Source organism: Rhinopithecus roxellana, chromosome 17 (genome assembly GCF_007565055.1).
Source record: "Rhinopithecus roxellana isolate Shanxi Qingling chromosome 17, ASM756505v1, whole genome shotgun sequence".
Lineage (NCBI taxonomy): Eukaryota > Metazoa > Chordata > Mammalia > Primates > Cercopithecidae > Rhinopithecus > Rhinopithecus roxellana.
Genome location: NC_044565.1, coordinates 36125826 through 36186773, shown reverse-complemented (window position 1 = coordinate 36186773; position 60948 = coordinate 36125826). Strand labels below are relative to the sequence as shown.

The 60948-nt window shown below is 44.8% G+C and overlaps 1 protein-coding gene and 2 non-coding genes across 3 annotated transcripts; 1 reads left to right on the top strand and 2 right to left on the bottom strand.

Moving 5' to 3' along the window:
- Window positions 1-2248: 2248 nt before the first annotated feature.
- LOC115894421 lies at window positions 2249-2310 on the bottom strand. The gene has a single exon (XR_004054541.1). It is a non-coding gene; the product is annotated as a U7 small nuclear RNA (small nuclear RNA).
- Window positions 2311-3042: 732 nt separating this feature from the next.
- Window positions 3043-4116, bottom strand: LOC115894282 (60S ribosomal protein L5). The gene has a single exon (XM_030921283.1). The coding sequence runs from the start codon at window positions 4037-4039 to the stop codon at window positions 3146-3148; it is 894 nt and encodes a 297-aa protein (XP_030777143.1). The 5' UTR covers window positions 4040-4116; the 3' UTR covers window positions 3043-3145.
- A 22565-nt stretch (window positions 4117-26681) lies between these two features.
- LOC115894428 lies at window positions 26682-26878 on the top strand. The gene has a single exon (XR_004054548.1). It is a non-coding gene; the product is annotated as a small nucleolar RNA SNORA74 (small nucleolar RNA).
- Window positions 26879-60948: the final 34070 nt, after the last annotated feature.

Sequence of the window (60948 nt, the reverse complement as noted above, 5' to 3'; positions counted from 1 at the left end):
AAAGGGGTTCCATTCCAGACCCCAAGAGAGGGTTCTTGGATCTTACGCAAGAAAGAATTCAGCGTGAGTCCACAGTGCAAAGTAAAAGCAAGTTTATTAAGAAAGCTGAGGGGGGCCGGGCACGGTGGCTCAAGCCTGTAGTCCCAGCACTTTGGGAGGCCGAGACGGGCGGATCACGAGGTCAGGAGATCGAGACCATCCTGGCTAACACGGTGAAACCCCGTCTCTACTAAAAAATACAAAAAACAAAACAAAACGAAACAAAAAACTAGCCGGGCGAGGTGGCGAGCGCCTATAGTCCCAGCTACTCGGGAGGCTGAGGCAGGAGAATGGCGTGAACCCGGGAGGCGGAGCTTGCAGTGAGCTGAGATCCGGCCACTGCACTCCAGCCTGGGCAACAGAGCAAGACTCCGTCTCAAAAAAAAAAAAAGAAAGAAAGAAAGTAGAGGGGTGAAAAACAGCTACTCCACAGAGAAAGTAGGATGTTCCCGAAAGTAAGAGGAGGAATGCATCCACCCTGGGTACAATGCTTGTATATATGGGGAGATGTGCTCTGCTACAATGGTTTGTGATAAAATATTAATTTTCTTAATTACTGTATTTTGCAAGAATTGATATTATCTTTAAAGCAAAATTAGGAATGCCTTTGTCCTCCAGATATTGGGATATCTGGACACTTCCAACTCTGGGTCTGTTTTAGTAAACATTATTAATTTGTTCCCTTAACCGTAAACATCTAAAGGCTAGGAATACGTAACTTTCTGGAACTGCAGCCCAGCAAGTCTCAGCCTCATTTTCCTAGCCCTCACTCAAAATAGAGTCACTCTTGTTTGAACACCTCTGACAGTAGGGCTACAGCTTGGTTTTATACATTTTAGGGAGACATAAGACATTAATCAATACATGTAAGATGTACATTGCTTCAGTCCGGAGAGGTGGGACAACTGAAAGGGGTGGGTGGAGTGGCTTCTAGGTCATAGGTAGATTCAAAGATTTTTTTGATTGGTAATTGGTAGAAAGAGTTCATCTTAAAAGACCTGGAATCCATAAAAGTGGTGTAAGTATCCATAAAGTGGATAAGGTGTTGTGGAGGCCAAGGTTCTTATTATGCAGATGAAGCTTCCGGGTAGCAGGCTCAGAGAGAATAGAATTGTACATCTATCTTAGACTTAAAAAGATGTCAGACTCTTAGATAATTCTTTCCTGGATCAGGAAACAACTAGAAAGGGAAGAGGATTCTCTACAGAATGGAGATTTTCCCCACAAGGGACAGTTTTGCAGGGCCATTTCAAAGTATGTCAAATAAATGTATTTTGGGGTAAAACACTTCCATTTCTTTTTGGGTCTGCTTTCTGACATGTTGGTATCTTTGTCAGGCCTCTGAGCCCAAGCTAAGCCATCATATCCCCGGCGACCTGCACATATACATCCAGATGGCCTGAAGTAACTGAAGATCCACAGAAGTGAAAATAGTTTAACTGATGACATTCCACCATTGTGATTTGTTTCTGCCCCACCCTAACAGATGGATGCACTTTGTAATCTCCCCCACCCTTAAGAAGGTTCTTTATAATATCCTCCACCCTTAAGAAGTTTCTTTGTAATTCTCCCCACCCTTGAGAATGTACTTGCTGAGCTTCACCCCCTGCCCCCAAAACATTGCTCTTAACTTCACCGCCTATCCCAAAACCTGTAAGAACCAATGATAACCCCACCACCCTTTGCTGACTCCTTTTTCGGACTCAGCCCACCTGCACCCAGGTGAAATAAACAGCCATGTTGCTCACACAAAGCCTGTTTGGGGGTCTCTTCACACGGACACGTAGAACAATCTTATTGCTACAAAGAGTGTTTTGTCAGTCTTAAGGTCTCCTTTTCTTTTTTTCTGAGATGGAGTCTCGCTCTGTCACCTAGGCTGGAGTGCAGTGGCACGATCTCAGTTCACCGCAACCTCCGCCTCCCCGGTTCAAGCAATTCTCCTGCATTAGCCTCATAAGGAGCTGAGATTACAGGCGCCCGCCACCACACCCAGCTAATTTTTGTATTTTTAGTAGAGATGGGGATTTACCACGTTGGCAGGCTGGTCTCGAACCCCTGACCTCAGGTGATCCGTCTGCCTTGCCTACCAAAGTGCAGGGATTACAGGCATGAGCCACTGCGCCAGGCCAAGGTCTCTGTTTTAATGGAGATTTTTGTTGTTGTTGTTGTTGTTGTTTCTTTTCTTTTCTTTTGGTGGTGGTGGTGGGGGGGGTGCTTTCCAGAAAAAAACGGAAAGCCTGCTAGACAAATTCTAAAAGAGCTGTAATGCTTTGTGAGTTGCCCAGGTTGGCCTCCAAGTCCTGGCCTCAAGTAATCCTCCACCTCAGTCTCTCAAAGTGCTAGGATTACAGGCATGAGCCACCACCACACCCTGGCCACTGTTTTAATGAGTCTTTGTTGTTGTTGTTGCTTGAGACAGTCTTGCTCTGTTGCCCAGGCTGTAGTGCAGTGACATGATCTCAGCTCATTGAGTCTCTGCCTCCTGAGTTCAAGTGATTCTCCTGCCTCAGCTTCCTGAGTAGCTGGGATTATAGGCACCTGCCACCGTGCCCGGCCAATTTTTGTATTTTTTTTTTTTCTTTTGAGGCGCAGTCTCGCTCTGTCGCCCAGGCTGGAGTGCAGTGGCCGGATCTCAGCTCACTGCAAGCTCCGCCTCCCGGGTTCACGCCATTCTCCTGCCTCAGCCTCCCGAGTAGCTGGGACTACAGGCGCCCGCCACCTCGCCCAGCTAGTTTTTTGTATTTTTAGTAGAGACGGGGTTTCACCGTGTTAGCCAGGATGGTCTCGATCTCCTGACCTAGTGATCCGCCCGTCTCGGCCTCCCAAAGTGCTGGGATTACAGGCTTGAGCCACCGCACCCGGTCAATTTTTGTATTTTTAGTAGAGATGTAATGTCACCATATTGGCCAGGCTGGTCTTGAACTCCTGATCTCAAGTGGTCCACCCACCTCAGCCTCCCAAAGTGCTAGGACTACAAGCATGAGCCATCACGCCTGGCCTGTCTTTTTTTTTTTTTTTTTTTTTTTTTTTTTTTTTTTTTTTTTTTTTTTTAGTTTCTGTCTGTACGTTTATTGTCTGTATCTGAAAAATCATCATATTGTTTGGTTTAGCTCTCAGCAGCCCGCTCCTGAGCTCTGAGGAAGCTTGCCTTCTTTTGAGCTACCCGATCCTTCTTCTGAGCGAGAGACATTTTGGGCCGGTTCCACCTCTTCTTTTTAACTTCTTTCTTGGGCTTCTTTTCATAGACTGGATTCTCTCGTATAGCAGCATGAGCTTTCTTATACATCTCCTCCATCATGTCTGGAGTTACACTGTTCTTTATGTATTGAGAGAACTGTTTCTTGTAAGCATCTTCATCTTCTTCCATTAAGTAGCGCATATAATCTGCAACATTCTGGCCCATGATGTGCTTCCGGTGTACTTCTGCATTAAATTCCTTGCTTTCAGAATCATAACCAGGGAATCGTTTGGTACTGTGAGGGATAGACAAGCCTCCATCCACAGCTCCCTTCAGGGCGCCAAAAACTTTATTGCCAGTGGTAGTTCTGGCAAGGCCTGCATCCAAATAGCAGGTAAAGGCACCTGGCTGACCATCAATGCTTTCCACATTGTATTCATCGCCAGTCACCTCCACTTGGCCTTCATAGATCTTGTCCATGCCAAACCTATTGAGAAGCCTGCGGGCCAGCAGCAGGCCAGTACAATATGCTGCAGCATAATTTGTCAGGCCAACCTTCACACCATATTTTGGCAGTTCGTGTGCATATGCTGCGCAGACTATCATATCCCCCTCTATACGGGCATAAGCAATCTGACAAATGATATCTCTGTTTGTTACACGAACTATCATCCTGTATTTGGGTGTGTTGTATTTATTTTTATCCTGTATCACCAAGCGTTTCCGAGCATAGTAATCAGTTTTACCCTCTCGTCGTCTTCTAAATTTCACTTGGTATCTCTTAAAGTAGGCCTTATTCTTAACAACTTTAACAAACCCCATCCTGCGGAACAGAGACCCGCGTCCGCAGCTCGACAGAGACCTGCAGGCCCAGCGGCGCTAGGGGTGGGGGGGAAAGGGCACGCCTGGCCTGTCTTAATGTTAATGCTGGTCAGTTGTGCCTCAGTTCCAACGGGATAATGAGGCATGTCCCTCCACCCATTCCCATCATGACCTGAATTAGTGTTTCAAGTCTTCTTTAGCATGCCTTTGGCCAAGAGGACGGGTTCATTCAGTTGGTTGGGGGACATAGAAATTTATTTTTTGGTTTACATCTGCTTTCTCCTAGATCAAGCAATAGCCAAATTGTATGCCCCCTTTGTTGACATTTGGCGTACTTTAAAAAGTATCTCCCATAGAATTCTGGGGTTTTTTGTTTTGTTTTGTTTTGTGACAGAGTCTTGCTCTGTCACCCAGGCTGGAGGGCAATGGCTCTATCTTGGCTCACTGCAAACTTCACCTCCTGGGTTCAAGCAATTCTCTTGCCTCAGCCTCCTGAGTAGCTGGGATTATAGTCGTGCACCACCACGCCTAGTTAATTTTTGTATTTTTAGTAGAGACAGGGTTTCACCATGTTAGCCAGGCTGGTCTCGAACTCCTGACCTCAAGTGGCCCAGCTGCCTCAGCCTCCCAAAATGCTAGGATTACAGGCGTAAGCCACCATGCTTGGCTGTATTCTGGTATTTGAACACTTGTGTTTGGAATATAACAGGAGACTTTCCCTGAATATCATTTTGTTATTCAGTTGCAAAAAGAAAGAAAGAATATATTTCCAAGGGAAATAATTGGAAATATAGTTATTAAAATTCGTCAGTATGCTGGTAAAAACAGAAACCATGGGAAGTGCTATGATTTGGATATTTGTCACCTTCAAAACTCGTTGAAATTGAATCCCAGTGTGGTATTATTAACAGGTAGGGCCTTTAGCAGGTGATTGGGTAATGAATTGGGGGGCTATCATGGGATTGGGACTGGTGGCTTTATAAGAAGAGGAAGAGAGGCCTGAGCTAGCACACTCACACTCCTTGCCATGTGATGTCCTGTGCTGCGTTGGGGCTCTCAAGAGAGAAGGCTGTCAACAGATGCACCCCCTCAGCCTTAGACTTCCCAGCCTCCAAAACTGTAAAATATAAATTTTGTTTCTTATAAGTAATCCAGTTTCAGGTATTCTTTTTTTTTTTTTTTTTTTTTTTTGAGATGGAGTCTTGCTCTGTCACCCAGGCTGGAGTGCAGTGGCGTGATCTTGGCTCACTGCAATCTCTGCCTCCTAGGTTCAAGCAATTTTCCTTATCAGCCTCCTGAGTAGCTGGGAATACAGGCACCCACCACCATGACTTGGCTAATTTTTTTTGTCTTTTTAGTAGAGATGGGGTTTCACCATGTTGACCAGGCTGGTCTCAAACTCCTGACCTCAAGTGATCCACCTGCCTTGGCCCCCCAAGGTGTGGAATTATAGGCATGAGCCACCACGCCCAGTCCAGTCTCAGGTATTCTGTTATAAACAACAAAAAATGGACTAAGCTATGTGAAAAGAAAAACTTCACCCAAATTAAATTTAAAAGAGTTTAATTGAGCAATGAATGATTCGTGAATCAAGCAGCCTCCAGAGCCAGAGTAAGCTCTGAGACTCCAGTGCAGCCACATGTTAGAAGAAGATTTATAGACAGAAAAAGGAAAGTGATGTACAGAAAACAGAAGTGAGGTATGGAAACAGCCAGATTGGTTACAGCTTGGCATTTGCCTTATTTGAACATGGTTCCAATAGTGGGCTACCTTTGATTGACCAAAACTTGGTGATTGGCACAGGTGGAGGCTATGGTGTGTTTACACCTCCAGTTGTTATAATTCACAATGTACAGAGAAACCTTTAGGCCAAACTTAAAACATGTAAGGAGGCAGCTTTCGTCTAAACTTGATTTACCAGACAGAGGAATGATGAGATCACCATCTGTTTATTCCTCCATTCACATACTCATTCATTCAGTCATTCATTTATTCAACAAATATTTATTTAGGCTATGAGGATTATGGAAGTGAAAAGGACAGACATAATCCCTGCTGTCATGCAGCTTACAGTCTAGTGAAAAAGACAGACATTAAATGACTAACTGTACCATGTGTTGTTTATTGGAATTGTGATAAGTGTTCTGAAAGAGGGAAACCCCATTTTACCTGAGGAGTTATTGGATTTAAGCAGTCTAAAGAATGAGTAGTAATTAATTAGGCAATTATGGGGGATGAATGAGATAAGTGAAAAGAGAAAAGAACCTAAAACAGTTCTTGAAGAACACCATTATTTAAGGAAGGGGAGAGAAGAAGCCCACACAGAATATTGAAAGGAGGAGCTGGGAGTTTGGAGGAAAATTAATATTAAGAAAAATTCTTGGCCAGCCACAGTGGCTCACCCCTGTAATCCCAGCACTTTGAGAGGCTGAGGTGGACAGATCACCAGGTCAGGAGTTTGAGACCAGCCTGGCCAACATGATGAAACCCCCATCTCTACTAAAAACATAAAAATTATCCGGGCGTGTTGACATATGCCTATAATCCCAGCTACTTGGGAGGCTGAGGCAGGAAGAATCGCTTGAACCGGGGAGGTGGAGGTTGCAGTGAGCTGAGATCATGCCACTGCGCTCCAGCCTGGGCAACAGAGCAAGACTCTGTCTCAAAAAAAAGAAAAAGAAAAGAAAAGAAAAATTATCTTTCTATTAAGAACAATTAACTAGGCCAGGTACGAGGGCTCATGCCTGTAGTACCACACTTTGGGAAGTCAAGGCGGGCAGATCATCTGAGGTCGGAGTTCGAGACCTGGACCTGCCATAGAGATGGCAAATCCCCCATCTCTATTAAAAATGCAAAAATTAGCCAGGTATGGTGGCACACGCCTCTCATCCCAGCTACTCAGGAGGCTGAGGCATGAGAATCGCTTGAACCAGGAGGCAGAGGTTGCTGTGAGCAGAGATCATGCCACTGCACTTCAGCCTCAGTGACAGAGTGAAATCCTATCTCTAAACATAATTTTTTATAAAAGAAAAAGTATTCAAAATTTGGAAATGAGGCCAAGAAGATGATTTTATATTTGTTCAATGTCATACTAAGGCATTGTTTAATAAGCTAACCCAAGGATGATTCAGTTTTCAAGGACAATATAACATTGTTTGACTTTGCTCTTTATTATTAATTAAGGGACGTGATCCATAAAATTACTTGCTAACATGTTAGATTGTGTTTGGTAGATATTTGAATAATTTCTTTCTAATAGAAATGGTAACATCAGTTGATGTGCCGATAAACTGGCTGGGAGAAGGAGGTCTGGCTGGCAAAATTCCTGAATATTTAAAAATCTTGTCTCAAGAGGTGGTGTGAGTTGGCTCCAGGATACCACTGGGTAACCTTAAAAGTTATTTATAGGCTGGGCGCGGTGGCTCAAGCCTGTAATCCCAGCACTTTGGGAGGCCGAGACGGGTGGATCACGAGGTCAGGAGATCGAGACCATCCTGGTCTACACGGTGAAACCCCGTCTCTACTAAAAAATACAAAAAACTAGCCGGGCGAGATGGCGGGCGCCTGTAGTCCCAGCTACTCGGGAGGCTGAGGCAGGAGAATGGCGTAAACCCGGGAGGCGGAGCTTGCAGTGAGCCGAGATCGCGCCACTGCACTCCAGCCTGGGCGGCAGAGTGAGACTCTGTCTCAAAAAAAAAAAAAAAACAAAAAAACAAAAAAAAAAAACCATGATGTTACCTGAGATTGGATAATTTATAAAGGAAAGAGGTTTAATTGACTCACAGTTCCACATGGCTGGGGAGGCCTCAGGAAACTTATAGTCATGGCAGAAGGAGAAGCAAGCATCTTTTTCACAAGGTGGCAGAGAGAGAGAGTGTGCAGGGGAAACCACCACTTTTAAAACCATCAGATTTTGTGAGAACTCACTCACTAACATGAGAACAGCATGGGGGAACCAACCCTATGATCCAATCACCTCCCACTAGGTCCCTCTCTGGACATGTGGGGATTATACTTTGAGATGAGATTTGGGTGGGGACACAGAGCCAAGCCATATCATTGAGGATGTGGAAAAACAGGAAACTTCTTGTACTGCTGATGAGAATGTAAACAGGGGTGCAGCTGCTTTGGAAAACAATCGGATGGTTCCTCAAATGATTAAACATAAAGGTACTGTATGGCCCAGCTACTCAACTCTTAAGCAGATACCCAAGAGAAAAGACAAGTCCACATAAAAACATGTACACAATTTTTTTTTTTTTTTTTTTTTTTTTTTGAGATGGAGCTTCACCTCACCCAGCTGAAGTGCAGTGGCACAATCTTGGCTTACCGCAAATTCTGCCTCCTGGGTTCAAGTCATTCTCCTGCCTCAGCCTCCTGAGTAGCTGGGATTACAGGCGCGCACCACCAGGCCTGGCTAATGTTTGTATTTTTAGTAGAGACGGGGTTTCAGCATGTTGGTCAGGCTGGTCTCGAACTCCTGACCTCGTGATCTGCCTACCTCAACCTCCCAAAGTGCTAGGATTACAGGCGTGAGCCACCGCTCCTGGCCAGAATAGGTTAATCTATAGAAACAGAAGTTTAATAGTTGCTCCAGGCTTGGAGTGGTGGGAAGATGTGGAGGGAAAAAGGCATGATAGCTATTGTAAAAGTTACTGGATTTCTTTGTGAAGTGGTGAAAATGATCTAAAATTAACTGTGGTGTGGGTGCATATATCTGTAAATACACTAAGTGCACTGTTGCATTGTATCCCCTAAATTGATGAATTACATGGTTTGTGAATTGTATCTCAATAAAACTGGTATTTTTTTGTTTGTTTATTTATTTTTGTTTTTGTTTTGAGATGGAGTCTCGCTCTGTCACCCAGGCTGGATTGCAGTGGCACAATCTCAGCTCACTGTAGCCTCCGCCTCCTGGGTTCAAGTGATCCTCCTTCCTCAGCCTCCCGAGTAGCTGGGATTACAGGTGCCTGCCACTGCACCTGGCTAATTTTTGTATTTTTGGTAGAGATGGGGTTTCACCATGTTGGCCAAGCTGGTCTTGAACTCCTGACCTCAAGTGATCCACCTGCCTGGGCCTCCCAGTGTGCTGGGATTACAGGCATGAGCCAGTCACCATGCTCTGCCAAAGTTGTTTTTTAAAAGAGAATGGCATGGTGATATGGTTTGGCTGTGTCCCCAGGCAAATCTCATCTTGAATTGTAGCTCCCATAATTCCCACGTGTTGTGGGTGGGACCTGGTGGGAGATAATTGAATCATGGGAGTGGTTTCCCCCATACTGTTCTTGTGGTAGTGAATAAGTCTCATGACATCCGATGGTTTTATAAGGGTTTCTCCTTTTGCTTGACTCTCATTCTCTCTTGCCTTCCCCCATGTAAGATGGGCCTTCTGCCTTCTGCCATGATTGTGAGGCCTCCCCAGCCATGTGGAACTGTGAGTCCATTAAATTTATTTTCCTTTATAAATTACCCAGTCTCAGGTATTTTTTTTATTAGCAGCATGGAAGAGACTAATACACACAGTTAATAGTGTCAAATGGTCAGAGAAATCAAATAGGAAAAGAACAGGGAAGTGAGAGGTGAAGGAGAGACAAGTTAGATGATGTTTTCAGGAAGTTTGGCTGTGAAAGAAGGGCCAGGGAGGTATTTAAGGTAGATGTAGTATCAATAATTATTTTTAAAATAGAAGATCACAGAATATGTCTAAAGGCCTCAGTAGAGAGGGAGAACTTGGAGAGAACAGAAGAGGGAGAATTATTGCTAGATGGGTCCCTGAGATGGTGGCAGCAGGGAAAATTCAGGACACAGGTGAAGAGTGTAACCTGTGACAGCATGGGGAGCACCTCTTCTGGTGAAGTGCTAATGGCTGGAGAAAGGCAGGCAGGTGAGGAAACAAATAGGTTTGCAGTTTGGGTCATAAAAAGCTGGGGAAGTCCCCTGATGGCGAATGTTCTTGCTGGGAATTAGATCTGACCCCTTGAGGGAGTGAGGAGAAATGTGGTAGACTCTGCGGATTGAGACAGGAGGAAAGTTTGAAATGATTGTTTTTGAGATTGGGGGAGTAGGCTGCAGTGTTGCAGGAAAGACTGTAGTTGGACCAACCTTATCGGATTCTCACTCAGAAGATCCAAAAAAAGTTTAATTTATTAATATATCTCCAATATAAACAGGAGAATGGCCAGGCATAGTGGCTCACACCTGTAATCCCAGTACTTTTGGAGGCTGAGGGAGGCAGATCACCTGAGGTCAGGAGCTCGAGATCAGCCTGGCCAACATGGCGAAATCCCATTAGCTGGGCATGGTGGCATGTGCCTATAATCCCAGCTACTAGGGAGGCTGAGGCAGGAGAATCGCTTGAACCCAGGAGGTGGAGGTTGCAGTGAGCCCATATTGCGCCACTGCACTCCAGCCTGGGCAAAAGAGCAAGACTCTGTCTCAAAATAAATAAGTGAATTTAAATAAATAAACAAACAGGAGAATAATGGATACCAGGAATAGGGTGGACTATTGGAGACACCTAGGAAAAAGTACCATTGGTTTGGAGACCTGGATTCTAGTTCCAGATAAACCATTGTATTCACTGTGTGATCCTGAGCAATCAACTCACCTCTTTGTATTTCAGTTTTTTTTCATTGCAATCGGATTTTTCAAACTTTTATTTTGCCATAATTTTAAATGTATAGAAAAATTGCAAAGATAGATGCAGAGGAAGTTTCATACATCCATACAATGGAATACTACACAGCAATGTAAGTGAAAAACTAGTATTATATGTGTCAATATGAATAAATCTCACAAACATCATGTTGAGCAAAGTTGCAGAAGGATACATATAGTATGATTTAATTTATATGACTATATAAATACATGAAAAGGATAAATATTTTTATTTTGTTTCTATAAGTACATGAGAATAATAAATACAAAATTTGGCATATGGCCGAGTGTGGTGGTTCATGCCTGTAATCTCAGCACTTTGTGGGGGCCGAGTCGGGCAGATAATGAGGTTAGGAGTTCGAGACCAGCCTGACCAACGTGGTGAAACCCTGTCTCTACTAAAAATACAAAAATTAGCCAGGCATGGGGGCAGACACCTGTAATCCCAGCTACTTGGGAACCTGAGGCAGGAGAATCGCTTGAACCCATAAGGCAGAGGTTGCGGTGAGCCAAGATCGCACCACTGCACTCCAGCCGGGGTGACAGAGTGACACTGTGCCTCCAAAAAAAAAAAAAAATTGGCATAGTGGGGCTTTCTGGAGGAAGGAAGGGGGATGGAATGGTGTATTCCTCTGTTCTTGCATTGCTATAAAGAACTACCTGAGGTTGAGTAATTTATAAAGAAAAGAGGTTTCATTGACTCACAATTTTGCAGGCTATATAGGACAAATGGCTGAAGAGGCCTCAGGAAACTGACAATTGTGGCAGAAGGTGAAGGGGAAGCAGACGTGTCTTACATGGCTGGAGAAGGAGGAAGGGCGGGGGGAGGTGCCAAACACTTTTAAACAACCAGATCTCATGAGAACTCACTATCCCGAGAACAGCAAGGGGAGATCTGCCCCCCTGATCCAATCATATCCCACCAGACCCCTCCTCCAACATTGGGGGTTACAATTCAACACGAGATTTGGGCTGGGACACAGAGCCAAATCATATCAAATGGGAAGGGCACACAGAAGCTTACAGCTGATGGGCATTGTTTTATTTCAGTCAGGTGGAGCATACCCAGGTGTTTCTGACATTAATTACAATCTATAAATAAATAAAATGTGGATCCATTATTTATGGATTTTTGTTTTGTTTTGTTTTGTTTTTGAGATAGTGTCTCGCTCTGTTGCCCAGGCTGGAGTGCAGTGGCACGATCTCGGCTCACTGCAAGCTCCACCTCCTGGGTTTACGCCATTCTCCTAAACTCAACCTCCCGAGTACCTGGGACTACAGCCACCCACCACCACGCCCCGCTAACTTTTTTGTATTTTGAGTAGAGACGGGGTTTCACCATGTTAGCTGGATGGTCTCTATCTCCTGACCTCGTGATCTGCCCACCTCGGCCTCCCAAAGTGCTGGGATTACAGGCATGAGCCACCGCACCCAGCCCCCATTATTTATGTATTGAAAGCCTCAAAATTGATTATGTCTTTTCATCTGATAATTCCATTTGAGTTTTTCCTAAGGAAACAATAAAAATATACACACATTTCTATCAATCTACCCTTGAATCAAAGAAAAAATTATATATATATATGTATATACACACAAATATTTGTATGTACTGATAGTTGTGGTGGCTTTATTTATAATAGTGAAAAAAGGTATAGACAACCTAAAAATTCAAGTTTAAGGGTTTAGTTAAATGTTTTATGTTCTATTCACATGAACAATAGATGAATACAACATAGCCACTAAAAATTTTGTGTTGGGAGAATATTTGGTGGCATGGGAAAGTGCTGACACTTACTGTAGGTTTTATCAAGGATAAATGTACTGTATGATTTGTTTTTTTTTTTTTAGATGGGATCGCACTCTGTTGCCCAAGCTCAGCTCATTGCAACCTCCACCTCCAAGGCAAAAGCAATCCTCCCACCTCACCCTCTTGAGTAGCTGGGACTACAGGGGCATGCCACCACACCTGGCTACTCTTTTTTGTAGAGATGGGGTTTCACCATTTTGCCCTGGTGGTCTCAAACTCCTGGCCTCAAGGGATTCACCCACCTCTGCCTCCCAAAGTGCTAGGATTACAGGCATGAGCCCCCGCACCTGTTTATGATTTCATTTACAAATGAAGATGGTGCTGGGTGAAATGGCTCACACCTGTAATCCCAGCATTTTGGGAGGCCAAGGTGGGCAGATCACGAAGTCAGGAGTTTGAGACCAGCCAGGCCAGCCTGTTGAAACCCCCATCTCTACTAAAGATACGAAAAATTAGCCAGGCATGGTAGCGCATGCCTGTAGTCCCAGCTACTCGGGAGGCGGAGGCAAGAGAATTGCTTGAACCCAGCAGGCAGAGGTTGCAGTGAGCCGAAATCCTGTCACTGCACTCCATCCTGGGTGACAGAGTGAGACTGCGTCTCAAAAAAAAAAAAAATGAAGATGATATATGGACATGGGGAATAAACACATGGTATACTGTGGTATATTCCTACAAACGAATGCAAAAATCATACAATCCAACTGTGAATACAATACAAAGCAGAAATTAGAATCAATGAATTTGGTCTGCAATCCCAGCACTTTGGAAGGCCAATTTGGGTCGATCGCTTGAGGCCAGGAGTTGAGACCAGCCTGGCCAACATGGCAAAACCCCATCTCTACTAAAAATACAAAGTTAGCCGAGTGTGGTGTTGCATGACCGTAATCCCAGCTACTCAAAAGGCACAAGAATCACTTGAACCTGGGAAGTTGCAGTGAGCGAGATCGTGCCACTGCACTCCAGCCTGGGAAATGGAGCTAGACCTTGTCTCCAAAAAAAAAAAAGAAAGGAAAAAAAAAGAGAAAGAAATGAATTTGCCCTCATGTATCACTTGCTAGAGCTTAAAACTATAAGTTGAACAAAAAGTGCTACAAAATAATACATTCCACATAAAGCCATTTATGTAAAAATTAAAAACATACAAAATGGTACCACATCTTGATTATGGATATGCAAAACATTTAGTACCTAGCACATAATAAGTGTGTGTAGCATTCTGTATTTTCCAAGATTGCCATGGTAGGATTTTTCATTGTACATCATCTTCTTACAATGGGACTTTTTTTTCCTTTTTTGGAGGCTTGTTTACTTGTTTATTTATTTATTTACTTTTGGAGTGCATTGGCACAATTTCGGCTCACAACAACCTCTGTCTCCGGGGTTCGAGTGATTCTCCTGCCTCAGCCTCCCAAGTAGCTAGAAGTACAGACACATGACACCACACCCGGCTAATTTTTTTGTGTTTTTAGTAGGGACGCGGTTTCACCATGTTGGCCAGGCTGTTCCTGAACTCCTGACCTCAGGTGATCCGCCCACCTTGGCTTCCCAAAGTGTTGGGTTTACAGGCGTGAGCCACCTCACCCAGCCAATGGTTTATTTTGCATTGCTGCATCAAAAAAAAAAAAAAAAGTTGGCTCAAGGTAAATATATTTTAAATAGTTTTGTTAGAAGAAATTAGGACAGGCTTGCATTTTGTAAAACTCCATCTCAAGTCTTAAATGTAGCGTAAGACAGATTGCCCCAAGTCTCAGGAGGCAAGCTACTTTTCCTATCCAGTAATTTTTATTAATTTTAATTGACCCTCCAGTTAAGGTGGGAGTTAAACGAGAGAAGTCTAGATAGTTAATGTAGTGCATGGGTTGTCAAAACTGATGAGCATATAAATTCACTGCTCTTGAGACATCTGGCACCTGGCTAATATGGAGCCAGGCGCACCTGTTTCCCAAGACGGAACTCCATGGACAATGCATCTAGTCAGGCTGGCAAGAACAGGAATGCATTTCACGCAAGAACATGCATTTGGGGCTTAATGAGGCACACAGGATTATTATTTATAACACAATCAACATACGCAATTTATGAAGTGATTAAATCTTGTCCCAGAAGAGCTCACATGGATCCAAGCCATGACGACCCAATTATTTAGGAGGTTTTTTTTTTTTCTTTTCTGTTATAATTTACTCTCCTGGGACCAAAGAGGGATTTGAATAACTCTGAGATAAAATTCAAGGCCATAATGGCCCTTGTTTTCCTTCAAATTAAATGGCCGCAAAAAATAAGAACTCAGTTTAAAAAAAAAAAAAAAAACTTAAAAATAACCTCACCTAAGTCCCCAGATGGAACCATGCAGATTTTGGTCTCTGGGTTGTCATCTTTAGTATTTTCCAATCCCGCCCTTCCTCAGGACCTCACATTTTATAGTTGTTATGCTTTTGAAAGTATTTTCAGTTACTGCGCAAGATCTTTCTAAACCCTTTGAGGTGGGCAATGTAGTTACTATATCTACTTTTTGTGGTGATAATAAAGACACTGGGCTTGGGCACCCCACCAGTCTAATGAGACATGAACCAATTAGAAGTGATGGCAGCAGTGAACTCTTCATAAAGCCAGAGCAGAGCCTGCAGTGAAAACTGGCCCTGGCCATTTGTGAGAGGAGGAAATGGATGGTCAGGAAAGCTATGCCTGCAGTCACATGGTCAATATTTTCTACTTCAAGGTAGTAGGACTGTCAGGCTGCCTGACTTCCAATCTGAAACGCCTCCACCCATCATACTTTCCACCACCAGTTAATTTTTTCTTTTTCTTTTTTCTTTTTTTTTTTTTTTTTTTTTTGAGATGGAGTCTTGCTCTGTCACCCGGGTTGGAGTGCAGTGGTGCAATCTCGGTTCACTGCAATCTCTGCCTCCCGGGTTCACGCCATTCTCCTGCCTCGGCCTCCTGAGTAGCTGGGACTACAGGTGCCCGCCACCACGCCCAGCTAAGTTTTCTTATTTTTAGTAGAGATGGGGTTTCAATGTGTTAGCTAGGATGGTCTCGATCTCCTGACCTTGTGATTTGCCTGCCTCAGCCTCCCAAAGTGCTGGGATTACAGGGGTGAGCCACTGCGCCCAGCCAATTTTTTCTTTTTTTTGAGATGGAGTCTCACTCTAACACCCAGGCTGGAGTGCGGTGGCGTGATCTTGGTTCACTGCAACCTCCGCCTCCTGGGTTCAAGTGATTCTCCCACCTCAGCCTCCCAAGTAGCTGGGATTATTACAGGCACCCACGACCACACCCAACTAATTTTTATATTTTTAGTACAGACGAGGTTTCAACCACGTTGGCCAGGCTGGTCTTGAACTCCTGACTTCAGGTGATCTGCCCGCCCCAGCCTCCCAAAGTGCTGGGATTACAGTTGTGAACCACTGCATTCAGCCCCTACCACTTTAAAATTAATGATAGAACTCCAAAATGAGTAGTGCAGATGGTATATGTGCCCCTCATATCACTACACCAGAAAGAAAGGGAGAAAAAAATAAGGAAAGAAGAAAAAAGGAGGGAAGGAAGTAAAGAAGGGAGGGAGGGAGGGAGGGCGGAAGGAAGGAAGGAAGGAAGGAAGGAAGGAAGGAAGGAAGGAAGGAAGGAAGGAAGGAAGGAAGGAACTATTGGAGCCCTATTACCAGCTGAACTGAACACCTCTATGAGAACTGGAAATTTAGCTTCATTTTGATCAACTCTTTTCTTTCTCTTTCTCTTTCTCTTTCTTCCTTTCTTCCTTTCTTTTTGACAGGCTCTCACCCATGCTGGAGTGCAGTTATGTGTAATAACTCTGCATTTTTGTTTTGTTTTGTTTTGTTTTGGTTTGATTTGGTTTTGAGACAGTGTCTCACTCTGTCGCCCAGCAGGCTGGATGCTTGGTTCACTGAAGCCTTGATCTCCTGAGCTCAAGCCATCCTCTTGCCTCAGTCTCCTGAGTAGTTGGGACTACAGGCACGGGTCACCATGCCCAGCTTTTATTTTATTTTATTTTATTTTATTTTATTTATTTTTGAGACAGAGTTTCTCTCTTGTTGCCCAGGCTGAAATGCAATGGCATGATCTCGGCTCACTGTAACCTCCACCTCCTGGGTTCAAGCGATTCTCCTGCCTCAGCCTTCCGAGTAACTGGGATTACAGGCACGTGCCACTACACCCTGCTAATTTTGTATTTTTAGTAGAGATGGGATTTATCCCTGTTGGTCGGGTTGGTCTTGAACTCCCAACCTCAGGTGATCCGCCCACCTTGGTCTCCCAAAGTGCTGGGATTACAGGCATGAGCCACCATGCCTAGCCTCTTTTTTTATTTTTTATTTTTAGTAGAGACAAGGTCTCACTATGTTGCCCAGGCTGGTCTTGAACGCTTGAGCTCAAGCAGTCCTCCCACTTTGTCCCAAAGTGCTGGGATTACAGCCTTGAGCTGCCATACCCAGCTATCATCTTTTTTCAAATACCAATTCTTTCTGGGTTAATTATATGTATTTGATATACTTTGTTCATTTAATTAGGGTTTCTCAACAGTGCCACCACTAACATTTTGGGCTGAATAATTCTTTCATGTGGGGGCTGTTCTGTGCATTGTAGGATGTTTAGCAGTATCCTGGCCTCTATTCACTAGATGCTAGTCACACTCCCCTAGTTGTGACAACCAAAACTGTCTCTAGACATTGCCAAATGCTTCAGACAGTTCTCCAGTTGAAAAACACTGTTTTAGTGGGTTTTTTCTAAACATATTTCCAAACTCAATTCAGTTTTTATCTGAAGGTCGAAAGCTACAACTCAGAACTGGAATTAATATAGAAAGGAAAAGACAAGATTTTTTCATTAAGGGAACACTGTAATTTTTTTTTTTTTTTTTTTTTTTAATTTTTAGTAGAGATGGCAGGGGCATCTCACTATGTTGCTCAGGTTGGTCTCGAACTCCTGTGCTCAAGTGATCCTCCCCCTTTAGCTTCCCAAAGTGCTGGGAGTACAGGCATGGGATTACATGATATGCCTGGCCTGGGAACACTACAATTTGATCAAAATTGTCCCTCTTGCCCATGTTCTGGCCACATTGAAATGCAAATAGAATTATTAAATCAGGCAGGCAGCCAAGAGCAATCTTTGAACTGTATGATGCATAGACCTAATAACAGGCTTGCATTCTTCTACTCACTTATGATATATAGAATGCTATTTCTTCATATTTTTCTAACACGTTCAATAATTTCTGTTTCTTTTAGATTTATAATACCTTTAATGTTTTCTTAATTATAAAAACTCCACATTATCTTGGGAAATTTACTTGAATTCTTTTTAATTTCCTCATACGAAAGTTATTTTCAAGGTTGGGTGTGGTGGCTCACGCCTATAATCCCAGCACTTTGGGAGGCCAAGGCGGATGGATCACCTGAGGTCAGGAGTTCTAGACCAGCCTGGCCAACATGGTGAAATCCCCTTTCTACAAAAGTACAAAACAAAACAAAAAAATTAGATGGTGGGTGCCTGTAATCTCAGCTACTCGGGAGGCTGACGGGGAAGAATCACTTGAACTTGGGAGGTAGAGGCTGGAGTGAGCAGAGATCGCCCCATTGCACTCCAGCCTGGGTGACAGAGTGAGACTCCGTGTAAAAAAAAGAAAAAAAAAGGTATTTTCAAAGTACTTTGAGATGACTGAAAAGTCCTCCATGGGTCAAAAATGTACCTTTCAGCACTATTCACAGTAGCCAAAAGGTGAGCTCAACCTAAATGTCCATCAATGAATGAATGGATAAAGAAAATGTGGTACATATAAATACAATGGAATATTATTCAACCTTAAAAAGGAATGAAATTGTGATAGATGCTGCAACATGGACAAACCCTGCAGATATTATGCTAAGTGAGGTAAGCCAGTCACAATAAAACAAATATTGTATGATTCCACTTATATGAGGTACCAGATTAGTCAAATTCATAGAAACTAAAGTAGAATGGTCATTACAGGGCCTAGAGGGAGGAGGGAATGAAGAGTTATCTTTGTTGTTGCTGTTGTTTGATACGGAGTCCTGCTCTGTGGCCTAGGCTGGGGTGCAGTGGCTCAATCTCGGCTCACTGCGAACTCCACCTCCCAGGTTCAAGCGATTTTCCTGCCTCAGCCTCCCAAGTAGCTGGGATAATAGGCACCTGCCACCACGCTTGGCTAATTTTTGTATTTTTAGTACAGACGGGGTTTCACCATGTTGGCCAGGCTGGTCTCAAACTCCTGGCCTCAAGTGATCAGCCCACTTCGGCCTCCCAAAGTGCTGGGATTACAGGCATGAGCCACCGCGCCCAGTCTGGGGAGTTATCTTTTAATGGGTATAGAGTTTCTCTTTGGGATGATGGAAAAGTTCTAGCAATGGATAGTAGTGATGGTTTGTACAACAATAGGAATGTACTTAATGCCACAGAACTGTATACTTACTAGTTAAAATGATAAATTTACGTTATATGTATCTTACCACAATAAAAAAATCAAATCAAACATTCAGCAATATACACTGCACACTAAACATGCAACCTTAATATTTCATTCACCAAAAGCTCTTTTCTGTGTGATATGCGTGGACGCACTCACTGTTCTTAGACTTTAGTCTAATATGTTTCCAAATGCCCTGTTGGACTGCACCATAGTCAATCCAGTGATTTCTGTCCAATGGCTTAGGTAAGTCATTCCCACGGGAACTCACTGAGCTCATTCTGACATTCAGAAGAAATTGGCCTTCTTTATTCTTTTTTTCTGAGTCCCAACCTTGAATTTAGTTCATTAACCTCAAAAATCATTCAGATCATTAGGAGCTGAGAATTCATATTGTTTCTCTCATCGACTGGGAAAGCAAAGTACAAGCAGCACCCCATTTCTTTCCTTTGCACAAAATCTTATTAATAAACATTTGACACTACGTCTGTGAAATTGACTTGTTCTGTTGGTAACATAAAAAATTGAGTGTGTCTCTAGTAGAGTGCAGTGTGCATAAAATTATTCTCTATACTACTCAAAGTCGCAAAAGAGTTGTCACTCGAGTCATGTGGGATGAAGTGCAGTCAACATTTAAACGCATATAAGTCAGGGCATTTGTTGTCTGGTTGCTATAGACAGCATAGACACCCTTTTTCTACCATGAACCCCTACACCCAAGTCAGTATCAGTTAACATATATGGATTCATACGTAAGAGAGTTTTTATTTTGAAACTGAGAATGTGGAGAGAAAGTCATTCCCACAGGAACTCACTGAGGTCGTTCAGAGAAGGGGAGAACCTGAAGTTAAAGAACTGGAGAATGGAAGGAGAGCAAAAGGATCCTACCTCCTTCCTTGGACTGGTTTTGAGTTCACTTGCGAGGGTTAGAGGCAGACGTTGATGGAATTATTAAAGAGGGTCTTTTTTTTTTTTTTTTTTTTTTTTTTTTTGAGACGGAGTCTCGCTCTGTCGCCCGGGCTGGAGTGCAGTGGCCGGTTCTCAGCTCACTGCAAGCTCCGCCTCCCGGGTTTACGCCATTCTCCTGCCTCAGCCTCCCGAGTAGCTGGGACTACAGGCGCCTGCCACCTCGCCCGGCTATAAAGAGGGTCTTTGAGAGACCTGTCAATAACAGAGAAGGAAGAGGAAGAGGCCCTTTTCTCCCACTTCTGTTTGTCGCAGCACTGTTCTTGGACTCTGAGACCTGGAAGCATTAAGCGTACCCAGAGACCACAGCTTGAGGGTAGGGAATCAAAGTGTAGCACCATGAGGCCCCAGACAGCAACTGTGGATGAAGAGGATCCAAATCTAGAGAAGATGCAGGTGGGCGGCAGGGGCAGGGCACTAGGAAGCACCCCTTTGGCTATTCCAAATAGTAATGCAGGGTCACTGTGGAGGGAAGGGGGAGAGAACCTCTTATTTTTTATGTTTTTAACCTTTTATTTTAAAAAAATTTTGTAGACAGGATCTTGATATGTTGACCAGCCTGGTCTCAAACTCCTGGCCTCAACGGATCCTCCTGCCTCAGTCTCCCAAAGTATTTGGATTACAGACATGAACCACTGCGCCCAGTCTGACAGTCTCTTTATGAGTACAGCAATTCACAAAAGCCAGTAGATACTGAATTACACACAGATTGTTTTATTTAACCCTTATAATAATATCCTGTGAAGGTGGTATTATTATTATTATTATTATTATTATTATTACTTCCACTTTACAAATGAGGAAAATGAGCCTCAGAAAGGTTAAGTAACTTTCCCTTGGACACGTGGCTCCCAAGAGGCAGGGCTGAGATTAGAACCAAAGTATATTTGACACTAAGACCTACGTTCTTAACTGCTGTACTTTACTGCTTCCTAATGTAGAAAACGAGGACAGGACAGGCACCACGGCTCACACCTGTAACCCCAGCACTTTAGGAGGCCGAGGTGGGCAGATGATTTGAGGTCAGGAGTTCAAGACCAGCCTGGCCAACATGGTAAAACCCCATCTCTACTGAAAATACAAAAATTAGCCAGGCATAGTGACGTGTGCCTATAATCCCAGCTACACAGGAGGCTGAGGCAGGAGAATCGTTTGAACCCAGGAGACAGAGGTTGCAGTGAGCCGAGATTGCACCATTGCACTCTAGCCTGGGTGACAGAGCAAGATTCCATCTCAAAAAAAAAAAAAAAAAAAGGAAAACAAGGACAGGTTTGGAATGTCGGAATTCCAAATGCTTTTAGTTGCTCCATTTTATGCATTAACTATTACTTTATAAAACACTGCTAAGAAAGCTGCAGGTCTTAAAATATGTGCATAGTTTTGTCATCTTCCTACTAAATGCCATAGAAAAAGACTTGTAGTCTTTCTTATAAGTTCATACATTCAATATAAGTATGTGACTTTCTTTTGTATCCTACAATAGAACTTAAAAAATGCTCAGCATTGGCCAGACACGGTGGCTCATGCCTGTAATCCCAGCACTTTGGGAGGCTGAGGCGGGTGGATCACGAGGTCAGGAGGTTGAGACCACCCTGGCTAACATGGTGAAACCCTGTCTCTACTAAAAATACAAAAAAATTAGCCGGGCGTGGTGGCGGGCACCTGTAGTCCCAGCTGCTCAGGAGGCTGAGGAAGGAGAATGGCGTGAACCCGGGAGGTGGAGCTTGCAGTGAGCTCAGATCGCACCACTGCACTCCAACCTGGGCGACAGAGCAAGACCCCATCTCAAAAAAAAAAAAAAAAAAAAAAAAAAAAAAGCTCATCATTAAAGTGGGAACCAACAACTTATCCCACGCCATTTTCAGATAATGTTGTTTAAAGATAAATGCCCTCTAAAGCAGCAGGCTCCAACATTCTTGGCACCAGGGACCAGTTTCGTGGAAGGCAATTTTTTCATGGACCAGAATGGGGGGTGGATTGTTTTGGGATGATTCGAGTACATTACATGTATTGTGTACTTTATTTCTGCTATTATTAATATTACATTGTAATGCATAATGAATAATCATACAATTCACCATAACGTAGAATCAGTGGGAGCCCTGAGCTTGTTTTCCTGCAACTAGACAGTCCCATATGGAGGTGACGGGAGACAGTGACAGATCATCAGGCATTAGATTCTCATAAGGAACATGCAGTCTAGATCCCTTGTGTGCACAGTTCACAATAGGGTTCATGCTCCTGTGAGAATCTAATACCACCACTAATCTGACGGGAGGCAGAGCTCAGGTGGTAATGCCAGTCATGGGGAGGGAGTGTAAATACAGATGAAGCTTTGCTTGCTTGCCCGCCACTCATCGCCTGCTGTGCAGGCCAGTTCTTAACAGGCCACGGACCAGTACCAGTCCATAACCTGAGGGTTGGCGACCCCTGCTCCAAAGTATAATTGTGAAAAAATTCAAGAGTATTTTCATTCACCTCTCACTTTCTTTATCACCTGGAAGTGTATATAATTCACACACCAGTTTGTCTAAAAAGTCTGAATGCAAACTTCCTGAGATGAGGGGCCTATTTTACTCTCCGTTGTATCTCTGGAGCCCAGAACTGTGCCTCCAGTAGAGTAGATGCTCAATACATACTTGCTGAAGGAAGAAATGAGTGAGTGAATGTATCCAGACTATGTGAGGAAAAGGGGAGGTAGTGTTTTGGACACACACAATGAATGGAACTATTAAGCCTATCTGGCCTCTTGGGAGTTATAGTCACTACCTCTGGTGCCTGGCCTGTGCTTTCGTGCAAATTCCTGGTCCAGGTGGCCCAGCTAATTATCATAGCTGCCTTAGGTCCCGGCATCTTGTATTTTGAAGCCTAGCCTGTGGAAGAGTTCTCCTTGAGTCAGAAACCCACTGTGGGGCCAATAAATATGCTCCCCTCTCTACTCCTCACAAAAGTCCTGAATGGAGGACCATGGAGGAGGATCAGTTTCAGCTATGAGGGGTTATCAAGTAAGACAGATACCATGGCCCACATGTCCTCTACTTTACTCATTAAACTGAGGTCCCTGGACCAGCAGCGTCAGCATCACTTGGGAGCTTATTAGAAATGCAGACTCTCAGGCCTACCCAAGACCTGTTGAATCAGAATCTGCATACTAACACAATCCCCAGGTGATTTCTAGGAACATGAAAGTTTGTGAACCCCTGTTATACAATAACACTCTTGCAAATTTCTGCCAGACACCAGGTAGCTTTTTGGTATTACCTTTTACCTTGGTAGTATATTTTTAGGCTCTTATTTTGCCTCTTTTTTAATTCTTATTTTTATTATTCATTCGTTTTTGTTTTGGAGACAGAATCTCACTCTGTCGTCCAGGCAGGAGTGCAGTGGCACAATCTCAGCTAACTGCAACCTCTGCTTCCTGGAGTCTTGCTCTGTTGCCCAGGCTGGAGTACAGTGGCACAATCTCAGCTTGCTGCAACCTCCACCTCCCCAGTTCAAGCAATTCTCCTCCCTCAGCCTCCCGAGTAGCAAGGATTACAGGCGCCCACCACCATGCCTGGTTAATTTTTGTATTTTTAGTAGAGATGGGGTTTCACCACGTTGGTCAGGCTGGTCTCGAACTCCAAACCTCAGGTGATCCACCTGCCTTGGCCTCCCAAAGTGCTGGAATTACAGGCATGAGCCACCGTGCCTGGCCCATAATCCTTTTTTTTTTTTTTTTGAGACAGAGTTTCATTCTGGTTGCCCAGGCTGGAGTGCAATGGTGTGATCTCAGCTCACTGCAACCTCCACCTCCCAAGTGATTCTCCTGCTTCAGCCTCCCAAGTAGCTGGGATTACAGGCGCCTGCCACCACACCCAGCTAATTTTTTGTATTTTTAGTAGAGACGGGGTTTCTTCATGTTGGCCAGGCTGGTCTGGAACTCCTAACCTCAGGTGATCCACCTGCCTCAGCCTCCCAAAGTGCTGGAATTACAGGCGTGAGCCACTACGCCCAGCCCCCATAATTCTTTAATACTGCCAATATCCATAAAATGTCAGCATTTTTATTCAGTGGGGTTTCTCTTTTCCTGGTACAGGTTGAAAATAATAGACAGGGTCTACCCTTTCCCTATCTACTATTTGAGAGACAGGGTCTTACTCTGTCACCCAGGCTGGAGTGCAGTGGGCAATCAGTGCTCACCGTAACCCCAAACTTGGCAATCAGTGCTCACCGTAACCCCAAACTCCTGGCCTCAAGCGATATTCCTGCCTCAGTCTCCCAAAACACTGGGATTACAGACCTGAGCCACCACACCCAGACCAAATTCTGTGATTTTTGTTTATTTGTTTGTTTGGTTGGTTTTTTTTTGAGACGAAGTCTCACTCTTGTCCCCCAGGCTGGAGTGCAATGGCGCAATCTCGGCTCACTGCAACCTCCGCCTCTCTGGTTCAAGAGATTCTCCCACCTCAGCCTCCCGAGTAGCTGGGATTACAGGCACCTGCCACCATCCCCAGCTAATTTTTGTATTTTTAGTAGAGACGGGGTTTCACCATGTTGGCCAGGCTGGTCTCAAACTCCTGACCTCAGATGATCCACCCGCCTTGGCCTCTCAAAGTGCTGGAATTACAGGCGTGAGCCATTGCGCCCGGCCCAAATTCCGTGTTTTAACTGCTGTCTTTAGACTATTTATTTTCAATAATAAAATAGGGTTTACACCTGCCATTTTATTTTTGGTTTTCTGTTTGTCCCCTCTGAAGAAACACATTTTAGGTTCTCCAAGGTATCCTCTTGGCATTGTTCTACAAGTATGGGATTAAGAAGGTGGCATTCCAGCTCCCCTCCCTCAGGGACTGGGCTCTCTCCCCTTTCTATAGCCTTGATAGAACTGAGGAGTCTAAGAATTGTAAAACAGGTTTTTTCCCATTCCCTTCGAAAATTCCCCCTAGGCAGAGAGGACTGCTAGCTTCAGCTGACTTTGTTAAACTGATTATCTGTTCACTGGTACCACAGTGGATGCTGAAACGAAGGAGCCCCACTTAATAATCTTGAGACATTTATTTACATGTCTCTCTCTCCTTCTAGATTGTGAATAATATGTGGACAAGATCTGCACATCATTCGTCATTGTATCCCCAGCAGCTACCAGATGTGGATGCCTTATTTACTAATACTTAGCCCAAAAAGATCAGACATGTTTTTAACTCTTTATTTTTAAGTAATTCAAACTTACAGAAAAGCTACAAGAATTCTACAAAAGCTCTCTGATACCTTTTGCCCAATTCACCAATTGTTCATATTTTGGCACATTAGCTCTATCATTCTCTCTTTCAGGAATCAGTCTTTTTTTTTCTTTTTTTAATCCTTTGTTCAACTTACTTTCATTTCCATTTAGTGCCTTATATTAGTTGTCTTTTCTCTCTGAATTTACCAATTTTCATACACCAACAAAAGGGAGGAGAGGGAGTAAAAGGGATCAGATGAACTTGTGAACCATTGGCTTTTCATCCATTTAAAGCTACGAGATTGGCCAGGTATGGTGGCTCATGCCTGTAATCCCAGCTCTTTGGGAAGTGGGTGGATTGCTTGAGGCCAGGATTTCGACATCAGCCTGGGCAACATGGCAAAACCCTGTTTCTACAAAAAATATAAAAATTAGCCAGGTGTGTTGGTGGCAGGAAGGCTGAAGTGGGAGGATCGCTTGAACCCAGGAAGTAAAGACTGCAGTGAACTGTGACCGCAGCACTGCACTCCGGCCTGGGTGACAGAGCAAGTCCCTGTCTCAAAAATAAATAAATAAATACATCTATACGATTTATTATTGAGACACTAAGAAAGGCATTTAACATGTCTATAAACATGGTCAAGCTAGAAAAAAAAAGGAGCTACCTTCTAGAATAGGCTATTTTTACCAGCAGAATTGCTATAGAAAATAATTATGTTGCATTACATAAATAGCTCTTCCTGGGAGCATAATGATAACTCTGCTTCTGCTTTTTAAGAAGTCAGCCAAGAAAGGTTGGGAGAAATCTACTATATTGTCAAAAAGTAATTTTTCGTACTAGTCCGAGGGGCTAACAACATTTAGGAAGAACCTGGCTTGCCATGGAATGTAGAGGATGTGAGTGTTAATGACAGTGGGTTTCACGGCCGGGAACAGTGACTCACTCCTGTAATCCTAGCACTTTGGGATGTTGAGGAAGGCAGATCATTTGAGGTCAAGAGTTCAAGACCAGCCTGGCCAATATGGTGAAACCCTGTCTCTACTAAAAATACAAAAATTAGCCGGATGTGCTGGCGTGTGCCTGTAATCACAGCTACTTGGGAGGCTGAGGCACGAGAATTGCTTGAACCCAAGAAACAGAGGTTGCAGTGAGCTGAGATCCCACTACTGCACTCCAGGCTAGGTGACAGAGTGAGACTCTGTCTCAAAAAAAAAAAAAAAAAAAAAAAGTGGATGTCAAAGATACGTCTTCATATCCCATAGGACACTTGTTTCAATTTTGCCAGGTCAAAGGGAGATTATTCTTACTCTGATTTTAACCCACACTGATTCTAATATATTGAGTTGTGTCATTTTCCTTTAAGGAAGTACAAAGTTTCAATGAAACAGCTGAATTGATAGGAGTTCCAAGAATTGCAACAAACAGAATAAAAAGAACAATGAAATCATTCACAAAAGAGGCCATTCACAGACAGCTTGGTACCACTGTAGTAAAAAAAAAAAAAAAAAAAAAGAACAAACTGGAGTGAAAGGAAAGTATAGTTCAGGATTCTGGATTTTAAAGGTTTTATCCAGCAGTCGTTAGCTCTCCTGGCTAGTGTGATGCCTGTGATGGTGTTTGACTGTTGGAACAGCAAGCACTGTCTTCATTGAGGCTTGGCTCCAGCTGCTGTTTTGGTGTGGGGCCAAGTACCTCTGGGCAGTGTTTTGCACCTCTGAGAGTGAAATGACTCCTGTGGAGTCAGTCCTAATCTGAGTGCAAACAATCTTTTCTGTTAAAAAAAAATAGTTTTGAGGCCAGGCGTGGTGGCTCATGCCTATAATCCCAGCACTTTGGGAGGCTGAGGCGGGCGGATCACTTGAGGTCAGGAGTTCGAGACTAGCGTGGCCAACATGGTGAAACCCCGTCTCTACTAAAAATACAAAAAATTAGCTGGGCCTGATGGCATGCACCTGTAGTTCCAGATACTCAGGAGACTGAGGTGGGAGGATCGCTTGAACCCAGGAGGTATAGGTTACAGTAAGCCAAAATTGCACCACTGTACTCCAGCCTGGGAGACAAAGCAAGATTCTGTTTCAAAAAAAAAAGTTTTGGGTTAAGTTTAATTTCTTTTCTTTCAAAAAAAAAAAAAATATATATATATATATATATTTTTTTAGAGACAAGGCCTTGCTGTGCTGCCCAGGTTTGTCTTGATTCCTGAGCTCAAGAGGTCCTCGTGCCTCAGTCTCTCAAAGTCCTGGGATTACAAGTGTGAACGACCACGCCCAGCCAAGTTTAATTTTTTTATTTTTTAATTTATTTTTTTGAGACGGAGTCTAGCTCTGTTGCCCAGGCTGGAATGCAGTGGCGCCATCTCCACTCACTGCAAGCTCCGCCCCCCGGGTTCACGTCATTCTCCTGCCTCAGCCTCCTGAGTAGCTGGGACTACAGATGCCTGCCACCACACCAGGCTAATTTTTTTGTATTTTTAGTAGAGACGGGGTTTCACCGTGTTCGCCAGGATGGTCTTGATCTCCTGACCTCGTGATCCACCTGCCTTGGCCTCCAAAAGTGCTGGGATTACAGGCATGAGCCACCGCGCCCAGCCTAATTTTTTTGTTTGTTTGTTTTTGCTTTTGTTTTGTTTTGTTTTTTGAGACAGGGTCTCACTCTGTTGGCCAGGCTGGAGTGCAGTGGCATGATCACAGTTCACTGCAGCCACGACCTCCCAGGCCCAAGCAATTCGCCCACCTCAGCCTCCCAAGTTAGCTGGGACTACAGGCGTGCACCACCACACCTGGCTATTGTTTTGATTTTTCTGTAGAAATGGAGTTTCACTATGTTGTTCAGGCTGGTCTCGAACTCCTGGCCTCAAGCCATCCTCCCACTTCAGCCTCCCAAAATCCTGGGATTATAGGCGTGAGCCACTGCGCCCAGCCAACTTTCATTTCTGACCTATAAACGTTATCATTATAAGTCCTTCTGCTAAAGAGATACAACCAAAGTGTACCTATTCATTCATTCCACGGATACTGCATGCCAGGCCCCACACTGAGCTGAGTACTGTTCTAGGCACATGATATGTAACAGCAAGTAAAACATCCCTATCCTCACCAAGCTGATATTCAAGTGAAGGAGACAGACGAGAAACAATGCATAAGGAAATCAGGTAATGTGTTAGAAGGTGGTGAGTGCTATAATGAAATAAAATCAAAGTTAGGTGGATCTGGCATGTGTGAAGAAGCAAGTTGCAATCTTAAGGGTAGGCTTTGTTAGGAATTAATTTTAAGCAAACAGTGTAAATGTTTAGGGGAAGAACACTCCAGCAAGTGTTAACAGCTGCACAGAGTCCCAAGAAAGCAGTATAGTGGCTTATTCCGGAAACAGCAAAGAGGCCAAAGAGACTGCATAGTGGGCCAGGTGGGAAGGTCAAGGAAATTGGGTAGGGCCTGGGGCTGTTGAAGGATTTCAGTTTCCACTATTTCCTTGCTTCCTCTGAACAAAGCACTTTTAAGCAGAGAGGAACTCAATTTGGCTTTCATTTTAAAGGGTCTCTGTGGGCCAGGAGTGGTGGCTCATGCCTGTAATCCCAGCACTTTGTGAGGTCTAGGCGGGTGGATCACCTGAGGTCAGGAGATCGAGACCAGCCAGGCCAACATGGTGATACCCCATCTGTACTGATAATACAAAAATTAGCTGGGTGTGGTGGCAGCGCCTGTAATCCCAGCTACTTGGGAGGCTGAGGCAAGAGAAAGGAGAGTCGCTTGAACCTGGGAGGTGGAGGTTGCAGGGAGCCAAGATCATGCCATTGCACTCCAGCTTGGGTGACAGAGCAAGACAATGTCTTTAAAAAAAAAAAGGAAAAAAAAAAGGGGCCAGGCACTGTGGCTGACGCCGGTAATCCCAACACTTTGCGAGGCCGAGGCGGGCGGATCACAAAGTCAGGAGATCGAGACCATCCTGGCTAACATGGTGAAACTCCATCTGTACTAAAAATACAAAAAAAAAAAAAAAAAAAAAAAAAATTAGCCGGGCGTGGTGGCAGACGCCTGTAGTTCCAGCTACTCAGGAGGCTAAGACAGGAGAATGGTGGGAACCCGGGAGGCAGAGGTTGCAGCAAGCTGAGATTGCGCCACTGCACTCCAGCCTGGGTGACAGAGTGAGACTCCATCTCAAAAAAAAAAAGGGGGGGGGATCTCTCTGGCTTCCCTGTTGAGAATAGACTGAAGGGGACAAGACAAAAACAAGGAGACCAGGTGGGACAGGTGGGAGCCTACTGTTATGATCCAGGCTAGAGCTGGGAGTGGTTCAAACCAGCATGTAGAGTGGCAGGGGTAAAAAGGGATCACATTCTGGATGAGTTCTGCAAACAGAACCAACAGAATTTACAGAGGGATAGCATGTGGACTGGGAGAGAAAGAGAAGAGTCAAAGTGACTCCACGGTTTGAAGCCTGAACAACTACAAAAAATGGAGTTGTCATCAGCCGAGGTGGGGAAGCTGCTGATGCAGCAGGCTTGAGGATAGATCAGGAGTTCAGTTTTGGATACACTGCTTTGACATCCAAATGGGGCCATAAGTGGGCTGTGGATATGTGAATCTGGAGTTCAGGAGAGAGGTCTGAGCAGAAGACATAATTTGGGAGTTGTAAGTGTGTAGATAGATAATAGTTACTCACTTTTTTCCATCCTTTTAATACGAACGTTTTCAAGCATACACAAATGCACATACATTTAGTACATATACCTTCTACCTTCATTCAACAATTATTAACATTTCGCCATATTAGCTCTATATTTCTCTATCTTTTAAAAATAAAAATAGAGACAGGTTCTCACTTTGTTGCCCAGACTAGTTTCAAACTCCTGGGCTCATGCAATCCTCTTGCTTTGGCCTCCAAAAGTGCTGATATTACAGGCATGAGCCACCATGCCCAGCCATATTTGTCTATTTATACATGCTTTTGTTTGTTTGTTTGTTTGTTTGTTTTCTTTTTTTTTTTTGAGAAGGAGTCTCGCTCTGTCACCCAGGCTGGAGTGCAGTGGCCAGATCTCAGCTCACTGCAAACTCCGCCTCCCGGGTTTACGCCATTCTCCTGCCTCAGCCTCCCGAGTAGCTGGGACTACAGGCGCCCGCCACCTCGCCCAGCTAGTTTTTTGTATTTTTTTAGTAGAGACGGGGTTTCACCGTGTTAGCCAGAATGGTCTCGATCTCCTGACCTCGTGATCCGCCCGCCTCGGCCTCCCAAAGCGCTGGGATTACAGGCTTGAGCCACCGCGCCCGGCCTGTTTGTTTGTTTAACTGAGCCATTTCAGAGTGGGAAACATCTGGTTGCTTCACTCTTGCATACTCTGGCATTCCTGAAAGAAATGTAAAATCCCCCAAATCAATGAGATAACAGAGCAAATGAAAGCAGATAATGACCAGGGTCAAGGAAGGAGCCCTGGGGCACCCCAAGGATAAGAGGTCTGGGAGAAGGAGCAACCATTAAGGGAGAAGGAACCTGAGAAAGTAGATATAATGTAGAGTAGGCGGACATTTTCTTCTGACTGCTGATTTTTTTTTTTTTTTTTTTTTTTTTTTTTTTTTTTTGAGACAGAGTTTCGCTCTTATTGCCCAGGGTGGAGTGCAATGGCGTGATCTCCGCTCACAGCAACCTCTGCTTCCCAGGTTCAAGCGATTCTCCTGCCTCGGCCTCCCTAGTAGCTGGGATTACCAGCACACACCACCACACCTGGCTAATTTTTGTATTTTTAGTAGAGACAGAGTTTTACCATGTTGGCTGGGCTGCCCTTGAAGTCCTAACTTCAGGTGATCTACCTGACAAAGCCCAGTAAAATTTTTGGAGAGATGGGGTTTCACCACATTACCCAGGCTGGTCTTGAACTTCTGGACTCAAGTGATCTGCCTGCCTTGCCCTCCCAAAGTGCTGGGATTACAGGCATGAGCCACCGCACCCAGCTGATTGCTGAAATTTACCAAAATGTAAAGAGGCAGATACAAAAGGCATTCATGCAAATTTTCCTTCTAATTTCAGAATTTCTTCTTCACACTTGTGGAACAAACTATTTTTTTCTTAGTCTTCTTAAGACTGGGGTAATTATGAAAGGAATCAAATAATTCCTTTTGATTGTTTGAAATGAGCACCCTAATACACCCAGGGGCATAGACTCCATAAATAATGAAGAGGTCAGCTGGGCATGGTGGCTCATGCCTGCAATCCCAGCACTTTGAGAGGGCGAGGCAGACAGATCACTTGAGTCCAGGAGTTCAAGACCAGCCTGGGTAATGTGGTGAAACCCCATCTCTACAAAAAAATTTACTGGGCTTTGTTGTGCACCCATAGTCCCAGCTACTTGGGAGGCTATGGTGGGAGGATCACCTGAACCTGGGAGGCAAAGGCTACAGTGAGCTATGATCACCCCACCGCACTCCAGCCTGGGTGACAGAGTGAGACCCTGTCTCAAAAAAAAAAAAAAAAAAAGATATCAAGTCACAGTACTGCTGTCTGAATTGGCAAAGATGCAGTTCAGTTTTCAGCACTAACTCAAAGCAAGCCAATCAATCAAATTCAGAGGCTAATTTAGGAAATTAAGAAGCTGAATGACAATTTTGATATTTTTTTAACCACAGAGTTAACACTTTTTTAAAGGTGTTCCTCACATCAACCTATACAAAATAAACTATGGTTATAAACTAAAAGTATGACAGTCCAAAGAAGAAGACATATTTAAATTTTTTAAAAAACTAAAACTATTTTCTTTCCTCGTAAATATTATTCATAGCCTGTCTATAGCTAACATAAAATAGGGTATCTGTAGCTTCAAGGCAACCTCCTATCCTGTACCTGGTCCTTGGGCATAACCACAAAAAGATTGATTGATTGATTATTGAAAGGGGGTCTTGCTTTGTCACGCAGGCTGGAGTGCACTGGCATGATCATGACTCATCACCGCCTCGAACTCCTAGGCTCAAAGGATCCTCCCTCCTCAGCTTCCTGAGTAGCTGGGACTACTACAGGCAAGAGCCACCACACCCAGCTCAAAAAATTGGTTTTTAAATAGGAGGTTGCTAAGCAGTCAAGCAAATTTCATTCATTTTGGACTTCCTGAACACTGGAACCCCTCCTTTTATGACTCAGAAAATAACAACCAACAAAATAAATCATATGTGGAGCTAACATCAGACATGTATTTAACAATAAATAATATAAAAGAAGTTGATATTGGCTCTGACTAGAAATCCAGAGATAAGGCCAGGCACGGTGGCTCACACTTGTAATCCCAGCACTTTGGGAGGCTGAGGCGAGCAGATCGCTTGAGGTCAGGAGTTTGAGACCAGCCTGGCCAACATGGCGAAACCTCGACTTTACTAAAAATACAAAAATTAGCCGGGTGTGGTGGTGTACACCTGTAGTCCCAGCTACTCGGGAGGCTGAGGCAGAAGAATCACTTGAACTTGGGAGACGGAGCTTGCGGTGAGTCAAGATCTCACCACTTACTCCAGCTTGGGCGACAGATTAAGACTCTGAAAAAAAGAAAGAGAGAGAGAGAGAGAGAGAGAGAAAGAGAGAGAGAGAGAGAAAGAGAAAGAGAGAGAGAGACAGAGAGAGAGAAAGAGAGAGAGAGAGAGAGAAAAGAAATCCAGAGATAAAATACACTGCATTGAAGACCAGGTAAATGCTTGGATCTAGCATTATGAATTTTATCCTAAGAGAATCTAAATCTGGCCACTCGTGGGAGGCTGAATAGTAATTGCTAGTAACGAACTAATCAACTTGGGAAATGTCTCTAAGCCCCTTCCCAGAGCCAGTTCCTTTTCTCTTCATTTCCTGTTCTTTGCCCAGGAACCCCTTCTGTCTCATTTTTCAGCCATGCACCAAGTTCGGAAAAGAAACTACCATTTCCTAGGCTTGTGTCTATATAGTTCAGAACAAAATGAAGTCCAGAACAGAATGAGCTCGATTCTGACCCATAGGGAGGGATTTAAAGAAGCAGAGGAAAAAAGAAAAAAAAAAAAAAAGTGGAGAAGAAAAGAGGAGGGGCAGAAAGAAGGGAAGAAAATGGGAGGAAAGACTAGGATGACTATTTTTCCACTTAGTACACTGTCTACTAAGTGTAGAAGGACCAAAGAAAAAAAAAGCGTTCTATTTTTAAATGAGCTGCTTCCACATTCTAGGAGGGTTGCCAAGGGATGCAGAAAGGCACTGAAATGGGCTTTATAATGCAGCAGTAGGTTCCCTAGGCCTCATCTAGAAGCAGGAAGTTTAGAAAAGAGGAATAAAGGCCAGGCGCGGTGGCTCAAGCCTGTAATCCCAGCACTTTGGGAGGCCAAGGCAGGCGGATCACAAGGTCAGGAGATCGAGACCATCCTGGCTAACACGGTGAAACCCCGTCTCTACTAAAAAATACAAAAAAGTAGCCGGGCGAGGTGGCGGGCGCCTGTAGTCCCAGCTACTCGGGAGGCTGCAGGAGAATGGTGTGAACCCGGGAGGCAGAGCTTGCAGTGAGCTGAGATCTGGCCAGTGCACTCCAGAGTGGGTGACAGAGCGAGACTCTGTCTCAAAAAAAAAAAAAAAGAGGAATAAAAGTACTCTGTGTAATAACCTCAGAGGCGATCTACAATTGGACCAGGGAAACCTTTGCATATTTGTTCCTTTGACGCAGACTTCCTTTTTCAGCTTGACATGAATTTAAACTGTTGTAACTAGGAATTGTTGCTAGTCTTGGGAGACTGGGTATGTTGAGTTTTGTCCAAGAGCTACCCACGGACCACCAGGAATAGAGCTGCAGAAGAGAGCTGGGGGAAGTGGGCAGGCCTGTCCTGACTGTCACAATGGCAGAGGGGCCCCAAATCACGCGTTCAGCTAACACACAGAGCATTTGTTACATGCGAGATGCTGCTCCCAGGGCTTTATCTTTGTAACCTTGTGAAATAACTATTCCTCCAACCTTATGAATAAGGAAACAGGTACAGAGAGGTATCTGAAAGGATCTGTCCTAGGTTACTCAAGTGACAAATGGAAAAGCCTGGTTGAACCCAAGTAATCTGGACCTTAGACAGCAGGATTTTAACCACTTGGGAGGATAGGAATTGAAGGGTTCTTGCTCCTCCTTTCTGCCCTGCCTTGTACACCTCCTTTAATTTCTGGCCTATTAAAATTCTAATTATAGGTTATTTTGCTTAAGAGATACAACCAAAGTGTTATTATTCATTCAATTTGCTCATTCCACAAACAGGCCCCATTCTTGCTTCCTCGGGTCCTGGAAATCACCCCCTGCCTCGCTCCCATAGAATTATTTGCAAAACTCAGCCTCAGAAGTAGATTGCTTGGGATTATTATGGTTTGAAGACTATCTTGGTAGTTGGGGGAAGGTGGATGGGAGGATGGGAGGAGCCAAGCCCCATGGGTAGAAGGTAGAGAATTGAAGAGGAAGGGAAAGTGGCATTACTATTAGTGGGGCTGAGAAGGGGTGGGAGGTAGGCTTGGAGAGGGTACAGCCTTCTCAGCCCCACCTTTCCTTTGAGATGGCAGCACCCAACCAGGAGAAGACTTGACCAGGGGGATGGCTTGCGGTACTGTTTTCCTACCTCATTTATCGCCATGTTCTTGACCTCCCACACAGTGCTTGGAGTTTATGCTGATTGAATGGTTGAATAAATGAATGAACTGACTTAGTAACACATGATCTTTTACAAGTTGTTGTTTTCCTCCCTGTTTTGGCTACATAGTGAGTTTCCCTTGTTAACGATGTATGGAGACATTTCCCTTTTTCTCAAGTTCATCCCCAGTAACAAAGCATCTAGAGTTTATGTGAAAATATCCGTGTCTTGTAAAAGCCCACACGTCCATTTTGCAGGGCCAGGTGATCTACTGACATTAATTGCATTCCACCTCCCTTGCTCCTTTCCTACCTACTTCACTAGCATTTCCTGCCTCAGCATCACAATCCTTGTCACTGAATAACCTTTTTTTTTTTCTTTTTTTGAGACAGAGTCTTACTCTGTCGCCCAGGCTGGAGTGCAGTGGCACAATCTCAGCTCACTGCAACCTCCGCCTCCCAGGTTCAAGTGATTCTCATGCCTCAGCCTCCCGAGTAGCTGGGACTACAGGCGTGCACCACCACACCCGGCTAATTTTTGTATTTTTAGTAGAGACAGAGTTTTACCATGTTGGCCAGGCTGTTCTTGAACTCCTGACCTCAGGTGATCCACCCACCTCGGTCTCCCAAAGTGTTGGGATTACAGGCATGAGCCACCGTGCCTGGCCGGCCACTGAATAACTTTTGACTTTACTTGATTAGTAAGTTTAAAATTAAAAATAGCCTGCCCAGGCAACATGGCAAGACCCTGTCTCTAGAAAAATTTAAAAAGTTAGCTGGGCATGGTGGTGCATACCCGTAATCCCAGCTACTTGGGAGGCTGAGGTGGGAGGATTGATTTGAGCCCAGGAGGTTGAGGCTGCAGTGGGCCGTGATCATGTCACTGCACTGTAGCCTGGGCAACAGAGCAAGACCCTATTTCAGAAAAAAAAATAGATTAAGAAACAGAACATTACTAGAACATGTGCATATTCTATCACCTAGCCAATCTACCCAACAGAAATGCAAATATGTGTTCACCAAAAGACACTACTGAAGTTTGACAACTCTTACCATTTTGTCACTTTCACCTTAAATCCTAATTTTCTTTTTCTTTCTTTTTTTTTTTCTTTGAGACAAAGTCTTGCTGTCTCACCCAGGCTGGAGTGCAGTGGTGCAATCTTGGCTCACTAGAACCTCCACCTCTTGGGTTCAAGCAATTCTCCTGCCTCAGTCTCCCAAGTAGCTGGGATTACAAGCATGTGCCACTACAGCCGTCTTATTTTTGTATTTTTAGTAGAGACGGGGTTTCACCATGTTGGCAAGGCTGGTCTTGAACTTCTGACTTCAGGTGATTCACCCGCCTCGGCCTCCCAAAGTGCTGGGATTACCGGCGTAAGCCACTGTATTCAGCCCCAGCCTAACATATATATATGTGTGTGTGTATATATATATTATTTTTGGTGGGGGCGTGGTGGGGAGGATGGAGGTTTGCTCTTGCTGCTTAGGCTGGAGTGCAATAGCGCAGTCTCAGCTCACTGCAACCTCTGGCTCTCGGGTTAAAGCTATTCTCCTGACTTGGCCTCCCGAGTAGCTGGGATTATAGGCACGTGCCACCACGCCTAGCTAATTTTGTATTTTTAGTACAGACGGAGTTTCTCCGTGTTGGTCAGGCTGCTCTCGAACTCCCGACCTCAGGTGATCTGCCTGCCTAGGCCTCCCAAAGTGCTGGGATTACAGGCGTGAGCCACCGTACACGGCAATATACTTTAATAAAAGACATTAAGCCCTGCAATTACAGTTGAAGCCTCCTTTGACTTTCAATCCCAGTCCCATTACTCTCTCCTTAACCCTTCAACCACTCATAAATTGTGTATTTTTATACCTTCACATCAATATATTTATATCCATGATGCATTATATCATTGCATTTTTCCTGACTTCTAGTGAGACTGAGGGCTTTCTCCTGTTTCCTCTTCTATGAATTTCCTTTTCATATTATTGGCCTATTTTTCTATTGGACTTTTCCTTGCTTATTAATTTTAGGAGGCATTTTATTTTACTTTTTTTTTTTTTGAAATGGAGTCTTGCTCTGTCACCCTGGATGGAGTATAGTGGCGTAATCTTGGCTTACTGCAACTTCTGCCTCCCAGGTTCAAGCAACTCTTCCGCCTTAGCCTCCCTAGTAGCTGGGATTACAGGCATGCACCACCATGCCCGGCTAATTTTTGTATTTTTAGTAGAGATGGAATTTCTCCACGTTGGTCAGGCTGCTCTCGAACTCCCGACCTCAGGTGATCCGCCCACCTCGGTCTCCCAAAGTGCTGGGATTATAGGCGTGAGCCACCACACCCAGCCTACAGATGATTTTTATATGTATTTTTATTTTTAAAATACATATAATTGTAAAAATTTAATTTAAATTTAAAATTTTTTAAAATACAGATAAGAATTACTTTAAATTGTTTTTTGTTGAGATGGTTGGAGGAGAGGGGGGTGGTTCTTGCTTTGTTGCCCAGTCGAGTCTTGAACTCCTGGCTTCAAGCAATCCTCCCACTGCAGTCTTTCAAGCAGCTGGGACTGTATAGGTATGTGTAGATGAGGATCTTTTTTGTTTTTTTTGTTTTTTTTTTTTTTGAGACGGAGTCTTGCTCTGTCACCCAGGCTGGGGTGCAGTGGCCGGATCTCCGCTCACTGCAAGCTCCCGCCTCCCGGGTTTACGCCATTCTCCTGCCTCAGCCTCCCAAGTAGCTGGGACTACAGGCACCCGCCACCTCGCCCGGCTATTTTTTTGTATTTTTTAGTAGAGATGGGGTTTCATCGTGTTAGCCAGGATGGTCTCGATCTCCTGACATCGTGGTCCGCCCATCTCGGCCTCCCAAAGTGCTGGGATTACAGGCTTGAGCCACCGCGCCCTGCCGAGGATCTTTAATCTGTGACTTTTTTCTCAACGTTACTTGAAAAACGTGATAGTCCTTGAAAATATTCTAGTTACTTTACAAGGCCTAGGGATGAGTATTAAGAATAGGTGCAAATAATTGCTTATATTTAAATACTGGAGAGCGCCATTTGGGGTGTTCGGTATTTACCAATGCAAAGCTCTCTTTGCTTTGTTCTCATAAGACCCGCTTTCAAGAGTAATGTACTTTTTGACAATGGCAAGGAGATGGAGGAAATGAGGTCACTAAACAAAAAAATTGGCCAGGCACGGTGGCTCATGCCTGTAATCCCAGCACTTTGGGAGGCCGAGGAGGGTGAATCACCTGAGGTCAGGAGTTGAACAGTTTGGCCAACATGGTGAAACCCCATCTCTACCAAAAATACAAAAATTAGCCAGGCACAGTGGTGTGTGTCTGTAATCCCTGCTACTCGGGAGGCTGAGGCAGGAGAATCACTTGAACCCGGGAGGCGGAGATTGCAGTGAGCCGAGAAAGTGCCGTTGCACTCTAGCCTGGGCGACAGAGTGAGACCCTGTCTCAAAGAAATAAAGAAAGAAACAAAAAAATTGCCATAGCTCCCACTACTCACACTGCTACAATATACAGTATCTGATTTCAGACTTTTCCAACCGAGACCAAAATACACCATCATCCGTAACTGAAATAATTATTTTGAGTTGAGTTTGAATTTCTGAGAGTTTGCACCTAATATATTAAGCAGTGGAGAGCTGCTCAAAGTGCTCAAAGTCTTTGAGGAAGTCCCACTCTAACTTCAGCTAGCTTAATCTGGCAGCCATAGATGGGATTTAAACAGATCTCAGATCTAATCAAAATGTTCGGTTGCTGTTTCTGCACGCCCCCTTCTGGCTGAGTAAGAGCTCATCGCTAAATGATGCTCCTCAGGAGGCTGAGGAGGCTGAGGAGGCTGAGGCAGGAGAATCACTTGAACCAGGGAGGTGGAGGTTGCAGTGAGCCGAGATGCACCACTGCATTCCAGCCTGGGTGACAGAGCAAAACTCCATCTCAAAAAAAAAAAAAAAAAAAGAGCGTGGAAGTGCTTAACACAGAAAGATAAAACGTGAACTTTCGTTAGATTATTTGTCGACATTTGGTGGTAGATAAACCAACAGATTGTTCCAACTCCCCTGAAATTTTCCCATGGGTTAATTGACAGGGGAATAGGATATTTTGGTTTGATGTTTCTTTACAGTCACTCAAAAAATCCTCTCTGAAGGTGTTTCTTCCCTTCGAACTCAGAGAAAAGACACATTTAGTGATGAGAATCAAAAGCTGAACAGGGGACACTTGGTGTTTGGAACTCTTCACCAAATCATTTCACTTCCTTGTTCCTTCAGGGAGGAAGGCAACCACAGCCTCTGCATTTGCTCCCTGACTTGGTTTACAAGGTTAGTCAAATACCCTGTACCACAGAGTGGCTGGGTTAATGATTTATCTAAATGAGGTAAAAGCCATATGCTATTGCAATGCTGCGTTTCAGTCTATTTTTCCAAACTAGTTAACTACTGCACACTAATGATGTAGCTTAATGCTGTGTCACTAGGCTGTTCTAGAAAATTTGTGTATATTATGTTCACAGTGCTGAAAGAAGCAACAAAGAACTTCCCTTTTTAATAGTTACAATCTTTCTGAAAGCCCAGGAAGAAAAAAGAAAAAAAAGTGACCCAAAGAAACAAGATAGTATTCAGGTAATGTTTAAATCAGACTGGATCTCAGATCAAAGGGCACTTTTTTTTTTTTTTTTTTTTTTGAGATGGAGTTTCCCTCTTGTTGCATAGGTTGGAGTGCAATGGCACAATCTCGGCTCACTGCAATCTGTCTCTCGGGTTCAAGCGATTCTCCTGCCTCAACCTCCCGAGTAGCTGGGATTACAGGCATGCGCCACCACATACATCCAGCTTTTTTTTTTGGAGGGGGGGATGGAGTCTCGTTCTTGTTGCCCAGGCTGGAGTGCAATAGCACGATCTCGGCTCACAGCAACCGCCACCTCCCGGGTTCACACAATTCTCCTGCCTCAGCCTCCAGAGTAGCTGGGATTACAGGCATGCACCACCAAGCCCAGCTAATTTTTGTATTTTTACTAGAGACGGGGTTTTTCCGTGTTGGTCAGGCTGGTCTCAAACTCCCAACCTCAGGGGATCTGCCTGCCTCGGCCTCCCCAAGTGCTGGGATTACAGTCATGAGCAACTGCGCCAGGCCCTAATTTTGTATTTCTAGTGGAGACCGAATTTCTCCATGTTGACCAGGCTGGTCTCAAACTCCAGACCTCAGGTGATCCACCTGCCTCACCCTCCCAAAGTGCTGGGATTACAGGCATGAGCCACCGCTCTGGGACAGAACACTATGTTTTGATATCTAGATTCTCATCTTTAAGTTTGTGAAGTTCACCTATGCGGTTTTATGCAGCTGTTGTTCATTCATTCTCATTGATACATAGCATTCCATCATGTGTATATGCCACAATTTATTCATTCTACCATTGATGGACATTTGGGCAGCTTCCAGCTTTGGTTATTAGGGATACTGCTGCTCTTAATATTCTTTTTTTTTTTTTTTTTTTTTTTTTTGAGACGGAGTCTCGCTCTGTCACCCAGGCTGGAGTGCAGTGGCCGGATCTCAGCTCACTGCAAGCTCCGCCTCCCGGGTTTACGCCATTCTCCTGCCTCAGCCTCCCAAGTAGCTGGGACTACAGGCGCCTGCCACCTCGCCCGGCTAGTTTTTTTTTTGTATTTTTTAGTAGAGACGGGGTTTCACCGTGTTAGCCAGGATGGTCTCGATCTCCTGACCTCGTGATCCGCCCGTCTCGGCCTCCCAAAGTGCTGGGATTACAGGCTTGAGCCACCGCGCTCGGCCTCTTAATATTCTTAAGTGTGTGTTTTAGGCTGGGCGCAGTGGCTCATGCCTGTAATCCCAGCACTTTGGGAGGCCGAGGTGGCGGATCACCTGAAGTCAGGAGTTCAAGACCAGCCTGGCCAATATAGTGAAACCCTGTTTCTACTAAAAATACAAAAAATCAGCCAGGCGTGGTGGTGGGCACCTGTAATCCCAGCTACTAGGGAGGCTGAGGCAGAACTGCTTGAACCCAGAAGGCGGAAGTTGCAGTTAGCTGAGATCGCGCCATTGCTCTCCAGCTTGGGCAGCAAGAGGGAAACTCTGTCTCAAAAAAAAAAAAAAATGTGTCCTTTGTTGATCATATACACTTATTTCTGTTGGGTATGTACACCTGTGTAATATAAATAAAATTACATATACATATGTGTGTGTGTGTGTGTATACATATATATATATAGTTACTAGATGTGTCCAACCATATATATGAGCATTCTTTTTCTAAATTTATTATTATTATTTTTTTAGAGACAGGTCTTGCTCTGTTGCCTAGGCTGGAGGGCAGTGGCATGATCACAATTCACTGCAGACTTGACCTCCTGGGCTCAAGCAATCTTCCTGCCTCAGCCTCCCGAGCAGCTGAGACTACAGACATGCACCACCACACCTGGCTTATTTTTATTTTTTATTTTTCTTGCTATGTTACCCAGGCTGTTCTGGAACTCCTGGCCTCAAACAATCCTCCCATCTCAGCCTCCCAAAGTGCTGGGATTACAGATGTGAACCAACACGCCCTCCTCATGTGAGCATACTTGTTGCTGTATATCTTTGCCAATACTTAGTACAGTCAGCTCTCTATATTCATGGGTTCCACATATGTGAATTCAATCAACCGAAGATGGAAAATATTTGCAGGAAAAAACACAATAAAAAACAACAATAAACAATAAAAAAATTTTTTTAAGTATAACAACTATTTACATAGCATTTACATTGCATTAGGCATTATAAGTAATCTAGAGTGATTTAAAGTATACAGGAGGATGTCATAGGTTATATGCAAACACTGCACCACTTTATATCAGGGACATGAGCATCTGCAGATTTTGGTATCCAAAAGAGATCCTGGAACCAATCCTCCATGGATACCAAGGGACAACTGTATTTTGTGTCTCTTTTATTTTAGCCATTCTGCTGGGTATGAAGTGGTATTGCATTGTAGTTTTAAGAAAGACTTTTATTGAGTATACTATACATACATAAAAGTGCACATATCATAAGTATACAGCTTGGTGAATTGTTATGAACTGAAAACAACTATGTCATCAGCACCAAGATCCAGAAACAGTACCGTATCACTATTCCCAAACTTCCTTGTGTTCCCTTTTAATCACTACCCTCCCTCCCACGGAGATAACCTCTATGCTAACTTCAAAATAATAGATTAGTTTTGGCTGGTCTTTGTACTTTATGTAAATAAGATCATAAAGAAAGCACTTTTGTATGTCTGATTATATGAGAGTTCTTTCTGTTTGTTCTACCTTCTCACCCATACTTGGTATTTTCCATCATTTTTTTTTTTCATTTGTTGTTTTGTTTTTTGATCCAGAGTCTCACTCTGTCACCCAGGCTGGAGTGCAGTGGCATGATCTCAGCTCACTGCAACCTCTGCCTCCCCGGTTCAAATGATCCTCCTGCCTCAGCCTCCCGAGTAGCTGGGATTACAGGCACGTGCCACCACGCCTGGTTAATTTTTGTACTTTTAGTAGAGTCTTGGTTTCGCCATGTTGACCAGGCTGGTCTCGAACTCCTAACCTTGTGATTTGCCTCCTTGGCCTCCCAAAGCCCTGGAATTACAGGCGTGAGCCACCACACCCGGCTGAATTCTAACACTTTTAACAGCATGAAGGTAGCTCTGGATGCTAGGGTGAGTTGCTGAAGTAAATTTTATTTGGTAATTGGTGTAACTTCTCCCACAAATTAAGGTTTTTATTTCTCCAGAAAGGATACATTTTACAAAATTGGGATAAACTCTGAAAATTATTCTGTTTTTCTTCATGCTGCCCATACGCTATGTCAGTGACTATTGATAATTTTTCCAATAAGAGGTTCAAAGAGAGAAGAAAATTTATAATTAATACATTAATTAATTATATTATTAAATTATTTTTATTTATTTATTTATTTGAGACAGACTCTTGCTCTGTTGCCCAGGCTTGAGTACACTGGGGTGATCTCAGCTCACTACAACCTCCGCATCCCAGGTTCAAGTGATTCTCCTGCTTCAGCCTCCCAAGTAGCTGGGGTTACAGACGTGCACTACCATGCCCAGCTAATTTTGTATTTTTAGTATAGACGGGGTTTCACCATGTTGGTCAGGCTGGTCAAGAACTCCTGACCCAAGGTGATTTACCCACCTTGGCCTCCCAGAGTGCTGGGATTACAGGCATGACTCACTGCTTCTGGCCTAAAATTATTTTTAAACTCTTTAGGTAAATGAGAAGAATTTCTGTTGATTATTAATGTTATATTAACTGCTGTTCAAGGACTGACTTTTAGATGTATGAATATTACAGCATTTTTTTTTTCTTTTTTGAGACAGAGTTTCACTCTTGTTGCCCAGTCTGGAGTGTAATGGCGTGCTCTCCGCTCACTGCAACCTCCGTTGCCCGGGTTCAAGTGATTCTTCTGCCTCAGCCTCCCAAGTAGCTGGGATTACAGGTGCCTGTCACCATGCCGGGCTAATTTTTTGTATTTTTAGTAGAGATGGGGTTTCACCATGTTGGCCAGACTGGTCTTGAACTCTAGTCCTCAGGTGATCCACCCGCCTCAGCCTCCCAAAGTGTTGGGATTACAGGCATGAGCCACCACGCCCAGCCTTAACAGCATTTTTAAAGGAGTTTAGATAAATATTTTGAAATAGATTAGGAACTACTGCCTAATATCATATCATGTAAAAAATGTGCATGATACAATTCTTTTAGGAACAGTGAGACTATATATAGCAAACACTGAATGAAGCTCATACTATTTTGTAATTTGACTCCTAAAACTTTATCCTAAAGACAATATTTAAAGTAAAGTAAAAAGCAAGCAACAGTACAGTTTTTCCTTACAGCACTGACTATGATATATTTTAAAAAATGGAAAACAAACTGAGTATCTGACACTAGAATAGCTTAGTAAACTATGGTACATCAACAAAGGAAAATACGAGGAATTAAAATGATTATTAGGGCTGGGCCTGGTGGCTAACACCTATGATCCCAGCACTTTGGGAGGCTGAGGCAGGAGGATCATTTGAGCCTAGAAGTTTGAGGCTGCAGTGAGCTATGATCATGGCACTGCACTTCAGCCTGTATGACAGAGTGAGACCCTCTCTCTAAATACACACACACAAACACACACACACACTGCTTTGTATTTAAATTGGACAGAATGTATTACTAATAATATTTATAGCTTTAAAGAGTTTGTGCTGGGGACCATAAACTTGTTATCCAATTTCTAACTTAATCCTCCATAATAGCAATGGGGTAGGATTATTATCTTCATTTTCTAAATAAAGAAACTGAGGCTTAAAGAGGCTAATCATATAAGTTCTCATAGCAAATTAATGGCTCAGATGAAAATTTCCTGAGATGCTCTTTGAAAAAGGAGTCTGTAGTCAGATACACTTCAGAATGACTTCATTCTAAATTCCATCTCTGGGAGAATCACCAAATATATTATTGTCACAGGATCCTTAAGGTGTCACTTTGCCAGCCAGAAACCTCTGTGGCCAGCGGCACCTTCCCCCTGAGTATTGCTTGCATCCACTGGGCTCGTTCCGCCCACTCTGTCCGGCAGGCTGTACTTAGCTCACGCTACTGGCCTGGATCCCATACCTGCTAAACGCAGACCAGGCGCAGAGGGCGAGGATTGTGTAAGTGAGCAAGCGCGGAGTCCACCCACTGTGCGCAGCCAGGCACGCTCGCTGCTGCGGCAGGGCAAGCAGCTCCAGGCGCTGGCACAGGTGCTGGCTCCGTGCAAGGCTGTGGCTGAACCAGATGTACTGCAGGCAGCTTCTGCTGCAGGCACCTGTACCTGGACAAGGGGAATGCAGTGGCACCTGGAAGCTTGGAGGCAGCAGCAACTGTAGAACCCCAAAAAGGGTGTCACAGTCCTGCTTTGGGGTACCCCTAGGTCTGGGCTCCCCAGAGGGCCACAGCTCTTCTCTCCTCATTGTGCAGTGTGGCGAGTGTGTGTGTGTTTGTGTGTGTGTGTGTGTGGGTGTGTGTCGGCGGTGGGGGGTCATGTTTCCCGTTTCTATCACAGCTTTTTTTTTTTTTTTTTTTTTTTTTTTCGAGATGAAGTCTTTGTCTGTCACTCAGACAGAGTGCAATGGCACAATCTCAGCTCACTGCAACATCCACCTCCTGGGTTCAAGCAATTCTTGTGCCTCACCCTCTCGAGTAGCTGAGATTACAGGCACACGCCACCATGCCTAAATTTTGTATTTTTAGTAAAGACAGGGTCTCACCATGTTGGCCAGGCTGGTCTTGAATTCCTGACCTCAAATGATCCACCCACATCGGCCTTCCAAAGTGCTGGGATTACAGGAGTGAGCCTCTGCGCCTAGCCTGTTACAGCTCTTTTAGTCCCACCATTCAGTAGGTCCTGAGTTCTTGTCCTGCATCCAGGAAGAATGAGGTATGCAGACAACTGTAGGGTGAACAAGGTGGAGAGGAGCTTCACTGAGCACCAGAACAGTTCTCAGGAGACCCAAAGTGGGTAGTTCCTGGCGAGGCATGGTGGCTAATGCCTGTTATCCCAATACTTTGGGAGGCTGAAATGGGAGGATCACTTGAGGCCAGGAGTTCAAGACCAAAGTGGGTAGCTCCTTTCCACAGGCAAGTTGTCTTGTCAAGTGTCCAGCTCTCAGTGGAGGGGAGACCCACAGTGGGTATCTCCTCTCTGCAGGCAGGTTGTGCAGTAGTCTGTCTGAGTCTGGCTGAGTCTGGGGGTTTTTATGGGCTTCAGAGGGGAGGAAATGCATGCTGATTGGTCCATGGGTGGCCATGGGCAGGCCCAAAAAAAACACTGTAAGTTCTCACTCCAGTCAACGGAACTGATAGCATGGCCACCAGGCTTCAGGCCATCCCCGCCTTGAAGGTGATGCTTCACCAGTACCTGCCTTTTTCTGCCCAGGAGCCTGTCTTCTGCTGTCATCACTCTGCCATCCATGGTGCCCATGGCACCCAGGCTGTTCATGCTGAGGGGCGCCTGCAGGCCCACACCAAGCTGCCCTCAGCCCCCACTAAGCCTCCCTCCCATGCTCATTAGGTGCCCACAGTCTGAAGGGGGCTGAGGCAGCAGGTGTGTCAGTGCTGTCCTGAGCATGTGCACACCTGGCCAGGTTGTGACAGCACCTGGGCTTGGCCTCACCTTTGCTCCGAAATTGGAGCAGGCACCAGGAGTGGGGAGAGGCCAAGCAGTGGGAGCAGGCACATCCAAGACTGTAGGGGGAAGGGGGCCCTTCCTGGTCCCTGAGAGTTCAGGGATTCCACATCTGCGACTGGGCAGCTGCAGCTGTCCCCTGAAGGGCAGGGCTCCCATCCTTCCAACTCAAAAGGGGCAGGACTCCCATCTGTTCTTGGCTCCCTGGCTCCAAGGGGTGTGCAGCCCTGTCGGCGCCTCCCTTGGCGTCATGGCAGCAGCCACTCCAGACAGGCTACCACTGCCATCATTATTATAGTTACTTAATGTTTTAAGAAGTCTGGCCATTAAGAATGCAGCTTGAGCTGGCTCAACCACTACTTTTCAAAGTGTATTTGCCCACGAAACCATTAATCTGTAGTGGTGAATGTGGTGGTGTCCCCTGTAACCCTGCAGTCCTACTTCCTACTCCCTATCCCTCTCCCTTATCCTGCTGAGCTCTTATCCTGCTCAGCTCATGGAGCACTGAAAAGTTCTTGAGAGGGCCAGTTCTGAAGAGCACACTCTGTATACCACCTTCTGAACTGCTAATGTGGATTTAAAACCAAGAAACAGGCTGGGCATAGTGGCTCATGCCTGTAACCCCAGCACTTTGGGAGGCTGAGGTCAAGGAAGGCAGATCACTTGAGGTCGGGAGTTCAAGATCAACCTGGCCAACACGGTGAAACCCCATCTCTACTAAAATGCAAAAACTAGCTGGGCTTGGTGGCTCATGCTTATAGTCCCAGTTACTGAGGTGGTTGAGTTTATTTGTCAAATAAACAAGATTTTGTGTGTGTGGATACAAGTTCATTTAAAAAAGTTTTTTATTATGAGAAAAGGTGACTTACACCTGTAATCTCAGTGCTTTAGAAGGCCAAGGTGAGAGGATTGCTTGAGACCTTGAGACTAGGAGTTCCAGACCAGAGTGTGTAGACAGTGAGACCTCTGTCTCTATAAAAGTTTTTTTTAATTATCTGGTGTGGTGATGCATGCCGATAGTACCAGTTACTTAGGAGGCTGAGGTGGGAGGATTGCTTGAGCATAGGAGTCCAAGGCTGCAGTGAGCTATGTTCATACCACTGCACTTCAGTCTGGGGATAGAGTGAGACCCTGTTTGTTTAAAAAAAAAAAAAAAAAAAGACTTTTTATATGAAAAAGTCATACATAGGCATACATTGAGATAATGAAGCAATATGTCCCCATTTACCCATAACCCAGCCTTTCTTTTTTTTTGTTAGAGAGACAGGGTCTTACTCTGTTGCTCAGACTGGAGTGCAGTGGCACAATCACAGCTCACTGCAACCTGGGCCCACACCCAACTTTAACAATTATCAACTCATGGTCAATCTACTTTCATTTATGTCCCCACCTGTTTCCCTTTATCCATATTTTTGCATGTCTCTATATAAGATAAATACCCTTTTTTCTAAATATAACACAATATTTTTATCATACTTTAATATTATCTCCAAAATCAGGCACCCATTGTGCTCAATTCAAGAGATGCAGACAAAATCCACAGCTGTTCAGCAGGCTAACTAGTAAACTACACTTTTGTGTCAGAAGTGCTTGTCCCTACTTCTCTCCCAGAAAAAGTAGAAGTATGTTTGCTTCAGGCACCTTCCATCTGCTGAGAGCACCCTTGTTCAATCTCAGCTTTGGTCTTTGTAATGAAACTGTTCAGCAGGGAAGACTAATATTGGGGGTGGGAGGAAAGAGAGAGAGGACATTCAGGTAGTGTGGTCCTCCACAACCCTGGGATCCACTCCTAAATGTGTCAGCCTTCCCCATCTCTTATCCTCTTGCTTCTAGTTGTATTTTTGTTTGTTTGTTTGTTGTTGTTGTTTTTTGAGACGGAGTCCCGCTCTGTCACCCAGGTTGCAGTGCAGTAGCACAATCTCGGCTCACTGCAACCTCTGCCCCCAGGTTCAAGTGATTCTTTTGCCTCAGCCTCTAGAGTAGCTGGGATTACAGACTCACACCACCATGCCCAGCTAATTTGTTTGTATTTTTAGTAGAGACGGGGTTTCACCATGTTGGCCAGGCTGGTCTCAAACTCCTGTCCTCAGGTGATCTGCCCACATTGGCCTCCCAAAGTGCCGGATTACAGGCATGAGCCACCATGCCCAGCCTACTTGTATGTTTTAAAGTGATTCAAGCATCTTTATTTTATGTGTGAGCCACTCTGTACTATCATCTAGCCTAGGATAGCATGCCTGGGAGAATGCTTGAAAGTCACCATTGCATCAACTTCATTTCCCATATTCTAGATGAAAATCCAGGCAATCTGACTCCAAAGCCCATTATCTTAAGAACTATATGATATAGTTTGGTTGTGTCCCCACCCAAATCTCATCTTGAATTCCTACTGTTGTGGGAGGAACCCAGTAGGAGGTAACTGAATCATTGGGGTAGGTCTTTCCCATGCTGTTCTCATGATAATGAGTAAGTCTCATGAGATCTGATGATTATATAAAAACAGGAGTTTCCCTGCACAAGCACTCTTGTCTGCCACCACATGAGACATGCCTTTCACCTTCTGCCATGATTGTGAGGCTTCCCCAGCCACGTGGAACTGTAAGTCCAATAAACTTCTTTCTTTTGTAAGTTACCCAGTCTCTGGTATGTCTTCATCAGCAGCGTGAAAATGGACTAATACAGTAAATTGGTACCAGCAGAGTGGGGTGCTGCTGAAAAGATACTCGAAAATATGGAAGCAGCTTTGGAACTGGGTAGCAGGAAGAGATGGGAACAGTTCAGAGGGCTCAGAAGAAGACAGGAAAATGTGGGAAAGTTTGGAATTCCCTAGAGACTTGTTGAATGGCTTTGACCAAAATGCTGATAATGATATGAACAATGAAATTTGGGCTGAGGTGGTCTCACATGGAGATGAAGAACTTGTTGGGAACTGGAGTGATATGGTTTGGCTGTGTCCCCATTTGTATCTCAACTTGAATTCTATTTCCCAGATTTCCCACATGTTGTGAGAGGGACCCAGGGGGAGGTAATTGAATCATGGGGGCCGGTCTTTCCTGTGCTATTCTCGTGATAGTGAACAAGTCTCATAAGATCTGATGGGTTTATCGGGGTTTCTGCTTTTGCTTTATCTTAATTTTCTCTTGCTGCCATGATGTAAGAAGTGCCTTTCACCTCCGGCCATGATTCTGAGGCCTCCCCAGCCACAAGGAACTGGAAGTCCAATTCAACCTTTTTTTTTTTTTTGAGACAAAATCTTGCTCTGTCACCCAGGCTGGAGTGCTGTGGCACAATCTTGGATCACTGCAACCTCCGCCTCCTGAGTTCAAGCAATTCTCCTGCCTCAGCCTCCCGAGTAGCTGGAATTACAGGCTCATATCACCACACCTGGCTAATTTTTGTATTTTTAGTAGAGACAGGGTTTCACCGTGTTGGCCAGGATGGTCTTGAACTCCTGATCTCGTGATCCACCCACCTTGGCCTTCCAAAGTGCTGGGATTACAGGCATGAGCCACGCGCCCAGCCTAATTAAACCTTTTTTTGTTCCCAGTTTCGCGTATGTCTTTATCAGCAGTGTGAAAACAAACTAATACAATAAATTGGTGCCAGTAGACTGGGGCAATACAATAAATTGGTGCCAGTAAATTGGTGCCAGTAGACTTTGGGCATTGACCCAAAACTGTGGAAGTGACTTTGGAATTGGATAACAGGCAGAGGTTGGAACAGTTTGGAGGGCTCAGAAGAAGACAGGAAAATGTGGGAAAGTTGGAACCTCCTAGAGATTTGTTGAATGGCTTTGACAAAAATGCTGATAATGATATGAACAATAAGGTCCAGGCTGAGGTGGTCTCAGATGGAGATGAGGAACTTGGGAAGTGGAGCAAAGGTAATTCTTGTTATGTTTTAGCAAAGAGAATGGCAACATTTTGCCCCTGCCCTAGAGATTTGTGGAACTTTGAACTTGAGAGAGATGATTTAGTGTATCTGGAGGAAGAAATTTCTAAGCAGCAAAGCATTCAAGAGATGACTTGGGTGCTGTTAAAGGCATTCCATTTTAAAAGGGAACCAGAGCAAAGAAGTTTGGAAAATTTGCAGCCTGACTATGTAATAGAAAAGAGAATCCCAGCCAGGCGTGGTGGCTCACACCTGTAATTCCAGCATTTTGGGAGGCCAAGGTGGGTGGATCACCTGAGGTTGGGAGATTGAGATCAGCCTGACCAGCATGGAGAAATCCCATTTCTACTAAAAATACAAAATTAGCTGGGCGTGGTGACACATGCCTGTAATACCAGTTACTGGGGAAGCTGCGGTAGGAGAATTGCTTGAACCCAGGAGGCGGAGATCGCAGTGAGCCGAGATGGTGCCATTGCACTTCAGCCTGGGTAACAAGAGTGAAACTCCATCTCCAAAAAAAAAAAAAGAAAGAAAGAAAGAAAGAAAAACAAGAAGAGAATCCCATTTTCTGAGGAGAAATTCAAGCCTGCTGCAGCAATTTGCCTAAGTATTGAGGTGCCAAATGTTAATCATGAAGACAATGGATAAAATGTCTCCAGGGCCTGTCAGAGACCTTTGTGGCAGCCACTCTCATCACAGGCCCAGAGATTTAGGAGGAAAAAATGGTTTTGTGGGCCAGGCCCAGGGTCCCCATGCTGTGTGCAGCCTAGGGACTTGGTGCCCTGCATCCCAGCCACTCTAGCTGTGACTAAAAGGGGCCAAGGTCCAGTTCAGGCTGTTGCTTCAGAGGGTGGAAGCCCCCCGAGCCTTGGCAGATTCCATGTGGTGTTGAGGCTGTGGGCACACAGAAGTCAAGAATTGAGGTTTGGGAAGCTGTGCCTAGATTTCAGAGGATGTAAGGTGAACAGCTGGATGCCCACACAGAAGTTTGCTTCATCATGTTGGGGGGTCCTCATGGAGAACCTCTGCTAGGGCAGTGCAGAAGGGGAATGAGGGGTTGGAGCCCCCACACAGAGTCCCTACTGGGGCACTGCCTAGTGGAGCTGTGAGAAGGTCACCGTCCTCCAGACCCCAGAAGGTAGATCCACTGACAGCTTGCACGGTGCGCAAGAGAAGGAAAGGGCACTTTCTATAAAGCTGGGTAGGAAGATGAGTGTTACGACCATACAAGTAGTCACAAGGAACTTGGGGAAAACAAGGCATTCTAAGTGTGCTAGGATGAGATACAACATATGTCGAATGGACTGATTAGAATTTTTGTTAAAGGTAGTTTGCTGAAAAATCCTACAAATAATTATGAACTCAGTAACAATTAACACATTTAACAATTAGATTGTAGTTTCTAAATAAAGTTTCTTACTAAAAGGAACCAAACTTCTTGGATAAATGGCTAACTGAAAGTCTGAAACAGGAAATATGCAAGATGAGCTCTGGATCATCTTACTCTACTAGAAAGCAAGGAAGCCATCAGAGATTCAGGGTCCTGTCAATATGACTCAGAGAAATTTGGAGACATTCTCACTAGCCAGAGTTGCAACATTTTAAGCCTCAATAAGAATAATAGTTGCAATTAATGAAAGCACATTACATAAGTGTAAATATTAAGTCCAAAATTCTACTTTAAAAATCTCATTGGTCATTTTTGGAGAATGCTAGAAAACCAACTCATTATTTTGAAAAATTAAATAAAAGGAAGGAATCAAACACTTCTGAAAAGTCCACTATGGGTACGAGAGAAAACTTTGTAGTTTTTTTAATGAAAACTGGAAGACTGGACCTCATTACTTTGCATCCTTGAACATTAATTAGGATACACACCATTCTGTCCTATGCTGTTAATAGTTTATTGAATTCTATAAAATACTGGAATAGGGAAGAATGCTTTTATTGTACTTTTAACAAATTTTTCCTGCAGATTCGTCACCTCAGGTAGCCATGCAATAACTGTTAATAGATTATGACAAAGATAGAGAAAGAGGCCTCATCGTAAACAAACAAAGCATTTTAGTCTGTTCTAATAGCTTGCAACCCATTAATCATTTGTGTTAGCTTTCCAGGGAAACCTCCATTTAAATATGGATTTATCTGCTTCACAAGTTTCATTAAGGGTCATTATTCCTATATATTTATGTTAATAATTGCAGGAGAGAAAAATATTACAGCACGAGATTTTTTTCTTTTTCTTTTCTTTTTTTCTTTTTTTTTTTGAGACGGAGTCTCGCTCTGTCTCCCAGGCTGGAGTGCAGTGGCCGGATCTCAGCTCACTACAAGCTCCGCCTCCCAGGGTTTACGCCATTCTCCTGCCTCAGCCTCCCGAGCAGCTGGGACCACAGGCGCCCGCCACCTCGCCCGGCTAGTTTTTTTTTGTATTTTTTAGTAGAGACGGGGTTTCACCGTGTTAGCCCGGATGGTCTCGATCTCCTGACCTCGTGATCCACCCGTCTCGGCCTCCCAAAGTGCTGGGATTACAGGCTTGAGCCACCGCGCCCGGCCTCTTTTTCTTTTTCTTTTTTTTTTTTCCTTTTTTGTTTTTGAGATGGAGTTTCGCTCTTGTTGCCCAGGCTGGAGTGCAATAGTGCCATCTCGGCTCACCGCAACCTCTGCCTCCCAGGTTCAAGCGGTTCTTCTGCCTCAGCCTCCTGAGTAGTTGGGATTACAGGCATGTGCCACCACGCCCGGCTTATTTGATATTTTTAGTAGAAATGGGGTTTCTCCATGTTGGTCAGGCTGGTCTCAAACTCCCAACCTCAGGTGATCCGCCCACCTTGGCCTCTCAAAGTGCTGGGATTATAGGCATGAGCCACCACTCCCAGCAATATACTCTTTATAACCTCACTACAACCACCTCAGATAGGCATTATTATTCACACTTTAAGGGTGGAGAAACTGAAGCTCAGGGAAGTTAGGTAACTTGTGCCAGGTCACACAGCAAGTTAAGTACCGGAGTTGGGTTTGGAAACTGAACAGTGCGTGATAAGACAGAAGATTTACATACTAATTAAGATGCACAAATGGGTAGGTTAGAGATTTTGGCATTAGTCCTTACTCTTATATTTTAGCCAACTTTCTTTGTGACTCATTTTTTTTTTTTTTACCTGTCAAATGGGAAAATAGCACTTATCTATTGTATAACCTATCTTTACCTATCTTTATTATTATAATAGATGTTAAAGTACTTTGAAAAGACAAATACGGCCGGGCGCGGTGGCTCAAGCCTGTAATCCCACCACTTTGGGAGGCCGAGACGGGTGGATCACGAGGTCAGGAGATCAAGACCATCCTGGCTAACACGGTGAAACCCCATCTCTACTAAAAAATACAAAAACAAAAACTAGCCTGGCGAGGTGGCGGGCGCCTGTAGTCCCAGCTACTCGGGAGGCTGAGGCAGGAGAATGGCCTAAACCCGGGAGGCGGAGCTTGCAGTGAGCTGAGATCAAGCCACCGCGCTCCAGCCTGGGCGACAGAGCGAGACTCCGTCTCAAAAAAAAAAAAAAAAAAAGACAAACATTAAATACGAAATTATACAAATATGATAAAGCTTTACATTGTGTCTTGAAGGAAATAAACACCTTGGTAGGAAAGAGAATGAGAGAGTGGATTTGGAGGAAACGACTTTTTCTCCACTGTGGGAGGGAAGAGTGGAAAACATGGAGAGGGGAGTGCTGTGCCTGAGTCATGGTGGGAGATACCAGCCCAAGGCTGGGTCATTCAAGGCCTTGGGGGCCCTGTATTGGGTTTTGTACTTTATCCCAAGTGCAACAGAAAATTATTGTTATTTTTTTGCCCCGCTCTTGTTGCCCAGGCTGGAGTGCTGTAGGGGCGCAATCTCGGCTCACTGCAACCTCTGCCTTCTGGGCTCAAGCGATTCTCGTGCCTCAGCCTCCCAAGTAGCTGGGATTGCAGGCGCCTGCCACCACACCCAGCTAGTTTTTGTATTTTTAGTAGAGACGGGGTTCACCATGTTGGCCAGGATGGTCTGGAACCCCTGACCTCAAATGATCCACCCACCTCGGCTTCCCAAAGTGCTGGGATTACAGGCGTGAGCCACCACGTCCAGTCAGAAAATCCTTAAGGAGTTAAAAGCTGAGGCCTAGGATGGTCAAAGAGTTGGAAGTGTTTGCAAAAGTGATTTCATTGATGACCCGTGATGTCTGGGCTGAAAAGGGGAGAATGAAGAGAGGAGGCGACTGCAGGATGGAGAGAAAGCAGCAGGTCTTGGACCGAAGGGCTTGGTAAGGTGAAAGGAGTGTTGCTGCGGGGGTTACTTGAGAGCATGGAAGGAGAGGAGAGGGTGTTTGAATGAGTGAGGAAGGCTGTGAAGTTTCTGGTCCATGTTGTGATCACGGAAGTGGGTGGTGGTAACAGAGCAGAAGGAAGTGTAGCTGGGAATGTGAAGTGAGAAAGCTAAAAGGCCAGAATAGCTTGATGGAACCAGAGAGCAAGTTGCAATTCACGGGAGGCTCAAGCTTCTGGGTTTTGTACAGGGCTGACCCCTGCTGGTAAATTCTGGTAGAAGCCCGGGAAGCCAAGCTGCTCGCTTAGGAGAACCCTGAGAAGCGTGGTGAGAACAGCCGTCACAGGCAGCAAAGGAAGAGGGCTGCTTTTACTTAGACATAACATTTTCACTTTTGAAATGTCTCTGCCAGTTTTAGGCTCAGAATGTCCTCACAACTAAAGCACTCTTTGTAAATAATCCCCAACTCATGTTATCAAATAATGAAAATGTAGTGTATGAATAATTGGGAGAAAAAGTTCTCTGTGAATTGTCTTTTCACTTTCTTGGTGAAGTATAACATGTATGTAATAAAATGCAGACATCTCAACTGTAGAACTAGATGAAATTGTGGAAATGTATAAGTCCATGACATAACAAATGTAATCATCACCCAGATTAAGTTAAAGCGTATTCCAGTAGATCTCCCCAAAACCTCCCTCTTGTCCACTCACTACTTACCCTACTATCTTGACTTCTAACAGCATAGATTAGTTTTGCCTGTTGTTGAAAGTCATATAAATGGAATCAAACAGTATGCATTCTTTTGTATTTTGTTTCTTCTTCTTTTTATTTTTTTGAGATGGAGTCTTGCTCTGTCGCCCAGGCTGGAGCGCAGTGGTGCAGTCTCGGCTCACTACAACCTCCACCTCTTGGGTTCAAGTGATTCTCCTGCCTCAGCCTCCCAAGTTGCTGGGATTACAGGCGCATGCCACCATGCCCAGCTAATTTTTTGTATTTTTAGTAGAGACGGGATTTCACCGTGTTAGCCAGGATGGTCTTGATCTCCTGACCTCGTGAGCCACCCACCTTGGCCTCCCAATGTGCTGGGATTGCAGGTGTAAGCCACTGCGCCCGGCCTTTTTTTTTTTTTTTTTTTTTGAGACAGGGTCTTGCTCTGTCACCCAGGCTAGAGGGCAGTGGTGGGATCTCATCTCACTGCAACCTCACCTCCCAACCTCAAGCAATCCTCCCGCCTAAGCCTCCCAAGTGGTAGCTGAGACTACAAGTGTGCACCATCACGACTGGCTAATTTTTGTATTTTTTTTTTGCTAGAGATGGGGTTTTGCCATGTTGCCCAGGCTGGTCTTAAACTCCTGGGCTCAAGCAATTCTCTCAGCTCAGCCTCCCCAAGTGCTAAGGTTACAGATGTGAGCCACTGTGCCCAGCCCATTATTTATCCATTCTATTGCTGATTAAAATTTGGATTGTTTCCGGATTATGACTATTATGCTGCTATGGCCATCCATCCAAATGTCTTCTGTTAATTGTATGTTTGTGTGTGTATACGTATATATGTATTGTGTGTGTATGTATACACACATACATATATGTACAGAATATGTATGCCTATATACACTCAAACACACACATGCACACATATACACACACATACATATGTTTGGTTAGTTGCCAGGTCACTTTAAGTAGGCAACAGAAAGGACCTCAAGAGAACCACTTGGAGAGTTTGACTTGAGGTCCTTGGAGTTTGTGTAGTACAGAAATGAGTTCTGAAAACATTCTCTAGGCCAAAGTGGCCAGTGGCGGCAGAGTAGAGAGGGCTGTGTTAGATGTGGACTACATGCCCTCTGAGGATGGGGCAAAGCACAGGTGGTTCTTATGGACCACATGTAGATCCTGGGTCCCTCTTGGATCCTTCCCTAGAAAGACCACGGGGTCCCAAAAGAGAGGTAGCCTGAAAGATGACAGGGAGCAGTCAAAACGACAGTCAGATGCCACGCATTGCCAGGAATCTCTAAGGGACTCAAGGAGGGGCCAGCCCTGGGATCTCCATCCCCTAGGGGGCACCTTCGAGGGGTACCTGTCAGTAAGATCTTTCTGTCCCTTCCTGTCCCAGAAGAGGAGCTGAAGACAACATGGTGAGGGCTGGGGAAGAGGAGAGCCACAGTGGGAAAAGAGGACCAGAAGCTATCCATGCCTTCTCCCCAACTGTCGGCCTCCCAGCCTGAAGCAGCTCAGAGCTGGGAGACTGACAGAGCTCCAAATCAGGTAAGAGTGTGGTGTTGTGATTAAGACACTAAACTAAATATTTAATTACTAAAATATCCCTGATAAAATCTTCTGCCTCAAAACTTGCTTCCCCTGCAGAATTCCTCACTTCACCTAATCGCAACTCCATCCCTCCAGTTGCTCAGGTCCACAGCCATCAAGTGATCCTTCTGTTTTCATTCACATCCCATATTCCATGCATGAGAGAATCCTGCCATCTCTACTTCAATATGCTTCATGTTCTGAAATGGGAGAGTGGTCAAGCAAGTTTTTGGTGTTTACTGTATTTTGGATGTCCTGAATTATTCATTGTGGGCCAACATTCAGGAACGAAGCATTAGTACAGCTTGTAGGTTTTCTGATTTCCTTATTTATTTATTTATTTATTTATTTATTTATTTATTTATTGAGACAGGAATCTTACTCTGTCACCTAGGCTGCAGTGCAGTGGCATGACCTTGGCTCACTGCAGCTTCGACCTCCTGAGCTCAAGCAATCCTCCTGCCTCAGCCTCCCCAGTAGCTGGGACTACAGGCATGTGCCACCAACGCCTGGCTAATTTTTTGAGGAGATGGGGTTTCGCCATGTTTGCCCAGGCTGGTGTTGAACTCCTGGACTCAAGTGATCTGCCCACCTCAGCCTCCCAAAGTGTTGGGATTGAGCCACAGGAGTGAGCCGCTGTACCCGTCCTCATTTGCTTTAATCTGTTGGTTTAAGTTTTTCCCTTGAATTGGAAAATATTTTCTGATGTTCGTAGGTTTTCTAAGTTTACAAAGAAATGCTCTGTCCCTCTGTAGTACACTCATGTGCCACTAAAGGCTAAATCTTCAAAATAAAGAGCCAAACCTAAGGAGATAACTGATAACTCATTGAAGTGAAATGATTGTGGTTGCTACTAATTCACATCCCACACAATCCAATACAAAGAAATGGTCGGGATTGCATGCATATGGACTTCCAGATGGTGACCTGCGCATCTGTTCCTCTTGCTGCTCAAACATCTTCCTCCCTAGAAGAAGAAGTCATGGTCTAGACATCAATAAGTTGGCAAAATAAGCCATTGCAGCACGTGTTTCCCACAGAAACATCAATTTGAACAACTATCCACGTGTAACAATACCTTCACAAGCACTAAGGATACCAGGTGAGAGATTACAGCACCCGATTGTAGTGCAGAAATAAGAAAAGACTCCTGTAATCCCAGCACTATGGGAGGCCGAGGCGGGTGGATCATGAGGTCAGGAGATCAAGACCATCCTGGCTAACATGGTGAAACCCCGTCTCTACTAAAAATTCAAAAAGTAGCCAGGCATGGTGGCAGGTGCCTGTAGTCCCAGCTACTTGGGAGTCTGAGGCAGGAGAATGGCGTGAACCTGGGAGGCAGAGGTTTCAGTGAGCCGAGATTACGCCACTGCACTCCAGCCCGGTGACAAAGCAAGACTCCGTCTCAAAAAAAAAAAAAAAAAAAAAAAGGAAAGAAATAAGAAAAGACATATTGACACATATTGAGGAGGGTATGAAGGACAGTTTTGCATTACCCATAGCACCCCTGCCTCGACCTCAGTCAGCACAGTGTGGTCAGTCATAACCTCCACTTAGGGGAAGGAGAGGGAAGTAAGCAACAAACTTTGTCTCAGACCTCAACACTAGGGTCACCCCAGTAAAATGCCGTGGTCAAGCCCACATAGTCCTAGATTCCAGATCAATACCCACAGATTGGGTCTCAGGCCTGCCCCAGTGCCAGGAAACTCCCACAGCCCCGGACTCCAGGCCCACCCCACCACCAGGCCAGCCCCCACAGTCCCCGTCATCAGGCCTGCACCCTGGACCCAGCTTCTGTGCCTTTTCCTTGTGGATACATGCTCTAAGCCTATCTAGTGCCAGGCTAGCCCCTGCAGCTCCAGGCTTCAGACCTGCTCCAGATTCCAGGCCAGCCCAGAGCCAGGTCTACCCAGACAGCCCCAGGCTTCTGGCCCACTCCAGTGCCACGTTAGTACTCCTGACCTCAAGTATCAGGCCAGCATTGATGGACATATGCTCCAGGTCTGCCCAGTACCAGGCTAGCCCATGCAGTCCCACCCTCCAGGCTGGCCACTGCAGCTCCCTACCTCAGCAGACATAAGGAGCAGTCTTGTTCTAGCAGACTTGGGGTCCAGGCCCATCCCAGTAGACCCCAGTGTTGAGCCAGCTCCCACAAACCCAGACTCCAGTACCATCACTGCCGACCCAGGTTATAGGCTGGCCTCAGGACTCAGGCTAGCCCTCACAGACCTACCCTCTTGGCCACACCTAACCTCCAGCATGGCACCCACAGACCCAGGCTCCAGACTAGTCCCCATGATACCAGGCTAGCACTCATAATCCCAGGCTCCAGACTGGCCCCTGTGGATCCAGGCTGCATCCAAGATCTCTAGCACCAGGCCAGCCACAGGCTCTAGGCTAATCCCAATGGCTCCAGTGTCCAGTGGATCCATTGGGTCTGTGCCCAGGTCTGCTCTAGCAGGCCCAGGAGCCAGGCCAGCCCCAGTAGATACCAGTACCAGGCTGGACCCCATAGACTAAGGTTCTAAGACCACCCCTGCAGACCCAGGCACCAGGCCCGTCCCAGAGTATGGCCAGCCCCTGCAGACTCAGGCTCAAGGTCTACCTTAGTGCTAGATCAGCTCCTGTGGACCCAGGTTTTATGCCCAACCAATAAGTCCATTCCAGTGGATCCAGGCTCCAGGCCTAACTCACAAACTTAGGTACCAAGCCCACCCACCAGCTGATCTAGGCACCAGGCCAGCTTGTCTGAGGTCTTGAACAGCAAGCCCATCTGCAGACCATGCCAGATGGCCTGCTCAGAATCTCTGGATAAACTGATTGGGAAAGGACTTTCCCAGACAAAGCCAGTCTGCAAAGACCAGAATAAGTCCCTACTTCTTCAAGTGCACAGGCACCAATATGTGACCACCAGCATCAATAAGAACCAAGAAGGCTGAGCCCAGCGGCTCACACCTGTAATCCCAGCACTTTGAGAGACCAAAGCTGGAGGATCACGTGTACCTAGAGTTCAAGATCAGTCTGGGAAAATAGTAAAATCCTGTCTCTACAAAAATACAAAAATTAGCTGAGTGTGGTAGCACACACCTGTAGTTCCAGCTACTTGGGAGGCTGAGGTGGGAGGATCCCTGGAGCCCAGGAGGTCGAGGATGCAGTGGGCCATGATCATGCTACTGCACTCCAGCCTGGGCAACAGAGTGAGACCCTGTCTCAAAGAAGAATAACAACAACAACCAGGGAAAAGTGATACCACTAAAGGACGAAATAAAGCATCAGCAACTGACTCTAAAGAAATGAAGATTTATGAACTATAAAACAAAGACTTCAAAATAAGAAAGCTCAGTGAACTTTAAGAAAACACAGAAAGCAATTCAATGAAAATAGGAAAAAAAAAGACCAATGTGAGAAATTTAACAGAGATTGAAAATATGTTTTAAAAAATCAAACAAATTCTGGAGCTAAGAAACACAATGAATGAAATTAAAAAATGCGACCAGGCGCAGTGGCTCAAGCCTGTAATCCCAGCACTTTGGGAGGCCGAGACGGGCAGATCACGAGGTCAGGAGATCGAGACCATCCTGGCTAACACGGTGAAACCCCATCTCTACTAAAAACTACAAAAAAAAACTAGCCGGGTGAGGTGGTGGCGCCTGTAGTCCCAGCTACCCTGGAGGCTGAGGCAGGAGAATGGCGTGAACCCGGGAGGCGGAGCTTGCAGTGAGCTGAGATCCAGCCACAGCACTCCAACCTGGGTGACAGAGCAAGACTCCGTCTCAAAAAAAAAAAAAAAAAAAAAAAAAAACGAAATTAAAAAATGCAATAGAGTGCACCAACAAAATAACTGATTAAGCAGAAAGAATCTGGATTCCAAGACAGGTTGTTTGAAAATATACAGTCAGAGGGGGAAAAAAAAAGAATGAAAAGGAATGAAGAAAGCTTACAAGATGTATGGGATGGCATCAAAAGAGCAAATATTTAAATTATTGGATTTTTTTTTTTTTGAGATGGAGTTTTGCTCCTGTCACCCAGGCTGGAATGTAATGTCACAATCTTGGCTCACTGCAACCTCTGCCTCCCGGGTTCGAGTGATTCTCCTGCCTCAGCCTCCCAAGTAGCTGGGATTACAGATGGCCACCACACCTGGCTAATTTTTTTTTTTTGAGACAGAGTCTCGCTCTGTCGCCTAGGCTAGAGTACAGTGGCCAGATCTCAGCTCACTGCAAGCTCCGCCTCCCAGGTTTACACCTCCCAGGTCTCCTGCCTCAGCCTCCTGAGTAGCTGGGACTACAGGCACCCGCCACCTCGCCTGGCTAGTTTTTTGTATTTTTTAGTAGAGACGGGGTTTCACCGTGTTAGCCAGGATGGTCTTGATCTCCTGACCTCGTGATCTGCCCATCTCGGCCTCCCAAAGTGCTGGGATTACAGGTTTGAGCCACTGCACCTGGCCTAATTTTGGTATTTTTAGTAGAGACAGGGTTTCACCACATTGGCCAGGCTGGTCTTGAACTCCTTACCTCAGGTGATCTGCCCACCTCGGCCTTCCAAAGTGCTGGG

Coding starts and splice junctions, on each gene's coding strand:
- LOC115894282 (XM_030921283.1), bottom strand. CDS start 4,039: ATGGGGTTTGTTAAAGTTGTTAAGAATAAGGCCTACTTTAAGAGATAC.